This window comes from Setaria viridis, chromosome 9, assembly GCF_005286985.2.
Source record: "Setaria viridis chromosome 9, Setaria_viridis_v4.0, whole genome shotgun sequence".
In the NCBI taxonomy this organism is placed as follows: Eukaryota; Viridiplantae; Streptophyta; class Magnoliopsida; order Poales; family Poaceae; genus Setaria; species Setaria viridis.
In genome coordinates, this window is record NC_048271.2 from 16,062,052 (window position 1) to 16,133,860 (window position 71,809).

The 71,809-nt window shown below is 48.8% G+C and overlaps 3 protein-coding genes across 3 annotated transcripts; 2 read left to right on the top strand and 1 right to left on the bottom strand.

Annotated features, from left to right (window-relative positions):
* Window positions 1-7,110: 7,110 nt before the first annotated feature.
* On the top strand, window positions 7,111-8,107 carry LOC117836522 (uncharacterized). Its single transcript, XM_034715972.2, has one exon. The coding sequence runs from the start codon at window positions 7,248-7,250 to the stop codon at window positions 7,779-7,781; it is 534 nt and encodes a 177-aa protein (XP_034571863.1). The 5' UTR covers window positions 7,111-7,247; the 3' UTR covers window positions 7,782-8,107.
* A 16,063-nt stretch (window positions 8,108-24,170) lies between these two features.
* On the top strand, window positions 24,171-30,042 carry LOC117838530 (double-stranded RNA-binding protein 6). Its single transcript, XM_034718585.2, has 3 exons — window positions 24,171-24,566; window positions 27,705-27,924; window positions 28,615-30,042. Exons 1-3 carry the CDS (start codon window positions 24,321-24,323, stop codon window positions 29,703-29,705), a joined length of 1,557 nt encoding a protein of 518 aa, XP_034574476.1. The 5' UTR covers window positions 24,171-24,320; the 3' UTR covers window positions 29,706-30,042.
* Window positions 30,043-54,206: 24,164 nt separating this feature from the next.
* Window positions 54,207-54,785, bottom strand: LOC117835357 (uncharacterized). The gene has a single exon (XM_034714719.1). It carries the CDS (start codon window positions 54,783-54,785, stop codon window positions 54,207-54,209), a length of 579 nt encoding a protein of 192 aa, XP_034570610.1.
* Between the last annotated feature and the right edge of the window lie 17,024 nt (window positions 54,786-71,809).

Sequence of the window (71,809 nt, forward strand, 5' to 3'; positions counted from 1 at the left end):
GAAAGAAGTATGGTGGATGGTTTGGATGCCGCAGCAGCTTTTTTTCTCTTCAACTATTCTTTTGAAGGTCTTTTTGGTTTCTGGACAAAAATCAGCCGCGTGGTCTAGTTGTTTGCCATGGAAAGTGCAATAGAACATTCGAGGTTGGTTGTTTTGGTTATGCGGCCTCGGAGGACCTTTGCCTCAGCCACTTCCTCTTCTAGCATAGCCGCCTCTCTGTCCACTGCCAAAATTTGGTGGTGGCTGCTGCTGAGGCTACCTATTATGATTTTGATTTTGGTCCTGCGAGGATTGAGCACCCTCGATTGACATCACTTGTTGAGCTGGGTATGGGTGCTGATGTTGTGCATAATTGTACCTCGAGGCTTGCTAGTTCTGATCTTTTTCAGCCTGCCTTTGGCGGTTTCTTTCCATCACTCTCCTTCGATGATCTGCATCTGATCTACAATACTTTTCCAACTCAGCAAATAAAGCATCCATGGTTTTTGGTTTTTCTCTGTTCGATGTGAGGCTGTTGGGCCTGGAGTTAGCCCTTTGATGCATGCATCTATGTCTACGCTTTCGTCTACATCAGGGGTTTGTGACTTCAACTGAACGAATCTTTTAATATAGTTGACCAAAGGCTCTTTGTCTTTCTAGATGTAATGGAATAGGTCGCTCTGGTTAGAAACTGCCCGATGGAAACCTTGGAAGTTTGATATCAACTTGATTTTGAGATCTATCCAGCTGTAAACTGACTATGGTGGAAGTATCAAATACGAGTTCAGCATTGTTCCCTCGTAGGCTATGATTAGGGACTTAGCTAGGACTATATCATCTCCTCCAACCTCGTAGCTCATTAGGAATTGGCGAGGGTCATTTTGCCTATTGAATTTCGGTAGCATGACCGTCTTGTAAGTTGTAGGCCACGGAGCTGTTTGCAAGCCCAAGGATAATGGAGAGTTTTTGTCAATTGTTGTGTAGGTGTTTGTCATCATTGGGGTGTTGTGCCCAACGAGGTTGGGATTTGGGTGTAAGATAGGTTCATCATTCATGGCATGCTGTTGTCCTGGAAGTGGTAGTTGCAGTGGCGTGGCATGCATGTATTGCAACTCATCCAACTCTTCTTGCAATTCTGCTAGCTGTTTTCTTGCCTCATTCAATTTTGCTATTTTGCTAGCCACTAGCCTCTGCGCCTGCAGGTCTTGAGAGAACTTTCCTTTTTCTTTTTTTAATATTTCAAGCTGCTTTAGCACCGATGCTTTAGCTGTTTTCTTCTTTACGTCTAAGTCTTCAGCTTCGCAACCTTAGCTTCGCATTGAGGAGACTCCTTAGCCTCGTGTCTTCAATCTCGAGGCGTATAGCTCAGTCCTGACCCTGAGTAGAAAACATAGCAACAACCTCAATGCTCAAGATTAGCTTCGAGCGCTCGAGGGTAAATTAATTCATATCATACCCATCAGCAAATAATATTTACCCTTGAAGTCAAAATGATAAAGAAGATGCGAGATTAACATAGTTTACACACTAGTTTAGAGCATGCGAGGTTAAGTGAGTTTTGTCCATTGATCTTGATCTCGCAAGGTTAGCAAGCTTTTGCCAATGAACACCACTCAAGGTTGCTCGTTCTTTGGGCGATCCAATCTACCAAAATTAAAGCATCTCTTCAGTGCCATCTAAAATTAGAGCATCCCTTCCATCAGTGATGTTGTCGTTGCCATTAAATAGGTGTTAACTTTTTTTAATGAAAAAAGACGAATATGCCCTTGCCGTTCTTCTTCCTTCCCATCTTTCTTCGATTTCACGCGCTCCCACCTCGCCTCCTCGTGCCCCGCTCGATAGGGAGCTGCTCTGGTCATTGCACCGCCTCGTGCAGGACATGTCCGCCACCGCCAAGACATCAGCCCCGTTCCTACACGCCGCGCTCGCATCCATCACCAGGCAGTCCAAGCTCCTCGCCGCCGCGTTCGACGAGTTGGTCATGTGCGCCGTGGTGGGCCACCTGCCGCAGTCGGTGTCGCTGTGCCTCCGCGAGGTGCTCCTTGTGCTTCAGCGCTTCAAGGCCCTGGCCACGGACTGCATGGCGTGGAGCCAGATGCGGCTGCTGTTGCAGTTGGACGAGATCGAGGAGGAGGGGCGGGAGAGACCTGGCCACACTGCTCGATCTCTTGCCGGTCACCAAGCTGGGCCTCGCCGAGGATGTCGTGAACCTGCGGGCGCTCGCGTCGCGCTAGTGCTGGTGGTTCACACCGGTGGCCAAGATGGCTGAGGGTGCTGTCGGTGATATAGGAAATCGAACGGGAGATCGTGCCGAAGTGGGAAAGGCTGGAGGAGATCCTGAAGGAGGTGGGCATCAACAATGTATGTTGCTCCATGCGGATTTCAAAATTCAGCCCCATTGAATTGGAGAATCAATCCATGTGAGCATGTATTGTACGTAGGTGTTGAGCAACAACTTGTGCTTGAAATACTTCAGAAGGAGGAAGCGGGAGCAAGGGGAGACGCCCAGGGGCACACGCAGACAGGAGGGCGGGCTGGCCTGGGAAGTAACAACGCAGTTGGAAGGATTGTTTGACGTCGTGAAGATAAAAGCGACGGTAGTGGCACACTGGGATGAAAACTTAGACCTGATGGCACTGATGGAATAGAAGGAATGAGTATAGTTTTTAATGGTATAGTGGTGAGGAAGAACAGGTTTAATTTATCTAGCTCACGTGTGGACACGCGGTGCTAGGTGCACCGTGCAAGTAGATTACTCGAGTCCACAAACACATCTGGTCAATATTGGTTGCTTTAGAGGCTGTGGCACTCAAAAGATGCTACTCGAAACATTAGTTTACTTTAACCACATCGCTCCTCAGCAGCACACGTGTGCACGGTAGGGGCACAACCAGCAGTACAGGTTCAAGAGTAGTAAACCCCTCGGTCAGCTTGTAATTTACACAAAGCGTTGCCCTCTCGGTGGAGATAGGGTACGTGTCCTTCCCCTCCATTGCTTCACATCACCATCTTCGCAGAAAACTAAAAGGTCTTTACCTCAAGTTAATGATTCTTCGCCTTTGCTGCGACTGTGCCTTTGCAGGCTACAACAACGATGCTGCTCTAAGCTCTATACGCACCACCGTACGCCCTACTTCTCGCTTACGTACACGTCGTCCGTCCATCACAGAGCCACCTTCTCCCTCTCCCTCGACCTCCCCACGCGAGTAGCGTCGCAGGAGCATCTGCACCGTCCGTACCCCGCACACCAACGGCGGGCGGTGGTGGTGGATCACAGCACGGCACCACCGCACAGGATGTTGCGGGCTGCTCCCCTCGACACTAACACAAGTACTCAACCCAACTCCTTGACCAACTCTGGATGTGGATTCAGTGCGGTCGCTTCTTGAAGGCACGCTGTAACTTTTTCTGTCAAATCTACCGTGAACCACACATCCAAAGGCTAAATGAACTTCAGGCTAAAATTTTATCCATCCGAACATTTTCACCAGGGGTGTCCGTCAGCACGCGGGGGCGCACTGTTCTCCCACGCGTTGCGTTGCCTCCCGCACGCCGCGCTGCTCTCTTGTGGGCTCGCGCGCTGCACCGCCCTTTGCACCCCCGTGCGCTGCGCTGCTCTCCCGCGGGCTCGCGCGCTGCACCGTCCTCTGCACCTGCAAGGAGAGGGCGTGTGCCGCCCTCTGCACCTCGCCATCGTTGGAGAGGAGGTTCCCGCTAGGTCACCGTGGAGGGGAGGGATGCGGCCACCGACAGGACGCCATTGTCAGGTACATTATTAAGCTCTTTTCCCTTTCATGACCTAAGCCTATGCACAAGACAACTAATTCACCTCACATTTGTATCAATCTGAGATCCTGTGACTATAGAAGGTTAACTTGCTCAATTTCATGGTAGGAAAATCATATGCTCTAGTTGATTTTTGGGCCATATTTCTGGAACTGTGAGTGTTGTGGAAGGCAATGGCAGAATTTGAGAAGGGGACACCTCAGGTTGGTTTAAGATTCAGAAATCCAGATAAGGCTTGGAAGTTTTGGGTTGCATATGGGGGTTGTAGAGGCTTTGATGTGAGGAAAAGGTATGCAAATGTAAGCAGCTATGATAGCAAGATAACTTCATGCAGATTTGTTTGTTCCAATGAGGTTCATCGAAGAAAAGGAAAAACAAATAATGTGACCAAGTGTTCTAGAGCTGAAATAAGAACTGACTGTAAAGCTCGTTAACCGTAGTAAGCCAACTAAATCTACTGAACCGAAAAAGAAAGAACCAAATGTACATCCTCAACTTGCAATATAGAAATTTCTATATGTTGTTACCATTCATAGCTAATTAGTGATACTTTTGTTGGCAGAAACGAAAGCAGGATGATGGTGTACGACCTCCAAAAGAAGTGAAGAATGACAGCAGCAACGAAGGAGCAATCATGGTCGTTGAAGAGTATAATGTTATTGGCAATTTTACCCAACTCGTGACAACTCTAATTTATGATGATGATATTCTTCATGTTGACAATCTGTTCTAGTATGTGCAAGTTGGTTAGGTAGTATTTTGGACTAGACAAAACTGGCTATAGTATTTTGTGGAGTAATTATAGCATTTTGTGGCCTAATTGTACAAGTGAATGTTCAAGTAGTAACATTTTCTGTACTATAATATCAATTTGAGAGACTCAAAGTGACATGTATGGGTGTTGTACTATGAATGTCACTTCCAGTGATTCAAAATGACAGCTTTGTTTTATGTTATGTGCATGTTAATTCTCATGCTGTACTTTTAATGTCACTATTGTTTACTATGTTGTGTGCTTAAGTCAGATTATCTAATTGTCTAGAAAACACGAAAGATGGGAGGCATATATTGATACTGACTTAAGAAGCGTTAAAAAAAAAGTAAAGAAGCAAAGGTACGCCGTGCCTTTAAAAACAAAGGCCCTGAATCTGTGTCCACCCACCCTGCCCTGGCTGCGAGAGACTCGCCTCGGCCTCGGATCCTGTGGACCCCCTCCCCGCGGTCGAAAGAAAGCTGGAAGAGTGGAAGACGACAGTCCCCACTTCCACGCGGGGCCCTTCCGCCGGGTCACGTGAACGCCCGCCGCGCCGGCCTCTCCCGGCTTAACAAGTGCCGGCCACCTTCTGGCTGCGACACGCGTCGCGCCCCCGCTGGCCCGCGCGTCGCGACAGGGACGGTGGTAGGGCGCGAAAAGGCAAAGGCGCCGGGTGCTCCCGTCTCCGCCACCAGAGATGGCCGTGGTCACTATGACTCCATGAGTGCCAGGCGGAGCGGAAGTTCCCGGAACGCCCCTGTCCTTGGCGGACGCCGTGGCCCCGTTGTCGTTTTCCGCCCACCGGCGCCACCGGGGAATCGGAGCCGTCGGATGGAGGAGGAACAGAAGGCGGGAGCCGTCCGTTTCAGGCAGAGATGGCTTTGATTGCCAGGTGGGGCAGGCGGAGCAGGGACTGGGCCGGTGTGATGCGCCTTTCGGGGCTGGAAAGACGGTTTCACGAAAGCGGTGGCGCAATGATGCTCGTACGGGAACAGCGATAGTACTAATTACCGTGGGATCACGGCCACACCTTTCGCGCGTTTCACACCAGGGGAGAATGCTCTGTGCGAATTGTTTACCGCTCAGGAATCCCAAGCCAAAAGGGTGTACGGACGAACAGAATGCAAAGACGCCCGTACTGAAATGAGTTACTGTAATCGCTTTTACGAAAGCCTGAACACAATCCACGGCTGATATGCGCAAATCTACCATTTCGTCTGTGTTGCGGCTCCATCTGGATAGATTCAGGAAACGCAAATTTACAGAATCCTTGTTTGTAAGGCGAAACTCACACGCGCAAAGAGAGAGCTATGCAATGCATGAAATTCGTCTATCGCAGATAAATGACCTGTACTATACCCTTGTTGAACTAAACTCTTGCAATTACGTCCCACAATAAGTAACAATACAGGTTGTAGCAATCCTAAGGTTTTTTCTTTCTCGGTTTCCTACCGGTTGTACATATTATATACATGAGCCTATTTGATATGACTAAAGCATTTCGGTTTACGATAATTGTTGGGCATTAAAAGAAAAAAAGTACGATATCAAATTCATCTTATTTTCAATTGATAATCTTTAAAGTATGCATGCATTAACACAAGAATTAAGGATGATATACTTAAGGGTAAGATTTAAAAAGCTCCAAAGTTTTTACGAGTTGTACAATAATAAGAACTACTAAACCATCCGTCTCAAATTCTATATCGTTTTGATTTTTTATATATATAACTTTTGCTATGCAAATAGAAATAAGTATACATTTCTAAATTATGTATTTAGAAACCAAAACGACCTAAGGGGAGTAGGAAGCTGTAAAGAAAAAGCTAAACAACATGTATATTGAAATGTAGGAACTAATGCTTTGAATTATTTACGACCTTAAAGTGGTTTGATTTCTTGTATTGGTTTTTCAGTGCCATACAACCAGCAAAAAACTAGGTTTCGACGAGCATCATGAAGCTTGGAAAAGTTGCGGATAGGGAATCTTAATTTCGTAAGCCAATACGTAATTTCAATGGCAAACACCACGGTATGGATTTTGGATACTTGTACACGCTTTGTCAAAATGATTGTGATTTGTTTTCAGACGACCCATTCCTACAAGTATTGTATAAAAAAAAAAGGAGTGCAATGTGCGGTTTGTTTCCGCCTCCGGTGCTTCTCCATAATTTTTCACGGTCTCACTCCCTCCCCCGGCGTACACATTCTCCACGAAAAACACTACCAGCTTTGGTGCGATGCCTCGGATTTGTCCGCCATGTCGTCTTGCGCGAGAACGCAACGCACCAGTGCACAGCAATACGCTGCGCCCATGCCTCCACCCCGATTCCAGCCGTTTTTTGCTGCTCCCGCCCGCACCCAGATGCGAACAACCCAAGCTATTGTACTATACGCTCCCGCTCACCCCACACCACCATACGCTGACACATACACACACTGACACACAAGCCGACCACCAGTGGCAGAGTCGTAAGTTGTGGCAACCACCACGCCCACTTCCGTCACGCCGAGCAACCTTATCCACATCTCCCCGTTCTCAGTTTCACTTCGACCCCTCCCGGCCCCGCCGCTATAAAGCCCGCGCCTCTCCGCCCGTTGCCAGACGCCAACCAGACGCTCACTTCTCCTCAGGTTACCCCTCCACCCGCGCACGGTGGTTTCAGGTTACAGTCACCGAGCACGAGCAGCCGTTCTCCCTCTCTCTTTCTTTCTCTCCCGGAGGCGGATGGCCGGGCGGAGCAGCAGCCTCTCCATGGTCGCGTCGCACCGGCTGTTCGCGCCGGTGCACGCCGTCGGCGGCGCCGACCACGGCGTGGAGCTCGACGAGGCCGACGTCATCTGGGGAGGCGGTCCGGCGTCGTCCTCGCCGTTCCAGACCTCCGCTGCGGCGGCGGACCCGTACGCGCGGTCGCCGCCGGTGGCCGCGCCGTCCAAGCCCAAGCCGCGCGGCGGGGGCGGCGCGGCGGGCCCTGCGTCGGTGCCGGTCAACATCCCAGACTGGTCCAAGATCCTCGGGGCCGAGTACGCCGGGAGCTGCGCGGGCGCGCGCAGGTGGGCGGCGCACGACGACCTCGCCGAGGACGTGGCGGGCTGCGGCAGCGGGGGCCGGCGCTGGGTGCCGCCCCACGAGATGCTGCAGTGCCGGGAGCGCGCCGCGGCGTCCTTCTCCGTGCGCGAGGGCGCCGGGCGCACGCTCAAGGGCCGCGACCTCCGCCGCGTCCGCAACGCCATCTGGGAGAAGACTGGCTTCCAGGACTGACCGAGTGGCAGGCAGCCCCGGCAAGCCAGCACCGCCGCCGCCCGCCTTGACGGCAACAGCAATGCCCGCCGCGGCCTCGTTGATCCCGTTCTCGCTTTGAGGAGGAAGGGAGAGACTAGCGTTCTCTTTGATTAGTGGCCTCAATCATTATGGATTGATTCGATGAGATTTTTTTTCCCCTTTGTTTTTGTTCTTCGGATTCTAGTCGTGATCGATGAGGAAGAGAGTAGAGATTAAAGCCTCTGTTTTTGGCATTTTTCCCCCGGAGAGGCTCGGTCGATGTACTACCACCACTAAAATTAATTCATCTTGATTACTAGTATCAATGATCTGCTTTTTTTTTCCTACTACGAGTACTGCAATTTTTTCTTTCCCCTTCTCTATTGACTATTGTGGTTAAACTGCTTCCATCAAAATTCTTTCGAAACATGCTTTTCTAGAGTAGTAGAGTACACTCTAGAGCTATCGACGAACATTGCTTAATTCCTGGAGTCCTATTTTAATACTAGCACTGTAGCTATCCTGTGGCGTACTTGTAATGTAACAATCGATGAACATTTGCTTTAGTTTGATTTTGCATTAGCATGCAGTAAATGACCCGTTGCTCTCTGTAACTGTGTTATCAGTTTCAGGCAGCATTGGTGTTGGATTATTGGCAGTTGCAAAGCATGAAAGCTGGTTATGAAAGCCTACTCCATGGGGGACCCGGGGACAGATTTGGACGTGTCGGAGGGTATAGAAAGGAAGAATAAATAAATAAAACGATGTGAAAATGGATAGGACGAAAAAGAAGGGGATGGATGGAAGGTGTGGGCCCGCTCTCTGATTGGAGGACGGGGCCGAAATGTCGACACTTCGCATTAACTACTTGGTTAGCACATACATATAGGAGTAGTTAATTGCAAAGTGAGAATATGCCGGTTCCCATTTGCGACCACACGAGAAACGCTATGCCAACACCGCACAGGGCACCCCCAAATGTGAAAGGAGAAACGCAATGCCAACACCGCACACGGCACCTCCAAATGTGAAAGGAGATGACTTATGTACAACGCCTATAGTCTCGTGTCGATTGGATGGTTAGCCAGTGTGCAACTAATGGTTGACACCAACATACTTATGTTGAGTTGCGAAATGATTGCACTATTCTCCTATATGTTTGTATACTTTTTTCTTTTTGAATTTTTTCTTGCGTTTTTTTTTCACGTTGTTCTACTAGTATTTTTAAGTGGGGAATATCTTAACTAGTTTTGACACTATTTATATTGACACAAACACTAATATGGGAGCGTGAATGCGTTACTGACTGAGGCGTGGGCCTTGTTTAGTTCCCAATTTGGGGTAGCAAAATTGGTATTTTGCCATAAATGCGCAACTATAGCATTTCGTTTGTATTTATGAATTATTGTCCAAACATTGACTAATTAGACTCAAAAGATTCATCTCACGAAGTACAACAAAACTGTGCAATTAATTTTTGATTTTATCTACATTTAGTATTCCATGCATGTACCGCAAGTTTGATGTGATGGGGAATCTTCTTTTTACATAGTACCAAAGTTGGGAATTCGGGGGTAACTAAACATGACCTTGGTCCATGACTACCCACATAATGAGAAATTATACCAATATATAAACCAAAAATAGATGGAATTTAAACAATATCAACACTCATCTGATGAAATTGTGCAATGCGTTTGATCCAACATGGATCACGAAGAATTATGTATGTATATCTTTTTATATATACTTCTATAAGACCCAACATGGATCACGAAAAATTGTGTTTATATCTTTTCATATGTATACTTCTATAATGCGTGCATATTTTTTCTTCATAAAATGTAATTTGAGATAGCACCAAATCGGCATATAGTACAAACCCTATTTACATCCTACGAATATTCTCGCAGCGCATGGAGGAAAAAGAGGGATGGCAATAGAGTGTCGCAATTGCGTGGCAACTCAACCCAAGACAACTCGCACCCAGCAGGTAATCCGTTGAAAAGCGTGGGTGCCGGATTGGTGCGCCTAGCCAGCGACAGCGACTGCCTCTCCCATCGTCTCTCCTCCCATATCTCCCTCTCCCCCAAAAGATGCCAAGATTCGTAACTGTTGTTTTCGGCGCGAGTATTTGATTCCGACGCGCTGGCGAGGAGGGGGGAGGTGGCAGCTCGCCGCGGTGGGTGGCTTGCTTTGTTTAAAAGCCCCGGTGGTGATGCGGGAGCGGAACGCCGCGTTCGCGTTGGCTTTTTGGCTGTGGAGCTGGCGCCTGGACCTGGACCTGGACCAGGGCACGGTCGCTGTCGTTGTTAATTTTGTGGGCGGTATGCGTTGTGCAGTGGGCGAGTTGACCCAGCTTTTGTCGCCGGGAGGGGGAAAGAGAAGGGAAAAAAAAATACTAACCGAGGATCGCACTACGGCGCCAGTTTTCCATAAAATCTGCCGCTGCAGCAGCACACGGTGACGACATACCTAGCGTAGCAGGCCGGTGCACAAGACTGCTCGTTTTCACTTGTACCGTAGCTCGAAGGTCACCCACACTTTCTATAGCTGCGTCCTTCCGTGTCGATCAGCTGGTGGTAGGGATCATCAGGTCCCGGCGACGGCGAGGGAGAGTGGGCCGGCCGGCGAGCGGTGGCTGGCTGTCGTCACTCGTCAGGGAGCAGCGCGGAACAGAGTGGGGGATGGATCGGATAAGACTGGCCGAGAGATGGGTGTTGTACTGCTGCTGTAGGTGCGGTAACGTCACGACAGCAGAGGCGGTACCTCGTCAGTTCCTTTCCTTCATGGCTTCATTGTTCATTCATCTTATCCAGCTCCAGGTTCAGGACTCAGAGAAATCTCACATGCGACGCGATCCCCGCGGTAATAATCTGATGGAGTGGGGGGAGCCGGGGAGAGGGAGACAACCTTTGACGTCTCGCTGGTTATCGTGATCAGGCGGGGAAGAAGAGGGAGGAATCTTGGCGCGTGCGTTAACTGTAAAGGCCAAGCTACATGGCTAGGAGGAGCTAGTTGCTTTACTCAAGTGTCAATCAAACAGTAGGAGATGTAGGCGCGCTTATAATTGACCTCGCCCTGTGTAGGCCGGCTTAATATATCCTCCTGACCAAAGCCTTCTGATCAGGCGCTACCAATCAAATCGATGAGGTTTATTTTATTTTTGTTAACGAAGGTGATGTCGATGATTGTGAACATGTTACGTGTGTGGACCCTGCGAAGTGTCATCGAGGAGATCCACTGTCAAGTGGGCCCCCGCGAGCGTGTTCACCCCCATCCGCTGCCACTAAATAAAGTACTAAACGGTCACTACTCACTATACGGCCGGTGATAAAATGCGTGTAAAGATATTGTTAGGACAAGTTTATTACGTGTGGTCCAGCGGCTTGAAAGCGAGCGATTCCCGTAATGAAACCCCCGCTGCCGCCGTGGCATCATCCTGGTGGCTTACAGGCGCAGCCAATCCTCGCGTCCCATTCAGCCATTACGGTTTGGCTTGGGCGCCAATTATGAGTGGTGGGCACACATGTCTACGTCAGTACTAGAGGCGAAGCGGATACTGCAGCTCCAGCCCGAAAATCACCCGGCCTTGAGTTGAGCCCTCGACACATGCAGATGCAGCGCCAGTGCTCCAGTAGACTGGACAAGGGAAACTGAACACGCACCGGGTACCCTATCAAGCTATCATCACCACGGCTTTTCCCTACCTTAACCGTACGTGTGTTTCGCTCTCGTCGATCTAGAGGCCAGACAGATGTTCCACAAAGCCTCGCCCAAGCAGGCAGCTACCCAGCCGAAAATGCGCGCCGCACGGATGCCAAGGTCCCAGCGCACGTACGCCCCGGTCTGCTGGTGCTGGCTGCTGCCGCCCGCGCATATTTGGAGATCAGCAAGGCATCGGGGCCCGTAAAAGGCCAACCCAATCGCGTCGGGAATCATTCACGGGAATTGTTCGTATTAAAGATTATTTCTTACTAATGTTCGGATATCAATTAGAGATCAGGTATAAGTTAATTATAAAATTAATTAAAGAAATTCTGAGCTAATTTGCTTGACGAATCTATCAAGCCTAATTAATTCATCGTTAGCAAATAGTTACTGCAGCACCACATTGTCAAATCATGAACTAATTAGATTTAATGAATTTATCTCACGAATTAGCCTCGATCTGTATAATTAGTTTTGTAATTAACTTATATTAATATATCAACCATCCGTTTAACCTCCTAGTTACAAACAGGCCTGGGCAAAACGACGCGCCGTCGCCGAGCGAGCGAGCGAGCAGCCGACATGGCCTCGGCCTGAGCCCCCCGCGGCATCGGTTTCGGGCCCGAACCAACCAACAACCGCAGCCGCGCACGCGCGCATCGGTCGTAGAGGTCGCCAGGCGTCGCGCCCTCGCGGCGTGCACGCGCGGGTGCGCCCGCAGCGGCGGACACAGCACCTTTTTCGTCTTCTGGCAGCGCGCTCCCGCGCGGCTCTATGGACGCGACGCCGGCCGTCGGCTTGTGGCTGGTCGGTGGCCACGGCGGATCGGCGACCGATCGATCTGGAGCCTGATGCTTTTAGCTTTGCTAGCTGTGTGGACAGCGCTTGCTGCGTCGCGCCTCGCGCGCCTGCGTCAGCGATCAGCTGGGGCGCCGCTCGGTGGCGTGGCTTTTCGAGCTATCTATCCAGGACGACTAGGAGAGTGACGTACGATCATGTGCACGCGCACTGCTCCTCCGTGTCAATCCGTGCGTGCCCCGACACTGACCCACTTCCAACAGTAAAAGCGATTGCTGGAAGGCACAGGCCTTTTTCTTGTTCCGTCAGTGTGGCGCCATGCGGGAGAGAGTGGGCGTTCTCCCGCCCGACCACTGGATCGCTCATCGGCAGGAGGAGAACGTGCGCGTTACTGTGCGCCCTCTGTGCCACCACGTTGCGGTGCTTCTTCGGTCCCGTGGGGCGATGGCGATCACGACGGTTTCGCGCTGGAATCAGCTTTCGCTTGAAGCTGTCTGTGGGCGCTTGAACTAACCGGACGGGCTTATGACGACCAGCATGCGCTTTCTGTCGGGCACAACGATTTTGTTGTGCTCCGAGATTTGCATCGCACGATTGGAATTGGATGCAAGTTCGCATGCGGTGAGCTACAACTTGGACTAGTTTTCACGTTGCAAGAGGGGCACCCAATCTATATACTCTATGGAGTATATGGTTTCTTTCCAGTAATTTTGTTACGTCTCACATTTGTGATATGTCGGCCAGCTTGGATCTCGATGTACTTTACTTTTGGTGCAGCCTTTTCGGTTGTGCGCTCTTGAGGAATATTGTCATTGTCTAGGAAAGGCGCACTGGTGTTTTGTTTTGGTTTCCTGGTGGAGTGAAGGAACATGTTCTTCACTCACTTGCAGGGCGCCAAAAGAGGAAGGCTGCGTTGATGAATGATGAGACTCCAAATCTCCAATTATCAAACAAAGGAAGAAGATCAGACCCATTAAATATTGAGCTTTGCTAAACCTTTGGTTGTCTGTCGGCCCATTCCATCAAAGTTATGGACTCATCAGGACTCCATTATCTTTTTGGGCCTTTATGTAACTCCTTTTAGATCTGGGCTGCCAATTCCAAAAGCCCATGATTGATCTTGGACCTTGCCCCATCATCATAGCTCGGCCTGAGGACAGGCATGACATGACTACTTGGATTTGAGTTGGACTAGCCCAAGAAGACATATGAACAATCGTTTGTGGAGTAACAATCGGCTAATTTTGTTCTGCTCTCAATTGATTTTAAAACCATGACGCGACATCACGTTGCTTTCCCTCATCAGAAAAGGTGGATGAATAAATTTTTATTTCATTCAAATCCATAGAATAAATTAAGCACGGAAACATTAACTAAAAATAACACATTGATTAGCCATTTCTCTCCCATCAGAACTGTGCATCGTATGACGAGTCATCATTTTGCAAAATCAAAAGAGCACTCGGAAGACTATATCATCATATTGATGAACATGTAAAGTAAACCTTTTAAGCATGATGCTCTTAAACGATGCCAAGATGATCCATATCCCGTAGAGGGTATATTGCCAATGCGGGATGCACCCACCCCCCTCCCTCCGTCGCAAGCACAGGGCAGGGTCGTGACTACGGTGGCTTCAGGCGGCCGACGACGAGAGCCGAGAGCGCAGGGCGGCGCGGGGGCCACACGCGGGCGGCGGAGCGAGCGCAGGTCGGTGCAGGGGCTGCAGGCGGCCGGCGACGTGAGCGCAGTGCAGCTGCAGGCAGTTGGTGACTCGAGCGCAGCGCAATGGCCGACGGCTCTCGTACGGGCAGTGCGGCACCGGAACACCCAAGCGAGTACGCAAGCACGCGAGGATAGGCCTCCGTGGCCACCGGTGTAAACCACGACAACATTTCTTTATGGCTCCTCCTATGGCGGAAGGGGGCAAATGAAATTACATCCATCTCTTTCACGGATTTGTAAAATTGGATACTAAAATAGGTTCACAAGAGATTAAGTAAGCTTCCAATAAAAGCTTTTGAGAGGAAATTCATCGTGTGTGACCAATTTCACTGGCGAGCATTTGAAGTGCTGCGCCGCCCTGCTACGGGATGAAAGGCAGATGGACGGCTGACACATGGGTCCCACATACCGTGCCTAACGGTAGTTCTAAACGCCATCCATCCTTTCTTTTCTGTTCTTCTATCCAAACAAAAAAAATGGATCATCCCATCCAATGCAACCAAACATGATATGAGATCATCCTATTCAAAAAATTAAAGACAGGACCATAGCTTTCTATCTCGCTCTTCTCTTCAGCATTCCATCCCTGGGGCATTTAACCTTGTTTTTCCCTTGTGAGCCGCCTATGTAAATCCACGATCCATTTCACTTTATCTCCAAACCAAACACATCTAACTTTATAAGGGATATTTTGAACGAAACTTCATAAGGAATACAAATTGAAGAATCTCACACCTTTAATTTAACTTGCTGACACTTGAAGACAATCAAATTAAATAACCACAAGTAAAAACATGAATTTCTCCAAATTATTACAATTATTGTAAAGATGAGGGGCGAGCCCAATGCGCCACAAAGCACAAGCCAATTCCCACAAAACAAAAAACAGGCCATGAACAAAATAAAATAGTCCACCTCCCTTGAGCAAAAAACACAATGTCAAGGCCTACAAGCAAAGAAAAATAGTCTATGAGCGAGTAAATAAATGGCGCGGGAAACCTGCATACCGTCCGGAACGGTTTCCGTATTTATGGTATGGGTTTCCGACCGTTTTCGGTTATATCGAAACTTAAAAACTTGCTATTTTAATTGATTTCTCAGCAAATTTGTACCATTTCATAAACATGGGAAAATCACATACGGTCCGGAAACCGCGTTGTCATATTTGTAATATCGTTTTTTTTGTCCTACACAGTACACATAATCACAACACGGTGGTAAAATGTTGATGCTCTGAGGCAACCATGTCTAATTCTCGGAACACGCTTGTCGCTGCTACTGCTGTGCAATTGAATTGGGTCCGCGCGCGGATTTTATATCGACCTGGCGTCCAAGCAACTGGTTTGAACTGTCTACTGGTCGCATCACGTCACCCTACTAAAGTTTAGCACCTATCACATCGGATGTTTAGATACTAATTATAAGTATTTAACATAAGTTAATTACAAAATTAATTGCACAGATGGAGTCTAATTTGCAAGACGAATCTATTAAACTTAATTAGTCCATGATTTGGCAATGTGGTGCTACAGTAATCATTTGCTAATGATGAATTAATTAGGCTTAATAGATTTGTCTCATGAATTAGCACAATGTTCTGCAATTAATTTTATAATTAACTTATATTTAGTCTTTCTATTAGCATCCGAATATCCGATAGGATACTGTAAAAGTTTAGCACGTAATAACCAAACACCGCTAACCCACGCGCTTGTATATCACGCGTCGTCTCCGGACACAGTAGTGCGCTCCCCCTCGATCTTTGACCACGCAGTGCCGACCGAGCTTGCGGTCAACACAGGCCAGTACATCGACGACGTGTACCGGTACCATGCAGCAGTCCAGGAAGATTTAATTTGGGAGATACGTATATAATATAATACAATATCGGGCCGGGGACCCATGCAACGGCCGGGATCTTGACGCACGACGGCCACCCGTCCACTGCGACGAGAGCCAAGCAAGAGCCCAAGAAGACCCCCTAGCGGACGACGTCGACGCTGCTGACCTCGCCCACGGGGCCGCGCGTGCCGGCCGGCTGCATGCGACGACCCGGCGGGACTCGACTCCACCTCCACGCCCTCGCGCGCACGCAGCTGCGTGCCTCGGATCTCTGGAAGGGAAAGCGACGAGCGGCGGCGCGCGACACCCGCTTCGGCGGGTCTCCATCGTCTTTGACCGATGCGTGTGCATACCTCCCCTCTCCCCCGTCCCGGCCGCACCGGCCAGCTCGCCGTGTGTGAGTGCGCATGCTGCGTGGTGTGAGTGTGTGACGCACGGGCGACGGCCCATGGATAACATCGGCAGTGTCTTTTCCTTGCTGCCGTGCCGTTGTGTACGTCATGCGAGCCCAAAGGTGCAGCATTCGATCTACATGGCCCATTGATTTAATTTCTGCCTGGTTCATCCGTTCGTTCTGCAGGATCAGTCGTTAAGGATTGATCGATCATTTGCCAATCATCAGTTTGTGCCTACTCTACATTGAGTCCAGACTGATGGAGTATCTCTATTCCCGGAGTACAACACAGAGAAATTATTCCGTTTGTATTTCATATCGCGGACTGGGGTGTTTGGATCTGTAGGATCTTCTAAAATTTATATCACATCGAATATTCGGAGACCAATTAGGAGGACTAAATATGAGCTAATTATAAAACTAATTACACAGATGAAGGCTAATTCACGAGATGAATCTATTAAGCCTAATTAATCCATCATTAGTACATGTTTACTGTAGCATCACATTGTCAAATCATGAACTAATTAGGCTTAATAGATTTGTCTCGCAAATTAGTCTCCATCTGTGCAATTGGTTTTGTAATTAATCTATATTTAATACTCCTAATTAGTATCTAAACATTCGATGTGACAGAAATTTTAGGAGGAACTAAAGAATCAAACACCCCATACTCAACGTGATTGGTTGTCTATTTTTACCATCGTCGCACCCGCAGGATGCAAATTTTGTCTGTCCGGTAGGCGGTAGCTTGCACTACCCGAGCTTGGCTCGGCTGGTGCAAAAGGTGTCGCCCAGCCTAGCTCCGGAAAACAAGAACGATGGTATTATGATAGTAGGATCCGGCAACCTACCGAGAGGATGTAGTATTTTGGTTAGTAGGGCTCGTCGAGATCATAAACTTGAAAGTAAACGCAGACACACGATTTAGATAGGTTCGGACCGCTGAATAGCGACCGCTGAATAGTGTAATACCCAACGTCCTGTGTGTTGGTTGGATTGAGTTACTTTGGAAGGGTCCCTGCCTCACCTTATATTGCCGGGAGCAGGATTACAAGCCGGTTGGTTACAAGAAAACTAGTCGGATTCAACTAGAGGAGTTCTACTCTTATTACGACGTACTTTTCCTAATCCCTCGACTAGTTCCTGTCTTTCCACGTAGACTATGCCCTCCTGCACCATAGTCTCCATATCAAATATGGGTGTGTTTGGTTGCATGCACCACATGATGCATGCATGGATGATCCTGGATGGGGTGGTTCAACCAATTTACTTGTACCATATGGTTCACTCTAATTAGTAGAATAATATATTAAGTGGGATGACCTCATCCTGGATGAGTTGGTTCAATTCACCCAACCAAACAAAAGATCATTATTATTTTGAATCATTTCATACATGAATCAAATGATACAACCAACTAAACACACCCTATGTCTCGATGTTCAACCCCATATTTAGGACTCTCCAAATCTTTTGGTGCACCCATACATTTTCCACTTGCTGCATTTGCGCGTCTGTTCACAACTAGGAAGTACTCTGTTCTCCGTATACAGCAGGAAGGCGACGTCGTCGTGCTCCCCTAAAAGTTAGAAAAAAAAAAGTCCACCGACGTGATGCGTTTCTTCAACGGAATCCAGACAGATACACTAGCGACAAGGAAGGGGTTAAAGAAGTGTGGCTGGACGAAAGGGTGTGTACGCGTTCGGTGCCATGGCTGATGATGCCACTCGCATGTACGCTTTGCATACGTACTGGGCATGGTGCGACACCATTGGCCTTTTTCTCGCATGTACTTTCCAAGTTGGATGTACACACACGCGCTGACATATCAGCTATCCATACGAACCAAATCGATATGACGATATGTGATGCGCATCCTGCACAACGTCTGAACTAGATTGAAAGGCTGAAGGCGTAACATCATGTGGCGCAGAACACACACATGCACTGCTCTGGAAGCAAATATGTATTGCGCCTTGCCGGAGCACCTATCCAAATGTAGGACTTAATTTAAGTGGTGTCACACACGACTGGCTGTTGAAAAATGAAAACTAAACCTGGTCCGATCCGATGACAGATTTTTTTTTTTCCCGAACCATCCATCGGCTCTAGTTTGAATTTGGGGCTAAAGGTAAAGTAAGACTCCGGTCAACTTTCAAAAAAAGCTACATAGACGTTTGAACACAACGAAAAGAAGTCATAGAGGCGCCACGCAGCTTGGTCATGTCGGTCAGTGGGTTAAGAAACACGATTGGCTAGCTGGCTCCGTGCTAAAGTTGTACGTGCCTAGTAGAGCATAGGGTCCTTCGTACCTAATTGTAGGTCATTTTAATATTTATAGATTTATGATTTTAGATATCCACTAGGCTTGAGCAAAATACAGGTCCGGTCAACAAAAAGCTCGGAATAATTGGGGCAAAGAAAACGTGACCAAGCCCGCCCACAAACACCTTTCAGGCTAGCCGTTTCGGGAGCCGTTCGCTCATTTTTAGTTGGAAAATAATTTGAAAAAATAATCGGATCAAGTTTGGCCTGCCTAGTTTTTTTTCGGGCCGGAAAAAATGCGCGCCACGCCCGGCTCTACAAAGGCCACAGGCTGAGCTTAGCCCGGTAGGCTTAGGCCAGGCCAAATTTGCTCAGCTCTACTATCCACCTATCTAGCAACCATATGCTCTGCCTTGCTATCAACCTAGAGCATGTAAGTAAACTTTGGCTCCAACTATCACCCTTGCACGAAAGGCCATGTTAGGCCGTGTAGTCGACACATTGGGAGTATCTATTGATGGAGAAGGGGCTCATAAGAGAGATCACAAACAAAGATATGTCGAATTGAAAGCTTCAAGCTAGTAAGTGTGATATGCCCATGATATCTGCTAATTGAAGCATGTGTCTATCCCACTTTCCATTCTGATGGAAATGTAGTGAACACATCCATGGCACAGATAGGCGGATTTTGCTGGTGCTTGCATTTACTATGATCCCCTTTAGCTCGTATGCATTCTTTGACCCCATCGATTGTAGTTCTCCGAATAACCTATTCCCCACCTAGTTATTAACATGCTCGATATCCAATTGTCATCCACCCCTAGTGCTCTAGCCTAGCTGTCATCCACCTAGCTATAGTAACTGTGCTCAACCCCAACTTCCATTCATCCTAGTGCTCTAGCACTAGGGGTCATCCACCTCGCTAGTAACCATACCATGGCCCCATTGATCTGGCGTAAACGTTCTCTAGCGCCATCTTCCATATGTCCAGCGATTTAGGCAAATTTGTTATTCGCATAGGTAGTAACCCCACTTATGGCTCCAACTGTCATTTGCCTATCTAGTAACCATGCTCTTCCCTCCATCTATCATTCCTAAGCTAGTAAGTAAGCTTTGGCCCCAACTGTCATCCTTCAAGCCAGTAAGTGTGCTATACCCAATATATCCTGTTAAATGAATCATGTGTATATCTCATTTTCCATATTGAAGGAATATGTAGTAAACACACATACTACCCTAAAATTGTGAAAAAGAAAGAAACATGCAAAATAGGCTTGCCTTTGTTGTCATCCGCTAGCCTAGTAAGTACTAAATGTGTGTAGTAGCATTATTCTCTTACATATATGAATTAATAAAAAACAAACAGGTAAAAGAGGGTTGCTAGTGCTAGCCCCACCTATCATATGCCAACCTAGTAAAAAGTAACCACAGGTAGTAGCATAAAGCTCTCCCAATATGAATTCAGAAAAAGAACAAGCCGAGGAAGGAGAGTCACTGGTGTTGGATCTAAACATTTATTGGGCTAGGCCGAATAAATCCTAGCTATATTTGGGCATAAAAATCATGCCTAGTCTCATCCCATGGGTAAGTTCTGACTGATTTTTTGGACCGGGCTTAGTGTAGGCCCAAGCTTCCCATTATTCTTCAATTAAAAATAAAGAAATTAAATTATTGGGCTAGGCTCGGGACGTCCTGATTTTTGTCGGGCCTGGTTTCCTCTAACCAAGTTTGGCCCTACATTCGGCGTGACGGGCTAAATCCTGGCGGGCTTGGATTGGGCCATCGGGCCAGACTAAACTTAAAATCCTTAGGTCTAGTTAGCGTTTGGGCCCTGCTGTCATCAACTTGCCTAGTAATAAGTAGTCACCGCTCGAAGTAGCATTAAAGCCTTCCAAATATGAATAAAGGTAAAATATAAATAATCCCCCAGCTAGCTGTCATCCATCCAGCTAGTAACCTTGCTGTAGCCTGAGCTGTCGTCCGTGGAGTTAGTATGCATTCTGTAAGCCAACTGTCATTTGGTCATCACGCTGCTAGTAATTGCGCCCTGGATCTAATTGTTATCCGCCAGGTAGCCCCAGCTGTAATCTGCCTAGCTAGTAATAACCATGCTCCAGCTCTAATTTGCAACCATCCCCAATGCACTGGCTAAAGCTGTCACTCATCTAGCTAATAACCGTTCTCTGGTCCATCTGCCATCCATCTGGTGGGTAATGGGTCCCATACCTACCTATGATAGGTAAAAGACTCCACCGCCCATACCCACCACATACCTTGGGTCTAAAACACCCCGCGCCCACCACCCTCTGGGTAACGGGTACTCGACGAGTGACCCATATGTACTTCAACATAGGTAATGTGACATAACATCTAATTAACAGTAAAAGCAACATAAAACCATCATTTTATTGATACTTTTAGTCGTGTAATAACTAAATAAGACAATGACACTGGTTTTAACTATCACTTGTAAATAGATTCTCTCACCTCTTATACACTAAAAAATAGTTCCACATGTCATATAATTAGAGTCCCAATGGGTAGAGGGTACGAGGATCACAAGAATGTACCCACACCCACCCCACCCGATGGGTGATGGAGTTACCCACTAAGATACCCGTTGGGAAGAAAAGTCGTCATCCTTAATAGGGATTTTACCTGTGGGTAAATAAGTGATGGATACCCATTGCATCCCTACATCCACCCAAATGTTGTGGCCCCATTTTTCATTCACCTATCTAGTAATCCCACTCTTGACTCTGACCATTATCCGCCAAGCTAGTAACCATGCTATACCTCTAGCTGTCATCCCCTTGGAGCTAGTTAGTAAACTTTAACCCCAGTTGTCATCCGTCAAGCTAATAAGTGTGCTATGCCCAATATATCGTGTTAAATGAATCATGTGTATATCTCATTTTTCATGTTGAAGGAATATGTAGTGAACACACATACTACCCAAAAATTGTGAAAAAGAAACAAACATGCAAAATAGGCTTGCCTTAATTTGTTGCCATCTGCTAGCCTAGTAAGTAGTAAATGCGTGTAGTTGCATTAATCTCTTACAAATATGAATCAAGAAAAAACAAACAGGCAAAAGAGGTTTGCTACTGCTAGCCCCACCTCTCATCTGCCAACCTAGTAATAAGTAACCACAGCCAGTAGCGTAAAGCCCTCCCAATATGAATTCAGAAAAAGAACAAGCTGAGGAAGGAGAGTCACTGGTGTTAGATCTAAACATTTGTTGGGCCGGACCAAAAAATCCTTGCTATATTTGGGCATAAAAATCATGCCCAATCTCCTCCCATGGGCAAGTTCTAGCTGATCTTTTGGACCGTGGGCCCAAAATAAATAAATTAAATTATTGAGGTACACTTGGGGCATCGTGATATTTATTGGGCCTGGTTTCTCTAACCAAGTTTGGCCCTACATTTTGTGTGGACGGGCCAAAGCCTGATGGGCTTGGATTGGGCCATCAGGCCAGACGTGCTTGAAATCCTTAAGTCTAGCTGCCGTTTGGGCCTCGCTGTCATCAACTTGCGTAGTAAAGGTGACATTAAAGAGCTCCAAATATGAATAAAGGTAAAATATAAATAACCCCCCAGCTAGCTGTCATCCGTCCAGCTAGTAACCTTGTTGTAGTCTGAGCTGTCATCTGTGGAGTTAGTATGCGTTCTCTAAGCCAACTGTCATTCGGTCATCGCACTGCTAGTAATTGTGCCCTGGATCCAATTGTCATCCGCATGGTGCCGTGGCCCTAGCTATAATATGCCTAGCTAGTAATAACCGTGCTCTAGCCCCAATTTACATCTGTCCCTAGTGCAGTGGCTCAAGCTGTCATTCACCTAGCTAATAACTGTTCTCTAGTCCATGTACCATCCAGGGATGGCAACGGGTACATACCCACCGGTGATAGGTAAAAGACTCCGCCATCCATACCTATCACCTACCTTGGGTCTAAAACTCCCTACACCCACAACCCTTTGAGTAACGGGTACTCGACGAGTGACCCATATCCAGTTCAACATAGGTAATGTGACATAACATCTAATTAACTACAAAAGCATCATAAAACCATCATTTTATTGATACTTTTAGTCGTGTAATAACTAAATAAGACAATGACACTGGTTTTAACTATCACATGTAAATAGATTCTCTCACCTCTTGTACACTAAAAAATAGTTCCACATGTCATATAATTAGAGTCCCAATGGGTAGCGGGTACGAGGATCGCAAGAATGTACCCACACCCACCCCACCCGATGGGTGATGGAGTTACCCACTAAGATACCCGTTGGGAAGAAAAGTTCCCATGCTTAATAGGGGTTTTACCTGTGGGTAAATGGGTGATGGGTACCCATTGACATCCATACATCCACCCAAATGGTGTGGCCCCATTTGTTTTTCACCTATCTAGTAATGCCACTTTTGGCTCCAACCATCATCTGCCAAGCTGGTAACCATGCTCAACCTCCAGCTGTCACCCGTCCGAGCTTGTTAGTAAACTTTGCCCCCAATTATGGATAGCTGCCCATGCCCACTCAAAAGCAGCCAGATCCAGATCCGATACAAGTTTTTTCCTTAAACCTAATCTATAATACATAGTGGTGGTAAAAGGGCCATCTAATTTAGCGTAGCAAATTTAAGGATTGGGTTCACTAAGGATCAAGCTAAAATACTATATGAATTTGAGCTAAATAAATATATGGCTGGGTTGGATTGTGAAGGAGGCACGAGGGCCATGATCCATTGCCACCTCTAATGGTACATCATAGTTTTCTAGCAGCAAAAATGGCAACAACAACCCCCCCCCCCCCCCGGCCCCCACCCACACAAAAAAAAACCAAAACTAGAAAAAAAAAAGAACGGAGAGCCAACATGTGTGGAGCTTAAAATTAAGGGAAAATCACAACTATCCACCAAGAAACAACCATTAGTTTGATTTTTTTCCTATACAAGATTTTGTTGCAAACACCCACACAATAAATTTTCTTATGTTTGTTTGATGTGCTTGTCTGGACTTATTTTTTTATGATTACAGACGGTACATAGTAACCTTAGAATTGGTGTTGTATGCTTTGTATAAACTAATTTTCCCGACCTTGAGTTTCTTTTTTATTCTCTATGCTTCCTTGATCTACATTTTTGGGCTCATATTTGTAGGAAATTACCATGCTAAGACATACTAGAGTTAATGAATAATTATCCAACCATAACAAATTAACAACCCGTTCTCAAGTGAAAAACCAAGCTTGTTGAGTATTGCATGGGAACAAAGAGGGAAAAATAAATCATGTCAAACTAATAGGTGAACTTTTACAACAAAATCACCTGTAGGCAAATTCGAAATCAAAGTGAGTTTGCGGAAAACCTATCACGGCCGGTTTTCCAGAGTGAATGAAACCATAAACCGTACACCGTAGTGAACAAAGACTTTGAGTAAACGAAAAGAAAAGGCGTGCAAAGGAAGGTCGCTGACGATAGGGCCCCAGCTGTCATGAGCCGTCTATGCTTGCTGGCGCTGGGCCCCAGCTGTCATAAGCCAGCTAAGGTCACTGGCGTTGGGCCCCAGGTGTCATGAGCCAGCCAGTAAGTGGTAACCGTAGTAGCATTAATTCCTCCCTACATATGAACCCAGAAAAAAAAAATATAAACAGCTCCCCTCCCGTTCCACCCGCACCACTTCACTCTTCTTCCCCTCTTCACCTCTTCTTCTCGTAGATCTCTCGGGGCTCGCCGTCTCCGGCCACCGCGGCCGGCACTCGGAGGAGCGGCGGGGCTCGGGGCGGAGGTCGGCGGCCATGTACAAGAACCAGCTCCAGGAGCTGGCGCAGCGGAGCTGCTTCAACCTGCCGGCGTACACGTGCCTGCGGGAGGGGCCGGACCACGCGCCGCGGTTCAAGGCGGCGGTGAACTTCAACGGGGAGCAGTTCGAGAGCCCCGGGTTCTTCACCACGCTCCGCCAGGCGGAGCACGCCGCCGCGGAGGTCGCGCTCGCCGCGCTCGCGCGGCGCGGCCCGTCCTACTCGCTCGCCGCCCGCATCCTGGTAAGCCACACGCCAACGCCCCCTCGCCCCGCTCCTCCTCCGCCGCTCTCTGCCCCTCGCTTCTGTGCGAATCGTTTCTCCTCTCCTGGTATTTTTGGGTGTACTTGTCGCGGTTGTCCTCCGTGTTTTGAGCGCTTCTCGGGGTGGAATTTGGGGATCTGCGGGGGTTTCTTCTCGTCCTTTTGTCGATCATTCGTAGATCGTTCAAACCATTTCGCTCCTGCAATTCGTTACGGAATTCGCGTTGGTGATTCGTTAGCCCAGGGTGAGTCGTTTGTGTTTGCTCCGGGGAAAAAGGCGAGTCGTTTGACTGGGAGTTCATACGTCAGGTTCGAGCTCAGCGACATGTATTTTATGTAATTTCAGCAAAATGTTGGCGATTTTGGAGAGATTTAGCGCAACATCACCCGGTCCCTTTGAGTCGTCCTTGTAGTTGATCTGATTCCTAGTTTTTTCGAAGGAGAAATGTCGAGTTATGATGTGGTAACTTCGAGAATCTGCTTGGTTTGGGATTGGGCCTCGTGAGCGGCATGAATTGCAGCGGATAATTGGTACGGAAAGCTGCAACTCTTTTCGCGTCAAAAATTCCCGGTTCCTTTTTTTTCTTTGTTTGAAAAGGGGGATTCCTTTGATTCCGAGAGAAAAGGTTGTAGTACTCGAGTTCGGTTAATTTTTTTTCAAGCTCGTGGTTAAAAAAATCTCCCTCTCTTTTTAACAAAAATACTATTAGGTCGTACTCTTACCACTGTACTAAGTTCATTTTGTTATTAAGTGGGCGCGGATTAGTTAATGAACACAGCTTAGTTCTCACTCTACGCGATGGGTTGTACTAAGCGCAATCAAGCCTCTTAACTTGTTCGTACCCCGCGCCGGCCATTAACCCGACCCTATTCTTTAATCTCTCGTTAAATGTGCTCTCGCACCGTGACGGCGACGCTGCTTCAGATATCACCAGACATTATCTGCCAATTAGGAATTTCTTACAGCCTCGGAATTACCGCTAGGGTTTCGTCCGTGCCCGCACCGTTATTGGCGGTAGACTGCGAAAGTCATCGTGCCATTAACTGCTAAACCCCGATTAGCCAAACCTGTCCATTAATGGGTGCATTGATGAGGGGCCGGAATTAAAAAGTTGCCGCGTACACTTGACTCGGAAGCCGAGTTGCGATGCAGGGTACGCCGACGAGGGGTACACGTACACACGGGGCTTTGAACGGAACGGGATTAGCGAGCGCGTGGAACTGTCAATGTGAAACGGTGGGGGAGGGGGGATTAGGTTTCGGTCTTTATAGTGGTGGTATTAATGGCGAGGGCGAGGGAGTGGGTGGGGGGAATTGAATTGGAGACCGCCCGCACCTAACCGGGGCATCGCAGGTCAATGCCGGTGGGCCCAGGATGGTTTAGTGGCAGGCAGGCCCCCCTCACAGCCCACCATGGGGCGGGGGCAGAGAGAAGGGGGTGGGGTGGAGGTGGCGTTGTTGCGCCGATGTGTCGTGTGCGTCTTTTGCCGATACGGTCCGGCCGGTCAGATCAGGGTCAGCCATGGGGTGCTTCCACTGCTGGGAGCCGGCTTGCTACCAGTACCAGCAGTGCGCCTACCTAGTGCTTTGTTTGCTACCCAGCGACTGGGCTTGGCTGGTTCCGAATTGATCCGTGGATGGACGGGACAATGTTGGTGTGGCTGCTGGTGCTAGTGCGGGGACGTCGCTTTGCTCCCTGCCTTTTAGGCAGAGTTCTTGGTGCGAGCCGAGAGCGATGGCCGCCATGCTGAGTGGTGGGTGCTCTTGTCTGTCTGCGTTCTGTGCAGAGAGATTGTTCTGTGGACTTTAGGGGTTTGGATTGTGGCCAGATTGCCAGAAAATTTTTAAAAAGGCTGATTTGGATGGCAGAGGGGTCTGCATCTGAATGGATTTTTATTGGTTTCTGTTCTTACTTCATGTACCAATTAAAATTTGGTTGCTTGGATTGACATGGTCCCGTGTCATGATGTATGTTCAGATTGGTCTCCGAGTAGACAGGTTACTATCTTGGACGAATATTCATGCGATTTGCCTGCGGGTCAATATGTATTTGGACGATTTTTATGTTACTACTTACTAGTATTGAGAGTCGAGCGGTTGCTACAATAAGTTTGAACATTGGGTCAGTCAAATGTTAGGCATGTTCAATGATCCTCATAGTTGACTGTCTGGGGGTTTCAAAATTGGAGTCTGGACTATCACAGAAAGTGATTGACCTGGTTGGAGGATTGCTGTTTCACTGGACGTGATCATTGAACAATATTTAATTCTTCTAGATCAACTGAAAGTTAAACAAAGAAAGTGGCAAAACTTCCTAGGCAGCCATGGTTTGGTATGTGGTGGTATATAGTAACTAGCTGCAACTAAGCATGAAGCTCATTCTCCTGCAGGATTGAAAATACATCCTGTCATGAACATTATAACATCCATGCTTGTGGAAAATTCTCTGAAGGTCCATAGATGTCATCTTGTAGTGTATGAGTAGCCTCTCACTACTTAGTGACTTCTCATTGTCAACTGCCTCCTATCCTTCAGGTGCTGGGGGTATTTTATTGTCTTCTTTTATAATATTATATATTCAGAACAGATCTGCAAGAAATCTTCTTTCTTTTTTTTACTGGCCAGCTTATATCCATGATCTGCCTCTTGTAATTTTTATTGTTTGACTCATGTTCTGTGGATTGGATTAATACCTTAGTATGTGTACCTGTGTATTCATTACCTCTTTCTAGTCAGTGGACAGCTCAACTACCACTTATCCTCACTTGAGCCTCATTTGAATCATAATCCTTGCTGTTGAAGTATTATCTGATTACCAGTGTCTTGATCTGGAAGTCATCTTCCTTAGGATTCTGGAGGCCCTTCTTTTTCTGATTTGATAACTTCTGTTTCAATCAAGACCAGTAATAAAGGCTGTCTAACTAACTAACTAACTAAAGTGCACCATGTTGTGTTTGTCCTGGCATAAAGTTTCTGTTACCTGTCTGTTGGGCTTTAGTATTTTCCTGTGATTATTCTTTAACCTTGGAAGTAGTATATTGAACCCTCAACTTCTATTCTTTGATTTACAGTATAAATTTCAATCACTTGCTTATGGTGCTCAATTTCTGTTAAACAGGATGAAACAGGGGTTTATAAGAACCTTCTGCAGGAAGTAGCTCAGAGAGTTGGAGCGCCGTTGCCATCATATACAACCGAGCGATCTGGTCTTGGCCACCTGCCGGTTTTCACATGCACAGTAGAGCTAGCTGGTATCACGTTTACAGGTGATCCTGCTAAGAATAAGAAACAGGCTGAAAAAAATGCTGCTTCAGCAGCATGGTCTGCACTGAAACAATGTGAGTATTACTTATTGCATATTGATGAAAGAAATTGTAGTTCTAGTGCTTATTCATTTTTTTTGGGATAGTTCTAGTGCTTATTCATATTTATCTGCATTCTGCAATAATCTTGAGGTAGAGTGAAGTATTGCAACTTGGTTAAATCTCTATGGCTTGTAAAGGTATTCTTTTAGGTTAGGATATGGATGCTGTCTCAATTTTCACTTAATGCAATGCAAATATAGTTATTTGAATCTCGAGGCATCATTTTCTCCAGCTTTTAGTAACTTATCATGAGAAATCTTGAGCAAATTTTCAACTAATTATATTTTATCAAGGCAAGTGATCGAATCTTTGTAGTTTTGTATTTTATATGTAAGCTGGGTGATATGTTATCTCTAGAAGTGCTATTTCTCATTCATTTAGACTTTTGGAGCATATGTTCTGACATTCATTTGGAGCCCTTTGTTCACAGCTAGCATGACTTGGTGTGTCTTCCTTTGATACTTGGAAGTCATGTTAGTGCAAAAAGGTTAGCAGTATGAGGTAGCTGAAATGGAGCGAGTATATCCTGTACATTATGCCTGTTTCTGTTTGGTCCCAAGGACACCCATCACTAGCAGTAAAATATGGTCTGCGACATTTTGAAATGTCGTTCTCTATTTATACAATGGCACCTTCTCACACTATTTCATCTTTCTGCAACAGTGGTACGTGAGGAAGCTAATTCATCCAATGAGCCGGAAAACAATGATGAGCAGGAGCAGATCAGGATCGCTCGAGCCCTTCTCAATTATCGCTTGAAGGAGAAGATGGCAATGGCTAATTATCCCCATGCTTCGCCATTCCCCAAGAAATTTCCAATGCAGCCAGAGAGGAAGCCTTCTTTTGGCCAATCTTCTCAGTCCAGCTACTCAAAGATCCTCCCTCTGTTCCGCCCTAAATCAAATTCAAGATGCAGACCAGAGTCACCGGCATCTACTGATGGAGCATCTCAAACAGCTTTACGAACCCTCGAAAGCCTTAATCCAAAGTCAAGATTTCCAGCGGCAGAGGCAGCTCCCTATGTGCCAGTTGGGCACTACCGCATGCCTTGCCATAGCATGGCTCCTTCAGTCACAATCAGGACTGCTGTTCCTGTGTTCTCTGCTCCACCTCTCCCACCTCCAGCTGCACGCACGCAACAGCAGCTTCCTCCTCTCATGAGCCATCCACCACCGATTCGGATGGCATCACCAGTTCGCATCAGGCCAGCATCCCCAATGTTCGGACCCTCTGCTCCAGTTCAGGGGCCGAAACCTGTTATGTCTGTTCAGCTAAAGGATGTGCAACAGCAATCCAGGAGGGAGCCGGTGAAACCTGTGATCCCTGTGCAGGTAAAGGATGTACAATACCAACCAATGAAGGGATCAGTGTCTCCTGTGGTTCCAGTTCAGGTAAAGGATGCACAACGCCGGCCGCTTGTGGGATCGCTGTCAGGTGTGATCCCAATTAAGGTGAAGGATGTGCAAACCCAAGCACCAAAGGAATCACTGGCAGCTCCAATTCCAGCAATCAGGCCTTCGGTTAAGATCGAGGCTCCTGCTCAAGCCAAGGAAGCTTCAGCGGCAGTTACCAGTGAAGTCCCATGTTCTGCTGCTGGCAATACCACCGCCGTGGAATGCACTACATCATCAGAGGTTACCCCGACAAGGCAATCAAGGGCTGCGGATGGTGACGACAGCAAGGCGGAAGCTGTGCACGAGGCTGAGGCTCAAGCAGTGGCGGAGGCAGCCATCAGGCAGCTGGAGATCAATTGACATCGAAAATGCGCATCGCCATCTTCTCCCAGATTTTGTAATTAGCTGCCTCCCGTGCACATTCCGTTCTGTTTAGTTCTTGTAAGTCTTGGGTTCGGATTAGGTCTGTCTGGGCAAGCTGCATTGTGGTAGGAACACCTAGTTTTTCTGTTGAGAAAAAACCCGGGAAAAAAAACATGTAGTGGTGGGTAGGTGGTTTGCCCGGTGTTTGGTTGGAGACGGTTATACTTCCCTGGATATGCAGTTGGTCTGCGTTTTACCCCAATGATGAGGTGGATTGTGAGGTGCCTCTAGGGAAGAAGGATTATGAGGCGGCAGTAACATCTAAATTCTGTTATCGTTGTCGGTCTGCTGCCGTAACTTTTATCCAGTTTCCTTTTTCTTTCTTTCTTTATGCAAATGCAAATGGTGTGTTGGTGATTGGCGCTTTTACCGGTTAGCAGAAAGTATGATGAAAGGTTGAAATGGATGGAAACGGATTCCTGCATCTTTTCGTCCTGGGTATCATGATGAAAGATTTCTCTCCGTCGCGTGTCATCCGCAAAGCTGAAGCAGCTTGCTTGATTTGGAGAGGTACCGTCCGAATGATGACGCAGACGTGCCGCACAAGAGGCCAGGGGGTTGGCCGTGGCGTCGGTCGGTCCTGCTGCCCTTGGCAACCGAACTCGGGACCACGCTTTGCCCCGTCATGTGCTTCGCTCACTCATCTTGCCGTCGTCTGAACGGGCTAGAAATGAAAACGAGCTTGGATGGGCTAGTGGAAGCTAGACTAGAGAAGCTGTTGTTGGGTCGTGACCACGTACCAGACGAGACACTTACTTGGCTGCTATAACAAAAAACAAAATCCGCCACTACGCATTTAGTAACCCGGAACCACCCACCAAGGCTCCGGCCAGGAGCCAGCCATTGATGATGGCACGATCTGGAACCGCATCTCCGCTCCCCCCTTTCTTTTTCTCTCTTCTCCATAGGAAAGAACAAAAAGGCGATCAGAAGCCAGAGCCGCAGCTGCCGCGCTGCGCTGAACTAGTGAACTGCACTGCGAGGCAGGCGGCGCAGGGCAGGGCAGGCCAGGGCCAGGCCGGCTGATCGGCCGCATGCCGAGCATGTGTGCCGCCCTGATCTCACAATGATGGACAAATGTTCACCCTGTGCCGCTGCCGCGCCTGCCGCGGCCATTTGACCTGCCTACAGCGTGCTGACCCCCGCCGGGTGGCCCGCGCGTGGCAACAGGACAAGCCGTAACGACGGGCTGCAGCTAGCGCGAGGCCGCCGGTTTCAAGTGGCAGCTGCGTCCTGGCCGGCCCCTGCGCCGCCCCGCCCGCGTCCAAACAATGGCGCGAGTCGCCGTGCGTTCGCCGTTCTGCTATGCAGGCGCGTTCTGGACGAGATGGGAGGAAAGTAAATGATAAAGAAAAAGAACAGGGAGAGAGAGCCGGGCCGGGCCATGAGCGGGTGGGCCACGGCGTGGCGTGGCATTTAGTACGACGTGCCGCGCCAGTACAGCGGGCATGAATGCCACTCTGGGCGAGGCAGTCAGGCAGACGCAGGCAGCGTGTAGGGGTTGCCCCTGCCGCGGCCGCTGCCGCTGCTGGTTCAGTGGTTACCTCTGACCGGCAAGGCAAAGCAATTCTCGCAATGAATTCTGACGGGCAGGGGGAGTAGCACCATAGAGTGAGGCGCCGCGGAGGAGCAAGACAGACACGGTAGGGACGTCGATGAGGCGGAGCCGAAGAGAAAGGAGAGGAGGCCGGCCCGGACGGCATCGTTTTCGTGCCTGCTGTGCCCAACAGAGGCGATAATAATTGGAGGACGGGGGGACAGGCAGACGCAGCTAGCGCGCCATAGATGCGCGGCATGCACAGCTAACAGCGGGCGCCCCCGCCCGAGTTATGGCGCACTGATGGCGCCCAAACGGGGCGGATTTATTGCAGCATCGCCATCGCGTCCCCGTCTCGCCTCGAGATTAGCGTGTGCTCCCCCGGCCTGCTGCTAGGCTCTACGAGTAGCTCTACAGCACGACGACGGAGCAGGCCTGGCTTATCCGTTGCGCAGGCCAGGAAGGACGGCAGGAGGCGCAAATACGCCGTGAGCCTGAACCTTAAGAGGCCAGGAGCATTTTGCATTTTGCTCGTCGAATTGGATGCTAATCTCTTGCAAAGTGCAGTTTGTTGGGGAACGAACATCCTGAGCAAAAAAATGACAAATGCAGTACGAAGCTAGCAAAGAGACAGTACTTTGACGGCCAGGTCCTGGTTAAAAGGGTTTAAGGTCTTGTTTAGTTACCTCAAATTTCCAACTTTGGCACTATGCAAATGAAGATTCCCCGTCACGTCAAACTTGCGGTACATGCATGGAGTACTAAATGTAGATGAAATCAAAAACTAATTGCACAATTTTGTTGTACTTTGCGAGACGAATCTTTTGAGCCTAATTAATCAATGTTTGGACAATAATTCACAAATACAAACAAAATACTACAGTTGCGTATTTATAATAAAATATAAATTTTGCCACTCCAAATTTAGGAACTAAACAGACCCTAAGAAGGGAGGTTGGCACACAGATGGGACTTGACCCGAACTGTTGGGAAATCGTCTCGGCAGCGTTGCCAGGGAGTTCTATGTCAAAAAAAAAAAGCCTTGCCAGGGAGTAGGCTTCGGCCGACTGGCAGCCGAACAGGCGGGTGCACGCATCCGAGTATCCGACCCAGCCCTCTTGCCGGAGAAAACTCACCGGCTCAGAAGAGTCTAGCTAGACCCAACGCAGCTGCGCAGCACGGATGACGAGCGGCGGAACCAGGAAGTCATTAGCGCGTCAGAACATGGACATAGTCGTCGGCCCAGGAGCCTTACCTTGTGCTGCTAGCCACCTTCGGGGCGTTCTATTCTATCAGAGTTGTCCGTATGCATGCATTTTATGTTCGGATTGCAAAGTACCACTTATATAAATATATTCTGAATCAGATAACGAAAATAAAGCTATCCACGAAGCTTTATTACGTGACGATCCCAAAAAAGAAAAAAAAGAGAGGCCCAAATCGTCTCTCACGCGGGAGTTGGCCCAGGAGCTGTATAGCTTAAGAGCAGCAAGCGAACCATCACCATAAGGGTAGTACAGCATAAGGGTATTATCATCGATCCACCTTGCATGCAGCCCTGATCCAAGCCTCTCCCATGCCGAGCCGCGGCACTCGCGCACCATACGCCATGGCCGAGCCAGGCAGCGCCGCCGCCCTCAGTTGCTACGCTGACGCCGCATAGTGAGCACCGAAGACCCATAAACGGAACCCTCGTAGCCTCCTCTCTCAGTTGCCTGCCCTTACCGAAATCCTCGCTCGCCAGAGCACTGATGAGGCCGGCCACTAGAGCCACCGGTAGCCTAAGGAGGAAGACAGTCTCTGGAGAAACCCATCTTACTATTCTCCTTTTGAAGCTTCTAGGTGAACCCACCTACGATCCTAGGTGGACAATCTAGAAAAAGAGAGAAATTTTTAGAAATTATCACAGAAAAGCAAAACATCCGATCATCAATTGGTAGACTCAAATCATCATAGCTATTAAATCTATTATATTTTCTAAAAAATTATCCACATACCATTATGAAAATAGCCTAAAGCAACCCCCTAAATTTATATCTAAATTACCCACCCCTGCCATTATATAAAATAAACTAAAGTAACCTCTAATCTTCATCAAAATTACCCACTTATGCTATTATAAAAATAATTTAAAATAACCCCCTAAATTTGCAACTAAATTTCCCACCACTAATACTTAAAAAATAACTTAAAATAACCCCTTAAATTTGCATATATCTTACCCATATATGCCATTATTAAAAATAACATGAGGTAATCTTGAATTTTAATCCAAGTCACCTTAAAATATACACCAACATATGATTCTAAACTGTTTATTTCTTACACTATTGGTATATGATATAGTAATTAAGTTATATACGCATGATGTGTGTCATCGTCTATAAAGATATAGAGAAAGTGATGAGAATATAGATTTCTAAGTTAAAGTTATAGCTCAAACTTAGGGTACATTAAACAAATTCAAGCGCATACTTGTGATGCAAAGTGAAAAGTTAAAGATTATAAATGTGGATGAAATTATTATAGAGTAATTACTAACTAAAATCTATCACAATCGGATGAAGATAACAAGTATATATCTATAAGTATTATGTTCGAATATTTAACAATGAAAGCTGAGGTAGCTCAAGGTAATAGTTTTGTAGTAATGTGGTCTCATTTTTTACATTGGAGTCTCCACATTAGTTCTCACGACAGACGCTAGGAAAAAAAGATAAATCCTAGAAGTTCTAAAAAAATAAAACATCTAACGTCAGACCTGTAAACTCTAATAATCATTATCATTGGTCTATTATATTTTCTAAAAAGTTACACACCACTATGATTATGAGAATATTCTAGAATTTCTACATTATAAAAAATAATCTAAAGTAAACCCATAATCTCCATCCAATTTACTCGTGCATATCATATAAATTATAACTTAAAATGGCATTCTAAATTTGTATCTAAGTTAACCACGTATGTCGTTATTAAAAATAATCTAAAGTAAACATCTAAATTTTAATTTAATTATCTTCATATGCATCACATAGAAATGTCCAGAAGTAAAGTAGTATATGATTCTAAATTACCTATTTATATCATTATTAATATAGAAATACTAAGTTAAAGTACATACGTATGATGAGTGTCACCGTATATACTATTTTTACATGTATGTGAGGAAGTGATAAAAAATATTAATTTTATAAAAAACACAATGTATGGAGATATGATACAAAATGAAAAAAAAGATGTGAATATGGATGAAAAAGCGTATAGAGTAATTACTAATTTTAAACAAAAAATATTAATTTTATAAAAAACACAACGTATGGAGATATCACAACCGCACAAAGTTAAGTACACATCTATATATATTTGGTTGAAGTATTGAAAAAAATGAGAGAGTAGTACGTAAACAATTTTAATTATTAAGTAGGAGTTTAGTGTCTAATTAATTTTTAAATTTAATAATTCTTAAAAATATTAGCTCATGCGGAAGCACGGGTTGATGGACTAGTAAACAAAATCCTAATTTATGTGTCGCGTAGAGCCTGCACATAATCCGGACTAGTAAAGAAAATCCTAATTTATGTGTCGCGTAGAGCCTGCACATAATCCCCTAGAAGAATTCCACCTACACAATTAAGTCCGAGCCATGTCTTTTTGCATGTTTAACCTCAACCTTTAATCTATTCTTGAGGAATCGCGAGCACTGCGCTAGTAATAATTACTACATTACATTTACTAATGGATAATAATATTTTATCTATACTATATACTACTGTTTAAAAACTAAACAGTAGTATAATGGATCGTAAAATAGCTCAATTAAGAAGATGATTTTGATTTCATAGAAAGTGATTATGAACTTGAAGATAAAGATGGTGATCTGTTTGACTAAAATGTGGATGATGTTCCTGGCACATATGATGCAAGTCATTAGTTAGTCATATTATTTTAATAGATAAAAATTATTTTGTACTGATGTGTATTTATCGCCGCATTGCCATCACGTCCCATCTCTTCTAGCTCTACAGTATGACGACGGAGCATGCTTATCCGTTGCGCAGGATGGACAACAGGTGGAGCAAATACGTCGTGACCTCGAAGAGGCCCATCAGCGGACCAGGCCTCGCCCCACGCGCAGTTGAGTTATAGAAAGTTTCAGACCTGGGGGCTTCTATCTAGTTATCGAAAGGTAGATAGGAAACTTAGCTTCCGACCCACTTGAGCTCCATCTCCCTCTTCTTCTACATCCAGCCGACCCCCACCTCCATCCCCATCTCCACCACCCCGGTTGGCGGCATGCCTGCTGCCGTACCACCCACCCATTGTTCGTCGTTGCCCCCACTCGACCCTGTCCTTCCTAATCCCGCAAGTCATCACCTCCACCGCGGCGGCCACAGCCCACCGTGGGTCCAGCCTCGCTGGTCCAGCGCGCTCCCGCGCCGCCTCACCCGTGCCGCCGGCCAACCCGCCACCACTGCTGGGCCTTCGCCCCGCCCCCGCCCCCTCCTCCTCTATGGCCACCGACCATTGGAGCCCCCACCCTAGCAACCCAAAACCTTAACCATACCACCACCACCACCACCACCACCACGGCTGGCAGCGACCTCGCCGCCGACTGCTCCCCCCACCTCCCACCCCTTCGTCCTCGACTACTCATCGGCATGAGGAAGCAACAACGCTAGGGTTTGGAGGAGTCAGCGCAAAGATTTGGAGGAGGCACGCTACTTGTTTTGGCAATTCGGGATCGGATGGACACAAAGTGCTGCACGAATCTCAAACTTTGCAAGTTTAGGGCCTATTTGGTAGAGCTTCATCTGATTCTAATTCTCTATGGGAGCTGATTCTTGGAGAAAAGTGATTCTGTGGCTGAAAGTGATTCTTTTTTATTCTCTAACATAAACTCTTAAAATCAGGATGGAGAATCACTCCACAGAATCTGGAGAAGCTACTTTTTTCCAACTTGGTAGTCCCTGTAAGGCCACACAGCGTCATTTGAACTCCTGGGCCTGCCATCTTGTGTTGCATAGAGAACAGATAGAGAGATTGACTGATTGAGGGTGCATTTGGATTTGCTTTGCTTGGGTGAGGAAGGAGAGGTGAATATTTCATTTTGTCCAAGAAGGATCAGGCGTCTGCATTTGGATAGCTTACTAGCTGCTCCCTTTGTTCCTATTTATAAGATGCACACGCATATCAAAATTCAAACTTTACAATCTTTAACCGATAATTTAGCCCTCATCCTTTTTTTTAATGTAAACTTGATACGATTGGATTTATAATCAAATATAGGGGGTGTTTGGCAGCACTCCACTCCAAATTTTTGAGCTCCACTCCACCAACTCCACCACATTGCAGCTCCACTCCACCGACTCCAAAAAAAAATACCAGAGCTGTCCACATGTTTGGCAAAATGCACAGATCCAGCTCCGAAAATAGAAGGTCTTTCTATGTAAAGTCCATTATACCCATGTGAATGGGTCCCACTTGTCAGTCTCCTTTACTTCTCCCCTTCTTCTCCTTTGCTGGTCCGGAAACGAAGGCCACGAGCAGGGGCGGGCGGCGGGCGGGGGTGGGCGGCACGCAGCGCGGAGGGCAGGGGCGGCGCGGCAGGCACGGCCGGCCGGCACGACGGGAGATTCTTTTATTTCGCGAACCGGTAAGTTGTGTAACGAGTGGCAATGGTGGGTAAATACCCACCAACTCCACGAGGAGGTTTGTAAAGGGGATTTTTGGAGCACCTCTTCAGGTACTCCACAAAAAACGTGGATCTACCCCCCGCTCCACCTTTTTCCTGGAGCCGGAGTTGCTGGAGCTAGACGCGTTTGGCTGCAAAATTTCTGGAGTTGGTGGAGTGGAGCAATTTTTCGTGGAGTGGAGTGCTCCCAAACACCCCCATAGGGTCTGCTTGGGACTGCTCCGCTCCAGATAAAATAGCTCCACTCCACCAACTCCACCTTCCTTTAGCTCCACTCCACCAAATCCACGAAAACATGGAGCCGTTGCGCCTGTTTGGCAAACGAGAGGACTCCAGCTCTAGGAACATGATGTTTTTATGTTGTCTATTATACCCCTGTATTGTGGGACCCACACGTTTGTGACTCATCCTTTTTTTAATTCCCCTCTGACCTCTTCTCTCCCACGCTCCTCTCTTCCTCCAACTCGCGGCGGCGTCGCACCCGTGCCAAGGCCTCGCTTCCCCAGCTCGCGGCGGCAGCGCCGGATCACCCCGAGCGGTAGGGGAGCCCGAGTTCCATGCGGTGGCGGTGGTGGGGAGCTTGAGCTTTGGGTGGCGGCGACTGAGGAGCCTAAGCTCCAGATGGCCACGACAGGGGACCTCTCTCCAGCAAGGCCACGCTCATTCAAGGCCTTGCTGGAGAGGAGCGGGGCAAGCACAACGAGCGAAATCGAGCGGGGAGGAGCAGAGCAAGCGCGACACTCAGTTCTTGGGGGCGAGGAAGGAGGCGGTGAGGAGCGCGAACTCGGTGCAGAGCTAGTCCCCGCGATGAATCAAGGCCGTCTGCTTGGAGCTCGGGCTCTCTGCCGCCGCTTGGAGCTTAGGCTCCACCTCCGCTTGCTGCCCGGAGCTCAAGCCCACTCCAAGACAGCGAGCTCGGGTTCCCCGCGCCGCCCGGAGCTCCGCTGCCTGTAGCTCGGCATGGAGGCACTCATAGTCTGGGTTGTTCCTGCTCTGGCCACCCTTCCACGATACCGCCTCGATCTCGCGCCACATGGCTGCGTTGGCACCGCCGACGGTGCTCCCGGCACCAGCGCGCATGGTCTCCTTGGTCTGGAGCTGGACGTCGAACTCGAGCGCCTTCGTGAGACCCCGACATTGTGGGTTGCAGCAGTGCTAGTGCAGGAGCCGGTGCAGGAGAAGAACGCTGTGGGAGCAAGCACGGCCGCCGCCGCCAGGTAGGGCAGCACGACGGCAGCGTGGGCGAGCGCGATGGCGACGGGAGGCATGGCGAGCAGCGGGGAGAGCGAGCGCACGACGTGCGCAAGTGAGGAGGTGAGCTGGAAGGAGAGCGAGAAGAGCACGAGTAGCAGGATGAGGAGAACGACGTCGACGATGAGGAAGGGGATGATGGGAGGAGGGGAGAGACTGTTTTGTTTTGCGAATCAGTATCTTGTGTAACTGGTGGCATGCTGGGTAATTACCCCCCAACTCTAAGAGAATGTTTGAAACTGGAGTTTTCGAGTACCCCTTAAGGTGCTCCAGAAAAACCTTGGAGTTGGCCCCCTAGATCCACCTTTTTTCTGGAGTTGGTGCTTGTGGAGCTGGAGGTGTTTGGCAAGATGAATCTCGAGCGGAGCTGCAAAACATGGAGCGGAGCAGTCCTAAACATGCCCATACTCTCCACTAAATAATATAATATAAAATACATGAATGGTCAAAGTCTAGTTTGGGAGACCGTACCATATCATATCACGCCTTATAAATAGGAATGGAAGGAGTACCTCGTGTTGGAGTTATGAGCTCGGCAGTCCACTTGGAGGTTACCCAAATGGTTGATTTGTAGGCGAGGGCGGTCACGATACTAAGAACTTGATGGTGATCACGAGAACACGAAGAGGACACAAGGGTTTTAGATAGGTTCAGGCCTCGAAAGAGTAATACCCTACGTCCTGTATGTTGATGGATTGTATTGCTCAATGATTCGATGCCCCAGGAGGGCGCTCTTGGCCACCTTATATAGTCCGACGACCAAGAGTTACAAGTTGGTTTAGATCTAATCTACTCGGTCTTTTCATGGAAGGTATTCTAAGTCGGATTATAATATACGTCCCTAATATCCATGTAGATTTGGACAGTCTAGTTGCCTTGTCGTGCACTCCAAGTAACTTCATGTCCTTAGCCCGCACACCCTGGTCGGGTGGGCCCAGTTGTTAGGTCCAGCTAGCATCCTGGTCGGTTGGGACCTATGGGGTATCCATATCCCTCAAGCTCCCGAACGATGTGTAGGCGAACAGGACTTGAGGTTGTCGCAGTGAAGCTTGAATTCATGTCGGCTAAAGCTATGATAGTGTCATGGTGGTGGAGAGGCTGCATAGTGCTAAAAAGGAAGAAAATCTGAGTGAACGTAGGACCAACACATGAAGCGAAGATGAGCACCGAGTTGATGGATGCTGATGTCCAGCAGGTCAGAGCGATGGGTGCGGATGGCATCGCAAGATGCACTCTGTAGGAGTAGCCCCCGAGCATTGAAGCGATCAGTATAATCAGTGCAATGGTTGAATGAGAGAGTTTTATCCTTTTGGAGTAGCTATCTGGGTCTTGACACAGTTGTGGAGGCTTGCCGACCGAAATATCTTGGGGATAGACATTGAAGCAATAATTGGTACATGACAAGAAAGTCCTTCCTCACGGGAAAGCTACTGTTTAACTAGTGGGGCGATGGCAGAGTACTTGCACATGGGGCTTTTCTTTGTCATAGTGTAGTACTGGGATTCTTTTGTTGCTGGAGCATGTGCGTGGGAGTGCTTTTTTTGCATGAGGGCTACATGGGGGCATTGTTCGTCAATGTCTTGTCGATAAGGCCGGGCATCATGTGAATGTTGTATGGGCATGTTGGAGCGCAGGGGGCCCTGTCATGCGTTCACGGGCGCTTACTGTAGCGTTTTGGAGGGTAGCCGACTGTTTTGGCAATAAATAGGGTGCCTCTGCATCATGGATGTTCATGGCTTGAGTTATAGCGTTTGTTGGTTTGAAGCTTGTAGTGTTTGATAGGGGTATTGTCCGGTAAAATTCCTGATGCCAGAAGAATTCTCGTGAAAAATGCCCAGGTGCTCCTTTCCTCTACAATCTCTCTGATTGAGTTGGGAGGTCATGATGCTAGAAGAATCCTCATGAGGAAGGTGCATCATGTGCTCTGGAGTTTGTCCAGGACACTGCTGGGGAAGGCCTTGAGCGCAGCTTTCTTGTATTGCACTTTTTTCTTCTTCTGCGTTGCAGCTTCTTATCATGGGTTGTCATCTATCCTGGAGCTATTCACACACGCTTTGTGTTATTGTAAAAGCCTGGGATTTTTTATTTTAGCTCAATGAAAGCTTCTCTTCATGTCTGTTTCCCGTGTCTATTGTGCCGTGGAGGCGTGTTGTTATTGGGATGTTGATGTTTTGTTCGTTGGGTTGTTTGCACTGCGGTGGTTAGCCGAGTAGGATTTGGGTGCCTAGCTTCGAAGGAGAATGCTGTCGAGGGTCATGAAGGTGCACCAAGTAGATTTGGGTGCCTAGCCCTCGAGGAGAGGAGTGGCAAGGACCTAGGAGGTGCGCCGAGAAGGATTAGGGTGCCCAGCCCCCAAGGAGAGGTCTTGCAAGGGCCTAGGTGGTGCGCCAAGTAGGATTAGGACGCCCAACCCTCGAGGAGAGGACTGGCAAGGGCCTGAGAGGCATGTCGAGTAGGATTAGGGCGCCCAGCCCCTGAGGAGAGGACTGGCAGAGGCCCTCGAGACTCACCGAGCAGGATTAGGGTGCCTAGCCCTCAAGGAGAGGACTGGCAAAGGTCACGAAGGCACGTCAAGCAGGATTAGGGCACCCAACCCCCGAGGAAAGGACTAGCAAAGGCCACGGAGGTGCTCCAAGTAGGATTAGGGAGCCCAGCCATCGAGGAGAGGACTGGTAGAGGCCGTGGAGGCGCGCCGAGCAAGATTAGGGCACCCAGCCCTCAAGGAGAGGACTGGCAAAGGCTCCGGAGGCGTGCTGGGAAGGATTAGGGCATCCAGCCCCTAAGGAGAGGACTGGCAGCGGGATTAGGGCGCCCAACCCTCGAGGAGAGGACTAGCAAAGGCTACGGAGGCGCGCTGAGCAGGATTAGGGTGCCCAACCACCGAGGAGAGGACTGGCAGAGGCTGCGGAGGTGCGCCGAGGAGGAGGGTTGGCAGAGGTCGTGAAGGCGCGCTAAGGAGGATTAGGGCACCCAGCCCCCAAGGAGAGGACTGGCAAAGGCCGCAGAGTCGCGCCAAGTAGGATTAGGGCGCCCAGCCCCAAGGAGAAGACTTGCAAAGGCCACAGAGGCGCGCCGAGTAGGATTAGGGTACCCAGCCCTCGAGGAGAGGACTGGCAGAGGCCGAGGAGGCGTGCCGAGCAGGATTAAGGCACCCAGCCCTTGAGAGGAGGACTGGCAGAGGCCGTGGAGACATGCCGAGCAAGATTATGGCACCCAACCCCCGAGAATAGGATTGTCTAGGGCCTAGGAGGCGCACCAAGTAGGTTTGGGTGCCTATCCCCTGGGAAGAGGACTGGCAAGGGCCTAGGAGGCGCACCGAGTAGGATTAGGGTGACGGCATGTTTACGTGACGTTAATGGAAGGCTCACGGTTTCCGTCCGTCAATGACACCATCATCTTCCTTAAAGGCATGGGTGTTGTGCGACCGTTGCCATTCTTCATCTTCATTCTCTCGCTACGCCGTCGTCTAGAGCACACAAAGCGCTCCGCCACTGAGCTCAAGTCCTAGGTTGCGCTGTCGCATCCACGAGCCTTCTTTGCGTTCGCACTGCCGTCGCTGTTTAGGTTGCCGCGCCTCCTCTACCCCTGCTCGTTGCTCAACTTTTATGCGCAGCAAAACCCTAGTGCATTTTGAATCCACTCCGCAAGCTTACAAGGCTATGGCGAAGCGCAATGTCTCGGATCCGCCTTCGTGTGGGTGAAGAGCATGATGACACACTAGAAGATTCAAGACCTCGTCGACCGCGGGCTCCTTGGCCCATAGGAGCTGCTGGACTGGCGCGCCACCAATAGTCAAGATTTTCCAACCGAGGACACGGAGCAGGCTGTGGTGTTTGCCCCATTCTTTGAATGAGGGTTCGGCGTACCGACCGGGCTCCTTCACTATTACAAGATTGAGTTAGTGCATCTTAACCCTAACTCAATCTTGGATGTTGCTATTTTTATCCACTTGTGCGAAGCGTATTTCAATCTTTGGCAATATTTGTATCAACTCAAGCCTGTGAATACCAAGAATAAGAAAGACAGGGTCATAGGTGGTGTTGGATTTTCTTTGTGCCCGAAGAGATGCGCGAGTACTTTGATCTCCAGCTGAAGGAATTGCACAAGGGGTGGCCGAGTAGTTCATAATTGCCAACCAGAAGCTCGAGTTGCCACCACGTTTCGGTTTTAGTTTAGTGTCCAATTCTGCTTGCTAGAACCAGCCCACCGATGCGGAGCAGGTACAAGTGAATGAGCTTCTAGTGAAGATTGCCGACTTAAAGGCTCAAGGACTGATGCCCATGGTGTTCGGGATCAATTTCTACCGTCGGCCCATTCAACCCATCAAAAATTGGGTACATCCATCATACGAGTACTCGGGGGTTGGGGATCCGACTCGGGAATTCGATGGCCCGGTGGATGTTGATGAGATTTACCGTCGGTTGGCAGGATTATTTAAGGGTGAGTTTCTCAACGCGACTGCTCCCAAAGCCTTTTCGCTGAAGAATCCACTGATCAGCATGGTGAATCTGCGTTTATTTGTGCTATGATAAAATGTTCTTTGGAGTTTCGATTTTTTCTGATTTGAGGTCTTGCTTGAATTTATAGAGTGATCCCTACATGTATTTATGCCCTCCACCATTGCCAGGTGGGGCTCAGGCAGCGCCACCCAAGGTCGTGCCTGTCAATGTGCTGGTTGCACCGCAACCGAGCCTCACATTTGAGTCGGACCCATCTCTGAGGCCTGCTGATGGCGGAGGTCAAGGTGCAGGTCGGGAGACACGGCAGGCAGCTCGCAAGCATCCCCCTCTCAAAGGCCTTAGAACCGGTCGGGAAGAAGAAATAGTTGGCAGGCTGGAAGAAGGCTACACCGACTTCTGTTGCTGCCTTCGGGTCGGGTGGTAAGCCAGGGGCCGACACGGCTAGCCCGGCTGTGCAGGAGGTTGGGCCAGAGCTCGCAGCGGTTGCCGTAGCTGATGCGGCGCGCCTAAAGGAGGCGCTGAAGCAGAAAATGGAGCGGCTCCAGTGGCGATGCTCCTGCTCCACCGCAAGAGTTGCGGCCGAAAATGCACCTGAGGAAGGGCAATCTGTAAGTTATTCTTATCTTTCTGTGATCTCTGAAATTGTGGTGATCTAATTTGTTGTTTGGTTTGTGTTGCTGTGTTGATGAAGTAGGTCTGGGTTGCGGTCGGGTGATCGCAGCACCCAGTTGAATAGGTGTTCCTCCCAAGCTGACACCACTAGCAGTCATGCCACTGAATAGGTGCCGACCACCGAGGTCGGGATGGGCGACAGCGGCCAGTCGAAAGAAGCCGTGCCAAGTCGCATTACGCGACATGGTGAGGTTGGTGCCGAGGCCGCCAAAGACAACATGGCTAACCCTATTGTAGTGAGGGAGTCAGAGGTGGAGAATGTGGCTCAACGTGTCGAGGTCCCAGTCAAGGGCAATGTTGAGATTGAAGACGTTGCCCGAGGTGGTAGGGAAGATGCCGAGCTCGGTGATGCAGCCGAGGAGGAGGAAGCCGCCGGGGTGGATGAAGAAGTCCAAGGGGACGTCGGGGCTGAGGATGCAGCCCCTGATGATGCTGAGGTTAGGTAGGCTGTGCGCAACAACGTGGTGTTGTAGGACGAGGCTGAGGAGGGGACTGAGGCCAGCTGCCAATGGGATGACCTAGCTCAGCATGATGTGCCGCCTGCGCACCATGCGCATGGTTCTAACACCGTCCCCTATACTGACGCTGAAGCTGAGGAGGATAATCAGAAGGACAGGGAAGCTCTTGTTGGGCTACAGGAGGCAGGGGTCAAGCTCACGGAGTATCTTTGCATAAGTGTACCGATCAGCTTTTGTACCTGTGGTAGGTCTTCTTTTTCGTCTGTGGAGTTCTTGATTCTATGAGCTTGAATAGGGATTGGCTGAGTGTGCCTAGAAAAGAAAAGATATAGTCTACCATTGTGACTGCTTTCATGAGAAGGCGTCACAGTTGGAGGCCGAGCTCCAGCAGGCGAAGAAGGCTTTGCAAAGTGTGCAAGCTCACCATGACATTGAGGTGGCGGCTCACTATGCAATGATGAAAGGTGTGATGCCCCGACTTGTCTTGATAAGCTATAGTTTTTTCAGTCTTAGGTGTTAATCAGTTTGTGTTGCAGATTCCTCGATACAAATTGCAAGGTTGAGGTGGACTATGAAGGAAAGCAAGGATGCTATCGTGCATCGTGAGGCTAGCCTCGTTGTAGAAAAAGAGGTTATCAGCTCGGAGCTGGCGAGTAAGTTTGGCTGAACTACAGGACCATCTTAGTCTTCATTGTTAATGCACTGATGTAAATTTGGTTGGCCGAGTAGCTTCAAAGAGTAGAGAGGCGAAACTGCGACAGGATCTGAAGGAGTATGAAGACACCAACGAGCGCCTCCAGGAGCAGCACAATGCAGTAGTGAATCATGAGTATGTTGTATCCTAAAAGCTAGTATATGAAGCCAATGCTCGTAGGGATCTTGAGCGCTGCTTCGAGGATGTAGCGGGTGCCCTCCAGAGTGACCAATATACAATTGCAGGGTTGGAGGTGGAGTTGGAGGAGCTGCGGAAGTCGCCCAACTATGTAATGGATATGATCAGGGCTGATGCCGACCTGACTAGGCCTACACCTCTTCTTGATCACCTCCGAGCTGCGCCAGGTCATTTGAAGAAGCTGCTAAAGGACACCACCGTGGAGTGACTTAAAAACACCTTTGCACTATTGGTTTCGCATTTCCCGACCATGCCTTTTAAGCGGGTTACAAGTGGTATTGCCGCCAACTTTGAAGAAGACAGGATTCCAGAGGTGGCCGAGGAATATCATGATATGGCGGAGGTGATTGCAAATGATCTTGACCTGTAGGATAAAACATTAATATATATCAAAACTGCTTTTGTGTTATGTCAGAATGAATTTATTTATGTTTTGATAAATGGAAAAAATTCCTTCCTACTTTTGGCATGTACGACTGGATTATGGAGTGGCGTGGCCTGCAGCTACTGAGTACCTAGCCTTGCCTAACCAGCATCCTGCTAAGAGCGGATATCGAGCTTAGAAGGGGTGAATGCAAGGTATGCCTAGGCTTTGTTAGTTGTGACGCCAACCGCATGTGTTAGTCGTAAAGCATCAAGAGGGGGAGGAAGGGAGAGTTGATGACCAAGAGGTTAGCGAGGGGAAGCCCCCGAGTTTGAGAGCACATGTAATGCTTGTAAAATTCACCAATCGAAATCACTCCTAAAAATTATTTTCAAAATCTTTCACCATTTGAGCTCTCAAAAATTTCCCTTGCAGCCGAATTCGCCATCCCGGCACCGGGGCCAACAGCCGTCCGTTCCTTTTTCCTTTTCCTCTCCGTGAGTCACGCCTCGTGCCGAACGGAAGACCGCCGTATGTGCTCGTGACCGTTCCCGCAATCGCCACTGTCCCTCTCTTTTTCTTCTTCTCTTTTCCCTCTTCCTTTTTCATCTTTCTCTTTTCCTTCTCCCTTCCTTTTTCTTTTTCTTTTTCCCTCCTTCCTCTTCCTGCTGCGCGCCGCACCTGGCTTCCAGGCTGCCTAGCGCAGCACCCCTCCCTAGGCCCCTTCCCCTCGCGCCCTCCCCCCCAACGCTGCCCAGCCGTGCTCCCTAGACCGTGCGTCCTCGAATGCCCGCCTCACCCCGCACGCTCGCCCAGCGCCACCCTACGTCCCGGCCTCCCAGCGCGCGCCCCTGGGACCTTCCCTGCGCGCCTAGTTCCAGCGTCGCTCCCCGCTAGCTCCCACGCCACGCCCCTCCCCACACACGCACGCCCCTGCATGCTGCGGCCCCGCGCGGACCGCGAGCCCACCGTCTGGACCCACGCGCCCTCCCCATTATGCTTGGCCGCGCTCACCCCCAGGCCCACGCCACGCCTACGCCGCCTAATGCACACTGCCTCTTGCGCCTGGCGCCTGGCCCCTGGCCCACTCGCGCACGCGCCCAGGCTGCCCTGGCTTCGCTCCGCGCCAGAGCGAGCCCCAACCCCGTGCCACTGCCGCCGCCCCGCGCGATGTCGCGCTGGCGCACACCACACTCGCCGCCCGCACCCTGGCTTCCCTGTGCGCCTGCTCGCCCCGCGACGCGGCGTCATCTAGCTGGAGTCACCGCGCCCACGTCTCGCCGACAGCAGCCTGGCCATGCCATCCACGTGCACCACCGCTCGAGAACGGCACTACATCCCTGTTCGCCTCGCCGCGCGAGCTCGACCCTGCCACGCCATGCACGTGAAGCTCCACCTCACCACGCCATTGTCCTGTGCGCCTCCTGTGCACGAGCATCCCAGCCATCATTAACTCTGCCCGTTCCTGTGTGCCGCCCATTGACAGCTGCTCCCCCTCGCCTCCAGCCTATAAAAGGGTCTCCGCTCCGCTCTTCACTCCACCACGGAGCTCCCCAGCCAACTCCCTCTCGCTCCTGTGCTTCCAGTGCCGCTCCCGCCGCCACCGAGCCGCCTCCACGAGCTGCCTCAGCCCAAGGTAAGGAGAGGAATGGAACACCCTCTGCCTCCTCTCCATTTTCCCCCTCTTTTCGGCCGTCGTCATGCCCCGGCACCACCTTTCCCCAACCATGCCGCCCCCTCCTGTTTTTCCCATGCCTAGTTGTGTCTCGAGGAAGAAGAAAGAGCAGCTTTACCTTTTTTACCCCTCCATTTTATCCTTTTTGCATCCAGACCCTCCCACCTCCCTATTTCTCTTTTTCATCAGAGACCCTCCCACCTTCGAAAATAGAAAATAATTACATAAAAGCCCCTGACTCCTTGCAAATAAGCCCCTGATCCTCTATTTCAGCACCAAGAACACCTTTGCCTCGTCATTTTATGCGCCAAATTTCCTCCAATGAACCCCAAATTTGACCACGTCATTCTTAAATATATTTCCACTGAGTCATCTACAAAATCCCAGAAAATACTTCTCATTTCATATTTTTAGTTCATTCCCTCCCTTCGAGCTCAACGGGTAAAACTTTATTTTCTTTTACTTATTGTGCGCTTGCTTGTGTGTGCTGTTGATCGCGCAGTGACCGCGGAGGAGCCCGAAGAGGAGCTTGAAGCCTAGTACCGTGAGACGGAGCCCGAAGACCCGTACCGCGTGCATGACCTTGTTACTTATTACAATTCAATCATGACTACAATGTGTTTTTATCAAATAATAAAGGTGTGAGTGTTTTGAATGAGAAAAATGGGTTTTCAGGAAATAAAGGAAAGAAAATGCTTAGATGAGATGGATGGGTGTTTCTTGTGAGAAATGCCAAGTTGGGCTTGTACCTTTGTGGTTGAGCATGTTGGGAGATATCCATCTTGTCATGGTTAAGGACCGAGTTGATGTGCCATCTTGCCTAACCTAATTTATCGTGCAACCACTCGACTGTTGTTTGCGGCAACGGCTTAGCATAAATCTCACTAGCTAGTCTGTTAGCCATCAGGAGAGCTGGTGAGCAACAGGAGACCATGGAGAAGGAGTAAGATCTTTGTGATTTCGGTCCCAGTTAAGACCTCGTTGGTAGGTTGTTATCCCCTTGGTTATTTCTGTGTTGGCTAGTCAGGTTTAGCTAAGGTGGGTAATGGCTTTGATAGGATCTGCACCGACACTAAGGTGATCGTGCTACGGTACCCTACTTGTGGGTAAAATGTACACCTCTACAAAGTTAATACCTATCTAGGTAGCTGTGTCCACAGCATTAGACGAGTTACGGCTTGGACACATGACTAGTGTTGGGAGATGGATGATTTTCATGGTGTGTGTTGGATTTTGGAAATGTCCGACAGTTGTGCGGTGAACTACTGCGGACGGGGAGTCCGATAGCATTAAAACCTGGATCATTTGTATAGGATTAACCCCAGTTAATGATTCAGCTAATAAAGAAATGCTTTGCGAAAACTCTTTTGAAAATGAATCCTTGCATGTATTGAAAATCTAGCTTTATTGCAAATAAACCTTGGTCTTATCATTGATATATCCTATGCATATTCTTGATTGTATTCCCCTCCGTGGATGGGGTTGGACTTGCTAAGTACTTTTGTACTCATCCTTGTTTTGTTGCTTCAGAGGAAGATCCGAACTTCGTCGCTGAGGATTTCGAGTAGGAGGTCGCTTCTACACCCAACAGGCATGTTGCTTGTGGTGTTGGCCTTTACAGAATGCTTCCGCTGCTGTGTAGTCCCGAGTGGTGTCTCTTGACAGTAGTGTAACAACCTAGACTAATAAAACCATGTTTAATCTGAAGTAAGGTCATTAGAGCATAAAAGAAGAACAATTGGCAGTTGTAGAGACAAGTAAAAAGACACTTTTGCCCTCACAAGATAAACAAATGTTTAAACCATAACTCAAATTGTTGCTTAAGAACTTAAAAGTCTATCCAACTAATAGTTGGAGAACTCAACTTTTCTAACAACTTTTATTTTTGGTATTTTGTTTGAATCTGAGCAGAAGACCTTCAAAAACTCGAAATTCAAAACTGTGTCAATTTAGGAAAAACAGATTAAGTCCCAACTTTGGAGCTCTTTATCTAAGATTTTCCAAAATGAACTCAAGCTGAACTCTATACAACTGTTTTAAAGCTTTGATCCCTTAATACCTTTGACTAAAGGAGTAAGGGCAAAATCTGCACACAAGGCTTTCAAAACCGAGGTAAAAGTCAGCTAGTTTGGTCAACCCAGCCCCAGGTCAAAGTCTGGAATCAGTCAATCATGCATCTTGGCATGAGCTTATCTTACGAAACTTGAACAGAACATCAACAAAACCCTTTGTAAGAGTTGGATACATAAGTTTATACAACAACTTCATCTTTTGGACCCTGGTCAAATTCACCTCAGAAGCTTTTCAAAACTGGAGGTCAAGCCAGCCAAAAACCTTGAAAATGACCAAACAACTGAAATTTCTATAAGTTTGGAAATCAGGCATTCCTTCAAACTTTGAAGCTTTTTATCTTTAAATCTGCTTCGAATTTGCACTTGGTTCAATTACAAAAGTTGAACTTCGATCTGAGGACTACAACTTTTGTAAAGGGAGTTAAGATCGCACATATCAAGAATCGGGAGTAACTCGCGCTCGAAGACCACCCCATCGCCGGATCCCACAAATCCGTCGCGCCTAGAGTGCGTGCGTCGCGCTCCGCCCGCCGCTCGCCGCGTGGCCCCTGCTCACCGGCGCAGCGCCTCCGCCCGGTCTCCGGCCGCGGAAGGTCGACGCCTCGCGCGCCCCGCCGCCCGTGAAACGCCGCGGTCCCCCATCTTGCTCCTGGCAGCTTCGCCTTGCCCGCTGCCCTACCCGAGCACGCCCCCCGTGGACACCCTGCTCGACACCGCAGCCTCCACCAACCGCCACCCCAGCCGTGACAGCTCCTTCCCATCTCACCAGTGACGCGTCCCGGCAAAGCCGTTATTGCCGTGCACGCTCGCTTCGCTTCGCTTCGCCCGCGCCTGCCCACCTCACCTGCAGTGTTCTCGCCTCCTGCGCCACCCTCCCTTCTCTACGCCAATGGCGCCACCGCCATTAATGGCCGTAGCAGCACCCCGGCTCCCCTCCAGTCCCCAGCTGCAAGTCCCGGCCCCGCCTTGCTCACCTGCCCCGCCCGGCCCTATAAATGGAGGCCCGACGCCGCCTGTGCCCCCATCCCCGCTCGCCCAACCTCGCCGCGCTCCCGTGCTCTTTTTTTGCGCCCGCCGCCAAGCCACCTCTCCGTGGAGCCCCCACCTCCGCAGCTCCCCACTCCCCGCCACCACCACCACTAGCTCCACCGTTTCCACGCGAAGCTTCCCGAGCCGCTTGTTGGGGTCCTTAAGCGCCGACGATGCCGGAACGCCACCGGACTTCGCCGCCGCCCGAGCTTCACCGCCCTTGCACCGTTCCGCCCCCACCAAGCCTCCTCCGCGCCCCCAACCACCGCCAATCAACTCCTAGTGAGCTCCGACACCTTCCCCACAACTTCTTGCCCTAGATTGGCTGGCGCATCGCTGGAATTTGGCCGGACCGTCGCCGTGCGCGCCGCCAAGGACACACTTGTATCTTTTTCCTTCTTCCAGGGATTAGCGCGTTTAACCCTTAGACCCAGGGGCTAGATCGCAAGTTTACCTCGGTTTTTTATTTTATAATCAGCAGAAAATGTATTTAACTTTGGAAATTCACCAAAACTCGTAGAAAATTCAGAAAAATATCAAGTCAACATTGCTAGAATCATTATAAAGTATAGTTTTTGATAAAAATACTTCTGACACATGTCTCTACTGGAATGAATGTTATATGTTTTAATCCTTGTTTAAGCCATTTAAATCATAGTAAATTGCAGAAAAATGCTAAAATGGTAAACCCAACTCTCAAGTGTTTGTTTCAGAGAATGGAAGCTTATAAAAATGATGTGGAGCCTAGCTCAGATGTGGAAATCTAAGGTTGCTTTTGTCTTTTTGCATAATAATTCATCCAGAGGTGTGAAAAATGTAAGACCACATTGAGTGAATCGGTGGTGAAGCCTAGTTCACAAGAAAAATCTGAAAGTTCTTGGAACCCATCTACCTTTTGATAGGAAAATAAATGAGAAGAAGTTATGATATATGGTTTCCCCTCATTAAAAATTCTGAATTTTTTCCAAAGGCTCTATTTAACCTCTGGAACCTTTTGTTAAAATTTCATACCCAGATTCATTATGGTTTCTGTTTTAAAAATAGTTAAGCACACACTACCTTATCATAATGATGGAATTTTAATTATTTTTGTGCAACTCTAATGAGCCTCAAATTTGTGGAGTAGCTTAATCATGACAAGGTTAAGTTGCTGGTAAAGTTTCAACTTCATAGCTTACTGTTTGAAGATTGAAATAAAATTTGGGAGATGAACCTACTAAATGGAAGAAAGAAACCTTAAGTAAAGGTAATAGTCTTTTTCGGAAGAGGTAAAAAAACATTCAGAAATAGGATAACTTTCCGATCTAAAATTTAATAAAGTTAAGTTGTATATATGTACACAATCAATATCAAATCAACCCCGGGTCTTGTACCACAACACACCTTACCTTATGCAGATAAAGAAGGTGTAGAACGTTGTTTAGGTGAATGTGGTCATAATATAATTTACACTTCAACGCTAATTCATGTTTTACATCCTATATGGGAAAGCATGGGAGTTGAACTTGATGCATTTGCATTTCGTGTAGAGCTGAACCTCGCTGACGGAACGTACGAGCTTCACCTGGCGCCAGAAGAAGGAGCCGTAGCTGATCTGCATCAAGTCAGAGCCGAGCCTGTACCGGAGCAAGCTGAGGACCAGTTCGCTAACTCCCCATGTGAAGGCAAGCCCCGGAGCATAAACTCCTATCTTTAACTACTTGCAATATATTTGGTTGTTATGATTGTGCATTTACGTTTTTAGGATTTGATTGAAACCGTAGATGGATGAACATAGTACCCTGTGATGTGAGCACTAGTATATTGAGTTGAATAGTTGCAATGCTTAATAGAACTCGGTAAAAATCGAGTGATTACCTGCCACTCGCGAGTTATAGGAGTTGATTGCTTTCCTTTTATTACACTATAAGGACGATGGATGGGGCAGGGCTCTGTGAACTGTTTTTGGTGGTCGGTGGATTGCCCCATCTGTCTACATGAAATTGGACTAAGGTCGAGATGTAATAGTGTTCGTGATCAAGTGTTTGAAAGTACTAATCTAATACCTAGTATAAAATGGGGAAGCCTAGTACTTGATTGAACCAGAATGTAAGCGGATCATTCCACTGTCTCTGGAATGGAGTTCCCTTGCGGCCGCATGTGGTGACAAGTGCGGTCATAGAACGGCGAAGGCCGGGTCTATGGAGCCTTGTACCAAGGGAAGTGGGTTCGACATAGGTCTGGGAATTGACGGGGACGACTGACAAATGAAGCAACCACTCGTGGTGCGCAGATGTTGTGAGATTAGGTTCGTCATGCATGGTTAAAAAATTCGAATCGATTCGTCTGCCTCTCACAGTTTGGGACTACTTGATCGCTATGCTACACTGATAATAATGAAAGGTGATGATCTAATATTATTACTTGTATTAATTGCTTGGAAACTATGCTTGGTTTAGTATAGTAGTAAACTTAGAATGGTAAAACAACAGTAGAACTTATGGCTAAAATATTGAAAGTAAGGACCTACACTAGTCGCTTTTGGCAAAAACAAACTCCAGAGCCAAAAAGCTTGGATGTCTAGGTGTTGGTGGAGTAGTACGGCTGGCCAGTTAAGTCTTGTTGAGCGTAGTCGTTCAGCCTTGTTGTGGCACATCTTTTTAGGTGATGTTGATACGCCTGAGCTCGCTGCAAGTAGCACTTGGCCTCCCCAACTTCCTCCTAGTTGGATGGTTGAGTGGGATCCCTCCTCGGACGGTGAGGACCGGGATCATTGATGTCATGATCGGCTTCATCATGATATCCTGCAATGACGTCTAGACTCTACTTATTTATTTCTGTTATTTGGAAACTCTACAAACCTTGTTTGAATTTCGAACGTAATGCTGTAATAATTTGATGCACTTGTTTAATTGAGATGGATTGTTGAAATCTCTGTAACCTCTTGCCTTCGTGCGAGTCTTGCTTTCTCGATCCTGAGTTAAGTGGTTTATCGGATGAAATCCGACGGACGACCAAGTTGATTTGTTTAAAGCAGATGATCGCGTGTTAAACGGCTTCAGTGTGCTTTAGCCAAGTTAATTTGGGTGGTTCCACCACAAGTAGCTTGGCTCGCTGCTGTTGTTTATTTACTTGTCATTTTGGCATGGCTTTTGCGCCCACTCCCTCGAGTGGTGTACAGTTTATGAACCATCTGTTGAATAAATGTGTTATCAGCCTCCTTGGACTGATATTTGTATCATATTTAGTCTCTGCTTATGTGGGGACGCTTCAGCACACAGGCTGCTAAGCAGATCGAGCAGCTGCCGAGCGTATAGATTAGCTTAGAGAGGAAAAAGCATTACAGCAGTACGTACGCAAAAAGAAGAGACCGCAGGGGTACTAATTTATTCAATATGAAAGAAAGAAACAGAGTACATAGATGTATATGTTAGGGGTAGAATCGTTGTAGATGTTCGATATTCCATGGATTCGGGACACTAGATCCATCTGCCTATTGGAGTCGGTATGTGCCGGGTTGGATGATCTCTTTGACAATGAAGAGGCCCTCCCAAGGGGTGGCCAGTTTGTGCAAATCCCTAGTTGATTGTACTCGGCGAAGCACCAAATCACCAATGTTGAAGGGGCCATTCCTTGACGTTGCGGTCATGATAACATTGTATCTGCTGCTCATGGCGTGCATGCTGTAGGAGGGCTGCCACGCGATGCTCTTCAAGGCTATCTATATCAACTTGCCGACTTCTTTCTGCCTTGCCTTCTTCATAGTACTGGATGCGCGGAGCACAGAAGGCCACATCTAATGGTAATATAGCTTCTGAGCCGTATACCATGAAGAAGGGGGTGTAGCGGTGGTCCTACTTTTCTGAGTTCTTAGACCCCAGATTACATGAGGCACCTCACGTAGACACTTGGTGGCGTACTTGGATGCATCGTCAAAGATGTGAGACTTGAGGGACTGAAGGATCGTCCCATTCACACGTTCCACTTGGTCGTTGCAGCGTGGGTGTGCTACTAAGGAGTAGTACACGTCAATGAGGTTGTCTTGGTAAAAGTCCCAGAACTCGGCACCCGTAAACTATCCGCCCAAGTCGGTTATAATTCTGTTAGGCACTCTGAAGCGATACATGATTTCTTCCACGAATTGGGTGGCTTTGGCTGACTCGATACTGGTGACAGTTTTACTTCGATCCATTTCGCGAATTTGTCAACAGCTAGAAAAATGTGTGTATGCCCACCTGGGGCTGTTTTGAAAGGTCCGACCTTATCCAGCCCCCAGCATGCGAAAGGCCATGATGGGGGATGGTGCGTAAGGCTTGAGCCTGAAGGTGCTGCTGTTTGGAGAAGAATTGACACCTCAACGCTTGACGAGTTCCTTTGCATCGGCTACTGCTGTGGGCCAGTAGAAGCCGAATCGGAAAGCTTTGCCAACCAAAGTGCCAGAAGCAGCGTGGCTTCCACATATTCCCGAGTGGATTTCATCTAATAGTTCGATGCCTTTAATGTGTAGAACGCATTTCATCATTATGCCTGTAGATGCAGCTTTTTTGTAGAGTTCTGTGCCTATAACAACATAATTTGCACTGCGCTGAGCTAATTTCTCATGTTCAACATTGTCATTTGGTGCCAGCTGGTCAGTGATTAAGGCTATGAATAGGGCGCGCCAATCTTCTTCTGCCTCGATCATCATGACCTCGGCGGATTTTAGGTTGGCTGAAGCCTGATCACTAGGTTCATTAGCCTGGTCGGGGTCCAGGACTTTGATAGAATGTTTCCGAAGATCCTGAACAAATACGCCGACTGGAACTTGTGCACACTTGGAGCCGAGCTTGGATGGGACGTCGGCAGCGATGTTGTGGTCCCTGGGGACATGATGGAACTCGAGGCCGTCGAAGTGGGCTTCAAGCTTGCGAATTTTTGCACAGTAAGCATCCATGGAGTCCTTAGGCAGTCCTAGTTTTTGTTGACTTGCTCGATCACCACCTTTGAATCACCATAAGCGGGTACACGCTAGATTCCGAGGGAGACGGCTATGCGGAGGCCATGGATGAGAGCCTTATACTCGGCACCATTGTTGGTAGCCATGTAGTAGATCTGGAGCACATACTTTAGCTGGTCGCCTTTTGGGGATATGAAAAGCACTCCTACGTCGGCTCCTTCGAGGTTGAGGGTACCATCAAAGTACATAACCCAATGTTCCAGCCTCTGTAGGGAGGGTGGTTTTTGGATTTCCGTCCACTCTACCAAGAAGTCGGCCAAGATCTAAGACTTGATTGCATGCTGTGGGCAAAATTCAAGATCGAACTCGTCGAGTTCCACATACCACTTGACAACTCGGCCATTAACATCTCTGTTGTGGAGAATTTCACCAATGGGGAACGAGGAGACCATGCATATTTTGTGTGCCTGAAAGTAGTGGCGCAACTTTCTTGAGGATATTAACACTACATAGAGCAGTTTTTGTACTTGGGTATAACGGGTCTTGGAGTCGCTGAGGACCTCGCTGACGTACTATACTAGTCGCTGTACTAAGTAGGCGTGACCGGGTTCTTATCGCTCGACCACCAGTACAGTGCTGATCACGTGTGTTGTAGCGGATATGTAGAGGTAGAGTGTTTCCTGGTCAGCCAAAGCCGTCATGACCGGGGATGTGATGAGAATAGTTTTTAAGTCTTCAAGTGTCTTGTTAGCCTCGTCATCCCATACGAACTTGTCTGCCTTTTTGAGGAGTTTGAAGAAGCGCAGGCCTTTCTCTCCAAGTTTGCTGATGAACCGGTTAAGAGCTGTCACCATGCCAGTCAGCTTCATGACATCCTTCTTGTTGGCAGGTCTTGTCATGCTTCTGATTGCATCTACCTTGGCGGGATTGGCTTCAATGCCATGCTGGCTGACCATGAAGCCCAGGAGCTTGCCAGATGGGACACCGAAGAATCACTTACTGAGATTAAGCTTCCAGCAAGAGGCCCGAAGGCTATTGAAGGTTTCTGCAAGGTCGGTTATGAAGCTTTCCTCATTTTTGATCTTGATGACCACATCATCAATGTAAGCCTCAACGTTTCTATGCAGCTAAGTTGCGAGGCAACCCAGGATGGCCTTCTGGAAGGTGGTGTCGGCATTTTTCAACCCGAAGGTCATAGTGTTGTAACAGTATATAACGAAGAGTGTTATGAATGTCGTCTTGTCTTGGTCGGCTGGTTTGAGGGCAATCTGGTGATAGCTTGAGTAGCAATCGAGGAAGCAGAGTAGGATGCTTCCTGCGGTGGAGTCTACGACTTGATCCATACGCAGAAGAGGGAAGGGGTCCTTAGGGCAGTGCTTGTTCAGGTCGGTATAATCTATGCACATTCTCCATTCACCGGTTTTCTTTCTTACAAGGACTGTGTTTGCTAACCAGTCAAGATGTTTACATTCACGGATGAATCCGGCTGCTAGGAGCTTATTCAATTCTACACTAATGGCCTTCTTGCGATCTTGGGTGAAGCGATGCAGTTTTTGTTTCACCGGGCGTGCAGTCTTGCTCAAGTCCAAGGAGTGCTTAGCCAACTCCCTGGGACACCGGACATGTCTGATGGCTTCTGTGCAAATATGTTCGAGTTGTCTTGCAAGAAACTAGTGAGCGTGAGTTCCTATTTCTCTGAGAGGTCAGCCCTGATAAGAGCCGTTTTGGTCAAGTCTTCAAGATTGAGGCAAATCTTCTTGACCCGGGGGTCAGGTTGTAGAGATATGGAGGTCAGCTCCTTCTTAGGGATTGTTAGCTGGTCCACGCTGATCTTCTAAGCCTCGACGACCATGACGGTGGTGATTGCCAACAGTTCCAGAGTTTCAGCGAGTTGGACTGCTTCTGTGTCGCACTTATATGAAGTCTCCACATTGTCATAGATAGAAAGTACTCCGTTTGGAGCTGGCTTCTTGAGGACAAGGTAGGTATGGTGTGGGATTGCCATGAACCTTGCAAGCATTGGCCTACCGAAGGTAGCATGGTAGGATGTTTTGAAGTTGGCTACCTCAAATGTGAGGTGTTCGGTGCGATAGTTAGCCTGTGTGCCAAACGTGACCGGCAAAATAACTCGGCCGATGGGGTAGGATCCTTTTCCAGGTACGATACCATAGAAGGGTTCTTCACAAGGCTGGAGCCGCTTAAAATCAAAATCCATGCGCTTCAATGTATCAGTAAAGATGATGTTGAGACCACTGCCGCCATCGATCAGTACCTTGGGGAGTAGAGCCAGATCTATGGTCGGGTAGACTACCAATGGGTAGGACCCAGGATCCGGGATATAGACCCAATGGTCTTGGTCGGACCAGTGCAGATATTGGATTAGTTGTATTGAAACGAAGTGGACCTCTCGCTAGCGTAGCTTCTGCTGGCAATTGCTGCAGGAGACATTGCGGCCGCCCACTATGATGTTGACCTCACGCTCGGGTCGCTAGAAGTCTCCATTCTAGTTGGCGTTAGGACACTGGGTGTCATGACACAGCTGATCACACTCTTCCTCCCTGTTCTGCTCGGTGCGGTCATCATGCCTACTGTTTTTACAGTCATTGCGGTCGTCATGATCGTCGTTGCTACGATTGTCATGGTTATCTTGGTGTTGAATATTATTAAGATTGCGATACTCGCGCTTGTTACTGTCTTGGCGATCATCACTACGTCGGGGTTGCTTGTATTCCACCGGGGCGCCGAGCTCTTTTTTCAGAGCCTTGCAGTCACGCAGGGTATGGCGCGCATACTTGTGGAAGGGGGATGGGCCGCTCAGAGTTCCCTCAAATTCCTCACGGTTGAAGGTGCTTTGCCTGGTCGGGTTCGCCCTAGCAGCATAAACTTCCGGGGCCCTTTTGCGGAGACAGGGCTCCGGATTTGCTCGGGGCTCGATATGCAGTGGTTGATAGTAGTCGTCGCTCTGATGGCGCCTCTAGAATTGGACTTTTGATGCCTCTTCAATCTCGGCTTGCTCGTTGACCACTTCCATCATCTGTCCAACTGTTTTTGGTTTTGCCTCATATAGTTTTTCAAACATTTTCTGATTTGTCAAACCTGAGTGAAAATACCAGATGATGTCACGATCATCGATGCCTGCAAGCCTATTGCGATTCTCGAAGAAGCGGTTGGCGTATTCTCGAAGTGGCTCACCTTCTATTTGATGGACTTGACTGAGCTTTTCCCTATTGCCAGGTCGGCTGTATGTGGCCTGATAATTCTGAGTGAAAGATCTAGCTAGTTGACCCCAACTGTCCATGCTATTTGGGGGAAGGTTTTCCAGCCACATGAGCGGAGCAGGATCCATAACTACAGGAAAGTAGGCGGCCATTTGATCGTAGGTGCCGTTAGCGGCTCTCACGGTCGTACTGTATGTCTTGAGCCATATAGTTGGGTCCAAACAGCTGTCGTACTTTTCATTAATAGCTGGTTTGAAGTAGGTAGCCATACAACAACAATGAGGTGAGGCGTAAAGGTGGCAAAGCCATCAATTGCCATGTCATTGTTGTAGTATTGGTCGGGGTTGACCCTTCCGCATCCACCATAGTTGCATCTAGGTGGATAATAATCGTCTTCGTAATCCTACTTCCGCCTGGGTGGATTGTAGACATCCTCATAGTTGTAATCACGCCTGGGTGGTTTGTGGGTGCCTCCAGGTGCACTGTATGCACGGTCATAGTCGGCGTGATGGCACATCTCATCTTCCTGACGGCGTCTGTCATCACGTGCTGCATCGCGGTTTGGTATAGGAGTGCCAAAGTCACGATTGTACTCGGCGCGGCGATGAAGCTCATACTCATCGCGCTCGTTGTGGTGTTGATTTAAGTTAGCGCAGACGTCACGGTTCTAGCGAAGCTCGTGCAGGTCATCTCGGAGATCGTGCTGCCGTTCTGGTCGGCCTCTGTCTCCATTGTAGTTTCTCCCGCAGTGGGGGCAGTTGTCGTTGTTATGTTGTTGGTGATCATTGTTGACGGTGTTGTTAATTGGAGGATTGGGTGGCTGGACGATTGGTAGGTTGATAGGTTGGGCGGCTTGTAGGTTCGCAGCTTGTCCGGCTTGTGGATTCGCAGCTTGTCCGGCCTGTGGATTGGCGGCTGGAACAGCGTTGTGGTCTACTTCTTCTTCGTTGATTGGGGGTAGGTGGCCATCACTACGTTCACCTCAACGACGGTCAAATCTGCTGTACCCGGATCTACTGCGGGAATGCCTGGAGGATGAGGACCAGGAGTGTGCATGCCGTTCGTTGGATCGCGCCTCCAGCTGGACAGTAGCAGCTTGAAGTCGCGCTTTAGCTCGTCGGACCTGATCTGAATCTGGAAGGTTGTCTAGCTCGGCCACTACAGCCCCGAGGTTGGCCTGGAGTGTAGCGAGGATGTTGTTCCCAGCCTAATTGTGGTCGGCTAGCAGATTGCGGGCGCGCGTGATGCCTGCGTCGTTCCCGACCACCGCCTTGGTCGTCAGTGGCATGCTCATGGCACAATTGCTGGCGCTAGTCGCCTGCTGCGTTAGCGGTTGCCGTAGTTTGCTGCTAGGCGTCGGCTTGCTCCTGTTGACATCATTTTGGTTTCAGTTTCTAGTGTTATGGCCTTCTTCTTGAGATTCTGTTTCGCCATCATAAGGTGGTTCATCAATGGAGACAATGAAGGCTTGATGATCTGGTGTAGATGAGTTGCTTCCGTCATCGCTTCCATAAGGGTTGGGTGTCAGAATGATGCAGGGCACCTGGAATTTGCCACAATCCGGAGACTGGGCGGGTTCGGGAGGATTTTCAGATTGGATCTAAAAAACTTGGTCAAGCCTGGTGGAGTACTCAGAAGCCAAGTTCCGCAGTCCGAGCGGGGGGCCGATGATCAGGTCTGTAACCCTCTCAGAGAGGGAGAGCTCACCAGCTTGCTGGACAAGCGGCGTGATGCCCTTGGATGAAGAACCTATTCCGTCGGAACGGATCCGACGGAAGCCAAGTTGACAGGAGTCGCCAAGTCGATGGAAGTAGCTGAGTCGGTGGAAGTTGCCGTCTCAGCGAGCATCGCCGAGTTGGCAGAAACCGTCGAGTTGATGGAGAGAGTGGTCGGGATTGAATCTGCCGGCATGGTCCCGAACTGGATCTGGATCGGGTTGTCGAGGAAGTCCTTCATGCTCTTGAAAAAAACAATGTCGGGATGGGATGCCATCGAGGTCACAGAAAGCGGATCTCGCAACCCCCTACCTGGTGCACCAACTGTCGGAGTTATGAGCCCGACAGTCCACCTGGGGGTTACCCAAATAGTTGATTTGTAGGCGAGGGTGGTTACGAAACCAAGAACTTGATGGTGATCATGAGAACACGAAGAGGACACAAGGGTTTTAGACAGGTTCGGGTCTCAAAAGAGTAATACCCTATGTCCTGTATGTTGGTGGATTGTATTGCTCAATAATTCGATGCCCCAGGAGGGCGCTCTTGGCCGCCTTATATAGTCCGACGACCAAGAGTTACAAGTCGGTTTAGATCTAATCTACTCGGTCTTTTCATGGAAGGTATTCTATGTCGGATTACAATACATGTTCCATAATATCCGGGTAGATTTGGATAGTCTAGTTGTCTTGTCATGCACTCCAAGTAACTTCATGACCTTAGCCCGCACGCCCTGGTTGGGGGGGGGGCAGTTGTCAGATCCGGCCAGCATCCTGGTCGGTGGGGACCTATAGGGTAACCATATCCCTCACCTCGGTGTCTGTGAAAGCAAGAGTTTTTCTTAGGGCCCCTTTGGCACGACTCATCGAGCAGCTTCTCGAGCGGCTTTTGATGAAGCCGTGCCAAATGGATAAAACCAAAATGGCTCACAAGAGGAAGTCGGCAAAAGCTCCTAAAATCCCGCTCTCTACATCTCTCCACCGGGGAGAAGCCAAAAATAGCGGCTCATACCAGCTTCTCTTCATCCCAACAGCTCATTTTTCATCTTTGTCCCCGGAGGAGGAGCAATGGACGGCGCCATTGTGGGGCCGTAGCTGCCGCGGACGGCGCGACGCGGCGGTGGCCATGGGGCCAGGCAAAGTCGGGGCAGCTGGCGGCGCTGCAGCGCGCAGGCGCGGTCGGGACAGCTGGACTCCCTGCTCCGCCCCGCCGGCCTCCGGCTCCGCCCCACCGGCAGCCTCCTGTGCCGCCCCATTGGCTCCGCGGCTAGCCTCCGCCCGAGAGAGAGAGAGAGAGAGAGAGAGAGAGAGAGAGAGAGAGAGAGAGAGAGAGAGAGAGAGAGAGGGGGGGGGGGGGTGGGGGAGCGGTGAGTGGATAGGAGAGGAGCGGCCGATCGGGATAAGGAGAGGGGAGGGAAAAAGAAAAGAAGGGGATAAGGAAAGAAAAAAATAAAGGAAAGAAAAAAAAAAGAAAAAAGAAGAGAAAAAAGAAAAAGAAAAGAGAGAAAAAAATATAAGGGTATTTTGGACATTTGACATCTTCTTTACACTAGGAGAAGCTGTTTTACCAAATGTTTTCGTACAAAATAAACCAGAGCCAGAAAAAGCTGCTTTTCCGAGCCAAAGCCAGATCTGTTTTTTCACGAGCCAGAGCTGTGCCAAACAGGACCTTAATTGCTTGGACGAGCTGAATAGGCTCTTCTCCATCGGCAAGACTCGCCTTGCTAGACGAGGTAAGGCAAGGCCAGCTATCAAGCAAACCAAACGTTCCATGAAAGCGCCACGTACTGGCTGGCAAAGCAGATGCAGAATTGAAATTTTAACTGCAGAGACATAAGTTTGATATATGATATGTCAGCAGCATGTCATGACTCCCTTTTACAAACACGCTAAAATACAGGCATACTTACGTCTGTTAATACACGAATGCAACCATACTGTTATAAGCATATTTGAGATACTGAGCTGGCAAGTCTCGTAACTAAGTCACCACAAGCATCTTTGTCGACGGACACATCGACTATCACGGAAACAATAATCCTGGTTAATTCCTAGAATAATTAAGAAAAACGCAAACATCCGCGTTGGCTTAGGATTAAAAAAGTACGCAGATTCCGCTATAAAGAAACTTACTATTACGCTTAGTTCGCATAGCCTGCGATTGATTAATGCCAATAACTATACAACTCGGCACGAGCATAGTATTACTAGGATATACTAGCTAGCTAGATGTGAACATATGTCGGAGAGAATAATGAGTATGTTCAAGATGGTTTAAATAATTTTAGTCGATACGTTAATTTTCTATAAAGTTGCATATCTTTGTTCACCACTATGTATAAAATAGACAACAATAGATTGACAACCTGTTAGTCCAATGCATGCATAAATTTTATTCTTTTTAGACGGAGGAAGTATATTTTATTGAGTACTCCCGTCATTTTTAAGGCTATAGAATTTATGATTGAATATATATACCGGCAATGTGCACAGTGCTTTGGAGACAACCATTGGGCGGCATAGATGTATCCATGAGCTCAATACTTAAGTTGAATAGTTGATGTCAAATAAACAGAGTATCCCAAATATTACTGTAACGGTTTTTTAAAGATTTATTTTGTGATGAAAAACATATATTATTTTTTATTTACAACCGGCTAAAGATTATACAGCATCCATTTATGGGAACCCTGTTAGACAATAAACAAACAAGAAAGATCAGAGATAAGAATTTATATTACGTATAGTATAGGCCTCAAATTTTTGTATGAACTTATGATATATATATATATATATATATATATATATATATATATTACATATCCATATTTAGAGTAGTTATTTCTTATTTCTCTTAAAATTGTCAGACCGTGCAGTTGCAAGGGTTGATGGAATATGTTTACCATAATTTGTTGTTTACAAATTGTATCCCATAAAATAAGCATGATTCATTATAGGAGGATTGTGATGTCAAAAGGACGCGTGACATGTTGCTATTTACGCCGGCCATGTTGCTAGTTAGTTCTGACCCAACTCTAGACTGTGTGGGATCGGATCATCGGATGTTCAAAACTAACACCAAAGTGGTTTGAACCAATCTTTATTGGGCGATATGATCATAATACTTCATAACTTGGGCCGATATAGGCGCGGACGGCGGACCTATATAGACCGGAGTGAGGGCTCGTGCCCTCACTCAAAATTTTGAAACTAAGGTAACTATCAAATTTTCACCATGGCTAAGCTTGTAAAATCTAGTGGCTCTTAAGGTGTGCCCTCACTCAAAATTAGTTCTAGGTCCGCCCCTGGCTGATACATTCCTCGAGAACTCAATATGTGTGCATGATCACTTTTCTTGCACCCGTTGGTTAGATTCCCTTCAACCTGAAGGATCAGCGATCTTGTAATCACTACCGGAAACAATAGAGTTACCGAGTGTAAAATATTTATCGAGTGTTTTTTGTCGGGCACTCAGCAAACACCTAGTTTGCCGAGTGTATAGGGGCAGACACTCGGCATACATAATACACTCGGCAAACATCATATTTGCCGAGTGTCGCGGAGAACACACTCGGCAAAAATCCCGACGACACTTGGCAACGATTTGACACTCGGTAACTCTCCAGCACGTGACTCGCACATGCGCCGTCTGTCAGGGCAGTGTGCCGGCCGTCAGTACTTTGTCGAGTGTCCGTTACCGACACTCGGCAAACTAAGAGGTTGCCGAGTGCTTCCGCTCGACACTCGGCAAAAGGTCAATTTTGCTGAGTGTTTTCCGCCGCCACTCGGCAAACTTAGAAGTTTGTTTGCCGAGTGTTTCTGTAGGCACTCGGCAAAGGCCCCTAATCTTGGGCTAGTCAAAATTCGGCAATCATTCGTCTTACCAGGAAACGATGTCTATATTGTGGCTCAATAAGCCACGCAAGTTTATTATTTGTCGTACCCGTGCCAAACCGACGACCGTCTTAAGGGTTGGGATGTTGTGTACAAGGTATCGCCACACAGTAAACTACATGTACCAAACAATGAATATTACAACATTGACCCCAACACATATGATGGAGAGTTCTTTCAAGAAGATGGGTTCGAAGGGATTTTTGAGATAGACTTAACCGAAGCGATCGGAATGGAAGTAGACAATGAAAGGGTTGCTGAGAGGACGTTGGAGACGAGGTTCATAATATGAAGGAGTTAGAATTACTTCAGCGATTACAGTTAGGACAGTACATTGATGATGACATTCCACCTTCGGAGCACAGGCATGATTTTATCGGCACGCGTGATAGTGATGATGAGACTTATGATCCAGCTAATCCCGATCATGACGATTATTTCTAATACATGTATGAGCCGTACTAATTTATTTATTATTTGTCATACCATGTTATTTTTGAAGTATGTTTAGTTTATTTTGCATATCTTCCTAAGTATGTTCTGTTTATCTATGCTGATTGGTTTACTCTTTTTAATTGCAGGTGATTGAACAATGGTGGGTGATACGAGGAAGATCGCAGCGCTTTACAAAAAATTCAAAGCTACAGCTTCAGGGTCAGCTTCAGGGTCAGGTACAGGGTCAGATGCATCGAGGGGTCGAGGGAGGCGTTGAGGCAGGGGTGAGGCACTGGTCGAGGAAACGGAGGAGGCACAGGTCCAGGGTAGAGGCAGGGGTCGAGGAAAGGGTAAAGGGGTGAGGCCCCTGTCGCCTGTACCTTCACCCCGGTCGTCTGAGGAGGAGGAGATACCTTCCGTGCATGCCTCTAGTGACGAGGCGGAGGTACAGGAGGAGCAGGAGCAGGAGCAGGAGCAGGAGAGGGAGGAGGGGGAGGAGGCAGGGGATTCACAGTCCAAGATCTGGTTGCGAGATCCCTCGTCCCTCCCGAGGTGACCGATACCTCTTCATAGACACCCACTGATTCAACCCACTAGGGGAAAGTAAGTTACTTTAGATATTCTCAATAATTTTGATATGTTGAAAATTACAATAGAAACTAATAATTTATATTAATCACTTATGCAGGAGTTGAATTAAGCTCAGTGGGGGTGGCCACAACTGCAAGGTCAATGGCATCCTTGGTCTTTTGTGCAGGCTACACTTCCCTGGCCTGGTGGTCTTCGCCGGACAGGAGGAGCCGGCCTACACATGGGAACACTACGTCGTCGCGGCCGACGTTGTTGATTGTGACCACAGAACATTCGCTAACAAGGTGGAGCGGGTGAAGGCCGAGCTGTGGGTAAGTATTCCCAGCACTACATTGCTTAATACATCACCTTCCCTGGACATTCTTGAAATAATAACTTATACATCGCGTCTATATGCAGGACTTCTATAGATGCTAGGAGGGATTCGAGGCCAGGGCAGCCTCCGTCACTAAACAAGCCGCCAAGAAGCTCGTCAAGGACATGCACTATGAGGTGCAGGTTCAGGCCATCATGGACTTCTATGCTGAATTCAGAAGGATGAAGGTCAAAAAATAAGAGGCAAGGACAATGAGCCTGATCAAGGAAGAATTCATGAACCTGATCAAGGAAGAATTCATGGCGGTAAATACAGAACGTTAATACTTACTTTTTCTGAGATTAATTATGCTTAATTTCTTTTTGTTATATGTCACACACTTGATGATGTAGGTGCCTCCGTGGTGGTACCGAGCGCATACCTGGTGCTGGGAACAAATGGTGGACATGTGGTTGTAGCCCGGGTGGTTGGAGCACCACCTTGCTTGCCGGGAGCGGCATTTGCAGATGCCATATGCATCACACCATCAAGACAACCTGAGCCTTGATGAATACAAGGAAAAATGGGTACGCGAATTCATTTCTTTATTCTAACGCTCAATTCTGCATAATTTCTAATCATTTTGCATTTTTACCACAGACGTCGTCACATGATGGCCAGGAGTGCTCCCGGTTCAAGGCATGGGTTATGTCCAAAAAGGGCAAGGTGACGGCCAACATCGACTTCAACCCGGAGGACCCGCCCGAGGCGTACAGCCATCCAAGCATCCACAATTGCGTCACCGAGTACACAGCAATGGCAAGGGAGGTTCATGGGCCAGAGTTCGATCCGAGCTCCCAAGATATTGATGTAGAAATTGTCATGAGAGTGGGAGGAGGCAAGAAGCATGGTCGGTATTGGATTGGCGATAGCGTGATCGACACTGCCAGTACTCCCACTCTCTCCCAGATCCGAGCAAGGAGCACGAACTCGAGCCCCACGATACGGGCACAGCCGACCACTGTACAGTTACAGATGGAGGCTCTGCAGGTTATTTCTGTTTGTTTCATATTTCGTTGATTTTTACGTACCTTTTGCTTTGCAATAAGACATTGGGATAAAATATTGTAGGCCCAGGTGGAAGTAGAACGAAAGCGACGGGAGGACCTAGAGGCGAGAATCGAGGCGGATCGGCAGATAGAAAGGCAGAGGACGGAGTCGATGTTCCATTACATGCAGAGTGTTTTTCAGAGTTTAGGTCAAACTCCACCAGCTATGCCACCGAACCTATTCCCTCCACCTCCACCTCCTGCAGCTACTCCTGTGAATCACTTGTCAACCTTACAATCAATCTAGACTTAAACTAGAAATGACAGGCACTAGAAACTTACAATAGAAAAGTGACTAATGCAATTTCTTTAACTTTGTGCAGAATCAATCGGCGGGATCCAATGCTTTCCGAAACCAAGATCCAATGCTTTCCGGAACCATCTTGGTCACTGTGGTCACCTACACATCCTCCTCAGTGACTTGTTTGAACGGCTAGTGTGTTAAGCATACTTGTGAATTACTTGTTTAGACTAGAACCTATATATACTTGTGAATGTTATTTGTGGTGTGCATGTGATGCTTGTGATGCAATTTATATGCCCGTGATGCAATTTATATGCCTGTGATGCTTCTGTGATTGTTATTTGAGAGGGGTCCTTTATACGTAACGAATCTGTTTTTATGGGGATGGACACTTCGGCAAAGAGGCCAATTTCTATTATTCTGGGGTAACTTTGCCGAGTGTTTTCGTTACCACAGTCGGCAAAGGCGCCATAAAATGCTAGCAGTAGCGGCTTCTTTGCTGAGTGCCACGCCGACGACACTCGGCAAAGTATAAATGTTCGCCGAGTGTCGAGAATGCGGCACTCGGCAACATTTAAATATCGCCGAGTGTCGGGAAGACGGCACTCGGCAACATGTAAATATTCGCCGAGTGTCGAGAATACGGCACTCGGCAACATTTAAATCTTTGCAGAGTGTTCTTCTGTCTGACACTCGGCAACAACTCCGTTACCGTGACACAGTCCGTCAACACCTTTTTGCCGAGTGTTTAGTATTGCCAAGTGTTTTTTAACACTCGGCAAAGGGTTTGCCGAGTACCCGACTTTTGACACTCGGCAAAAATACTGTTTGCCGATGAAAAATTCGCCGAGTCCTCTTCACCGAGTGTCAAACACTTTGCCGAGTGTTTTTGAGCTTCGCCGAGTGCCTGCGGCACTCGACAAACTTACTGTTCCCGTAGTCAATGCATGGGGTTGTGAAGGGAAGACAACAGGATAAAATGGCAGCGTACGTGTCATCGTGTCGCTGCTGTGTCGTCGCAATCTGGAGCACTGTGTTGCGTTTTGATAGGTGGTCTGATTTGCCTTTGTGTCCTAGGGATGTACATGCCTGTAGCCGCCGACGTGACGACCGAACCGCCGCGGCAGCTTCGCGAGCCGGCCGCCGGCGCGGCCCCGTAGAGACGAGGCGGCAAAGAGGAGAGAAGGTTCATCCGGAACTGAAAAGAGAAGCATCACAAGATCGAAGAGCTGAAGGCCCACGTGGTCGAGGCCGGCGAACGTCGGGAGCGCTACAAACTCGAAGATCTTGCTTGCTGTAATTCCAGCAATCTGACCATTATATTGATTCGCGGCTTTCTGCTCTGTTCGATGAAGAGAATCTCCTGGTTGGCATTGAGCCATCGACAGAGCAAGAGACGATCTTATGCGAGCGGATCCAAGACTTGAATGGGGCTCCATGGCCACGCGGGGGTAGGGGGCTCGAGCGCCACACACACTGGATCTGCCTCTGCGGGCGATGGTTGGTCGGGTGGAGGGTGGGCTGGCAACAAATCCGAGGGTGGTGTCTATCATAGGATTCGGTGGATTGGGGAGGACCGGAAGACAACGCTCGCTCGTGAAGTGTATCGCAAGATTGGGGTGATTTCCTCTTCAAGGTATTTTTATCGGTGTCTCAGAAACGCAATCTGTATAAGATTCTACGGGAATGAATGTGCCGGTTGCTCCATGGCATCCTTATCAGTGAAGATATTGAGACATGGGTTGAAACAAAGATTATTATAGAGATCAGGGAATATCCAGCAGAAAAAATGTAAACATATACTAACTTAGTTTTGCTAAGAAAATTTTATTTTTTTTATCATTAGAGAAAACTAACTGCATTTCTGTCACTGCATTTTGTATGGAACTACCATTTACATTCCAATAGTAAGGTTATTGTGTTTATCAAATTTGTCGAATGGTGTCAGCTCAGATTTTTGGTGGTTATTGATTGAAGATTTAGCAATGTGGAATAACAAACAAATGTATATACTTTTATCATACTGTATCAGTTGAAATAACTGCAAAACACTGTAGAGATGGTCCTAAAATTCTCGAGAGAAATATCAGTTAGAATGCAATATTTCTGCTATATCAACCCAAAATATAATTGGATGCCAACACCTCAAAAGTTATTAATTCCTTGACAATTTTTTCGAGCAATGTACTATTGTCACTGTCAGCTAGCAATTCTCCTTGATATCTAGTAAGGTCTCCCAGTGAAGGCCAATCGAGTCCCAATGACTATCAAACTGGCATCTGAAAAATAGATGATCGTACTCTTATACATTATTGGCTATGCATAGCGTAGAGTTGTTGGCGGAAATATTAACGACCTCCTTATACCCCTTAAAACAACAATCATGAAGGCCCAGGCCCACCTGCGGTAATGACGATCACCGCCGACCCGGCATGGGCAAGGAGCATCCCACTCCGTCTCGCCCGACCCAGGGCCCGGGGGTCGGACGCGCCCGACCCCTCGATGGCGAAACTCCGCCTCGTCCGACCCACGGTCCCAGGGTCGGGTGCGCCCGACCCCTCGCCGCAAGGCTCCGCCTCGCCCGACCCCAGGCGTAGGGGGTCGGACTCATCCAGACCCACAAGACAAGGGTCTGCCTCGGGCGCGGACCGGCAGACGAGGGCGTGGATCTCGTGGGCCCCCACCGATCTTGTCATAAATGCGCCGCGGCTCTGGCGCGCAGAAAGGCGTCCGCGCCCCTCAACGTGACCTGTCACAAGTACCCGGGCGGAACACTGTAGCCACGATCGCACGGGCTACAGTGGCCGCGGCTCCCTCTGATTCGCCATAGAGCACTCATTGCATGTGCCGCCCGTTCTTGTGCTCGGCCTATCCGGCGACAGGGACGCGACGTCCGTGTTCCACGGGCCGTAAGCAGGACAACAGGGGTCAGTCGTCTCCCCCAACATCCACAGTTGCCACGGCCGAACACCATCATCATGCTTGGTGGCATCGATCGCCAGGAAGATCATCGACAGGATCCGAAGACAGCCGCCCTCCTCCGGTGGCCGCGCTGACAGAGGATGAAGGCTGGAGCAGAAGGCGGCGGCCCCGGGACTCGGTCCTTTTCCTTGCATTTTGCTTTATTTAGCTTATTATCTCTTTTACTTCTCCACACGCCTGGCTCACCTGTAACCCCGGTACCCTCCTTGCGCTATAAAAGGAGAACCAGGGGCCCCAAGACCAGGAGGACTCTCAAGCCAACAGAACCCACACACTCTCCTAACGAGCATCAGTGCACACCCAAGAGACTTGGGACCGGCTCCCTCTCTCGCCTGTTTGTAACCCCTACTATAGACCACACGTGAGTAACATGAGCAGCTCCTCATACTGGACATAGGGCTTTCCTTGCCCGAACCAGTCTAACCCTGTGTCCTCTCACGCCACCATCCGAAGCCTTACGCGCATAAAAGAAATTTACTAGCCGTAGTCTCGACAACGACATTTGGTGCGCCAGGTAGGGGACCCTTGCGCGTACATCACCGGCTTCAGATGGCCAGCTGCGACACCAGCTTTGCTCCGGGCTCCCTCGTCCGTTTTGGGAGCTTGGACTTCCTCGCCACAGGGGAGGGAATCGAGTTGATCCCTCTCCTTGTCCTACCTGCTCGCCCTGTCATCTCTAGCTCCACCACCGGGATAGTGGTGAGCGGCCGGGCGCGTGCCACGGGACCCCCTTCGGAGGAGTGGCCCTACAGTCGCCTCCTGGCACGGTCCATGACCGTGCCACCCATGAGCAATGAGCTCGTGGGTGTGGCGAGGACAACCTTCGACGTCAGCTCAAACAACGGGAGCCACCACCCCTCGCGCGAGTGCTTCATGGCCGACACACACTCCGAGGGATCCAACGATGAAGGTGCCGAAGGGAGGCAGTGCACTCCCCCACCACGTGTCGCAGCTATAACTGGGGCCCTTGCCAGGGCCCCGGTGCGGCCACGACAGCCGGAGGCACGTGCGGCGCCCCACCATGAGGTCGAGCGCCCCCGCAACGAAGGCGGGGCACAATAACGGGCGCGCGACGTCCAGCAACGCATTTGTGCGGACGAAGATCGCCCTCAGCTCTTCGCCTGCGCCAGCCAGAATATCGCCGCAGCGGCGGCCCTGCTCCGACGACTCCCCGAGCCGGCGACGCCCGAGGAGCGTCAGGCGCACCAGGAGGTGCGCAACCTGCTCGAATGCGCCGCCGTCCAGCAGGCGGAGAGCTCCGCGTACCGGCAACGCGGGCACAATGCCAGCAGGGCAGCGCCCACCGCGCCTCCCAAGAGGCGGAGGGAGTCTGTCCACCAGCCTCCCCCCAGGGCAAACCGGGTCGTGCCTGCTCGACGGACACCGCCGCCCGCAGGAGGCAGGGCTCAGTCCATCCACCGGCGTATCGGTCCCATCCACGACGCCCGCAGACCACGGAGGAGCTCCTCAACATCGCCACCAGTTTCACCTCGGGCGAAGAGGCCGTCGGGGTGATCTTTGATCGTTCCAAAGGCAAGGCGAAGCGGGAGGAGGACGCCCACGAAGGCACCTCCAACCGCTAGCAAAAGAAGAAGAACAAGCAGCGGCGCGAGGCTCCCCTTGTTACCGTTGCTGAGCGCAAACGGGGACAACCGCCCCAGAGGGCACCCCCGGCTTCTTCGACAAGCTGCTCGAGGGACCGTGCCCGAACCACGAGTTCCCCGCTTAGCACGCCTACAAATATTGCAACCTCATGAAGAGGTATTTCGTAGGCAACCCAGTGAAGGGCGACCGGAGACGGAAGCCCGAGGAGGAGAAGAAGGACGGTGAGGAGAAGGAAGACGGCTTTCCCAAGGTGGACGGCTGCTTCATGATCTTCGGCAGGCCGGCGGCTTACGACTCCAAGTGCCACTGGAAGCTGGAGCGCCGCGAGGTCTACAAGGCCGAGCCCGCTACACCGGCCTTCTTCGACTGGTCGGGACCCGCCATCACCTTCGACTGGTCCAATCACCCGGGGCGCGTCCTGCAGCCAGGACGCTACCCGCTCGTCGTCGACCCCATCGTCGGCACAACGCGCCTTACCAAGGTGCTCATGGACGGAGGTAGCGGCCTCAACATCCTCTACACCAAGACTCTCGACGCCATGGGGATTGACCGCTCCCACCTCCGCCCCAGCGAGGCGCCATTCCACGGCATCGTGCCGGGGAAGCGGGCGATGCCTCTCGGGCAAATTGACCTGCCCGTCACCTTCGGGACTCCTTCCAACTACAGGAAGGAGATCCTCACCTTCGAGGTGGTGGGTTTCCATGGAACCTACCACACCATCTTGGGGTGGCCGTGCTACGCCAAGTTCATGGCCATCCCCAACTACACCTACCTCAAGCTCAAGCTGTCAGGGCCCAACGGGGTCATCACCGTCGGCATGTCTTTCCAGAAGGCGTACGAGTGCGATGTAGAGTGTTGCGAGTACGCCGCAGCCATCACCTGCACGGAGGACCCCGCGGTCCAGCTCGCAGAGAGCGCCGAGGACCCGTCCGACTCT

Coding starts and splice junctions, on each gene's coding strand:
- LOC117835357 (XM_034714719.1), bottom strand. CDS start 54,785: ATGGATGCTTACTGTGCAAAAATTCGCAAGCTTGAAGCCCACTTCGAC.
- LOC117838530 (XM_034718585.2), top strand. CDS start 24,321: ATGTACAAGAACCAGCTCCAGGAGCTGGCGCAGCGGAGCTGCTTCAAC. Junction 24,567..27,704: donor CGCTCGCCGCCCGCATCCTG/GTAAGCCACACG, acceptor TCTGTTAAACAG/GATGAAACAGGGGTTTATAA. Junction 27,925..28,614: donor ATGGTCTGCACTGAAACAAT/GTGAGTATTACT, acceptor TTTCTGCAACAG/TGGTACGTGAGGAAGCTAAT.
- LOC117836522 (XM_034715972.2), top strand. CDS start 7,248: ATGGCCGGGCGGAGCAGCAGCCTCTCCATGGTCGCGTCGCACCGGCTG.